At 48.1% G+C, this 71,628-nt stretch overlaps 2 protein-coding genes across 3 annotated transcripts; both read right to left on the bottom strand.

Annotated features, from left to right (window-relative positions):
• Positions 1–26,284: 26,284 nt before the first annotated feature.
• Positions 26,285–29,810, bottom strand: LOC107522034 (Vesicle-associated protein 1-1). Its single transcript, NM_001322276.1, has 8 exons — positions 29,322–29,810; positions 28,924–28,994; positions 28,731–28,812; positions 28,529–28,644; positions 28,304–28,426; positions 27,876–27,917; positions 27,071–27,148; positions 26,285–26,442 (listed from the first exon to the last, which is right to left on the bottom strand). The coding sequence occupies exons 1-8, from the start codon at positions 29,377–29,379 to the stop codon at positions 26,335–26,337; spliced, it is 678 nt and encodes a 225-aa protein (NP_001309205.1). The 5' UTR covers positions 29,380–29,810; the 3' UTR covers positions 26,285–26,334.
• Positions 29,811–41,476: 11,666 nt separating this feature from the next.
• LOC542129 (protein YABBY 4) lies at positions 41,477–45,273 on the bottom strand. Of its 2 annotated transcripts, none has more exons than XM_020537576.3 (7): positions 44,410–45,273; positions 44,078–44,254; positions 43,714–43,906; positions 42,979–43,027; positions 42,629–42,704; positions 42,242–42,311; positions 41,477–42,007 (listed from the first exon to the last, which is right to left on the bottom strand). In XM_020537576.3, the coding sequence occupies exons 1-7, from the start codon at positions 44,533–44,535 to the stop codon at positions 41,916–41,918; spliced, it is 783 nt and encodes a 260-aa protein (XP_020393165.1). In that variant the 5' UTR covers positions 44,536–45,273; the 3' UTR covers positions 41,477–41,915. The 2 variants fall into 2 exon arrangements, with proteins under 2 accessions (XP_020393165.1, NP_001306695.1); NM_001319766.1 differs by having other exon boundaries at positions 41,521–42,005; positions 42,237–42,311; positions 44,410–44,773.
• Between the last annotated feature and the right edge of the window lie 26,355 nt (positions 45,274–71,628).

Genomic DNA, 71,628 nt, shown 5'->3' on the forward strand with positions numbered 1-71,628 from the left:
TCTTGAATACAACTTTCCTTCACGGAATTTCGGGAACTTAGGGTTTCCGGAGTCGGTAAAGGAGTTCATAGGGCAGGGGGGTGGTGTTTTGGGTTTGGTGATCAAACAAGGTCCAAATCAATTCAAACCCTACCCAAGGCTTCTAAATAATGTTTTAAGTTCTCATAAAAAGTTTAGGCATTTTTAGAATTACCATTTATTTTCTAAAAATCCAAAACTAATGTTTTAAGCTACTTTAAATACCCCAAAATTCCTTATTTAATCTAAAAATTATGAAACTATTTTTATTAAATTCTAGGGAAAATAAGAAATCTAGGAAAATTGGTTTCACAATTTTAGGATTTTTCTACAATTTTGAACAAATTTCTAAAGCTCTATTGTAAAAGAAAAAGGAAAAGCTTCAATAGTGCTGGGCCAATTCTAGCCCAAGCGGCCCAACACCAGAGAGAAAACGCGCCCACGCCCGCGCGCTCTGGCATCTTTGCAGAAGGGCCCTCGACTTAACGGTTAACCTGAAATGGGTTCCTTTACTGTTTTCCCAGGTCGCTGACAACTCACAAAAAGACCCTCAAGTTTCTAATTCTTCGCAGAACGGGATCCCCGACGGCCAACAGTGCTCGGTTGATTTCCGATGAGCCTGTTCCAGCCGGATACTGCCATGGCAGGAGCTCCCGAGCGACAGAGATTGAATTAGACTCCTACCGAACACTTCCCCTCAACCAATTTCACCATTGGGACAATGAATCAACCGGTCCACGGTGACAGGGCGGATGGTCATACGGATGGAAGCGTTCCGACCAACCGACGGCGTGAACGACCAAATTGAAGCTTGGGAAAGCTTCACAGGCCAACCAGAGGTGACGCGCATACTAAAATTTGGACTGGGCATGGATAGCAACGTGGGGCGACGGAGATGGTGTCACGATGGCGTTCTACAGAGCAACTGTGTGTTCTGGTGACGGGCTTCGGCCGAATTTCAATTAGTTGGCATGGAGAGCAATAGGAGATCAAAGGCAAACTAGAACAAGAAGCAATTTGATAAACACTAACCCGAAGAGCGCTGACCACAGTGGAGTCCCTTGCGGTGGAGCAAGAACAGAGGAAGAGGGAATTTGGGAGCTAAGTGGGTTTTCCGGTGGAATTAAGTCAGTTGCCTGAGAGCTTGTGCGCGCGATGCAACGAAGAAGCAGTGCCCGGACTCAATTTATAGCCAGCCAGCCGGAGATGGGTGAGACCCCGAGCTGGGACTGCGCTGGCGAGCACACCCGCGCGGCAAAGCCACGACGAAAGTCCGGTGGCCGCCGTTTAACCGGGTAGCGCCACCTCAACGCTTTGAAGCCACGTCGCACCAGATCTTTACCGCAGCCGCCGACGACCATCCGCTGCGGTGGCGTTCTTATCGCCGGCGAAGGGCTGACCCATATCCACGGCGCGATATTTCTGAAGACCGGTGAACAGTGCTCAGTTTCAGTAGAATCAACGAGTCTGACAGCCCATGTTTAGCGTTGATTTACTCCGGATTTTCAATGGCAACCAGTGGATCAGCTAATAACAAAGTTGTTGTCTGATGATTCAACAACAATCTTGCTATAGCATCCATAGCCAAATTCTTATTAGAGCAAGGTTGATTTCCAGTTCAAAGTTGACTTAGTACTACTGTTAGTCTGAATTTCATACTTCAGACAGCCTAAAAGTTCAACTTTGAGTGCACTTTTCTCCAAATTCTTCACAACAACCATGCTTACTCTCTTAAGCAAAGTTATTCACCTAAGATAGATCTACATAGTTGATGTGGTGACCTAGGGCAAAGATCCCATATTTTAAAAGTTACAAGGCTCCAAAGTTGTACCCACCAATCTGAAATTCAGACTTAGGCTGAAATCACAACTAGGGGCCTTTTTGCAAATGAATCCAAATCTTAGGGTTTGGCTTCCAAATTCACACCTAAGTGAACCAAGTGACTTAAGATACTTTATTAACTTGGTTTTTGCACTTTAGTCCAAATGTGCATCAATTTTGCACATAAGCCCCTAGGTTTGAGTTTTAGGGTTTTTCAGGGTTTCAATTAGGGTTTCTGGTATCCCAGGGGTATGAATGTGATTCAAGTTTATTTTTGGGGTCATTTTATGACTTTTACCCTAAAGCTTTTAGGTTTTCTCATCTTAGGTTAAGTTTTACCCCTTTAACCACTATTTAGGGTTAAGTCCTTTAACCAGGGTTCTATTTGCAAAACATTAAAACAATACAACTTGTTTGAAATTTTTACCTAGTGAATCCACTCTATGTGTGTCAAACATATGCAATGCCAATGCTTATGATGCCATGCTCAAGTTTTAGTTATAGTAAGACCAGGGGTGTTACATCCTTCCCCCCATAAAAGAATCTCGTCCCGAGATTAAAAGTCCTAGGGTAAATAATGGTAAAGGAAACACATCACATTTTTATTTCCCAAATTCTGGTACAAGGCAGGGGTGATGTGGGGGTTACTTCTTTATTACAACAGCTATACAGGCTTTACAATTTACATGAGGCTAGAAAGCCTGGGAAATTCTTATTCAAGAAGTCTTGAGTTTCCCAAGTAGCTTCATCTTCAGAATGTTGGTTCCACTGTATCTTATAAAATTTGAGAGTTTTTCTCCGGGTAACCCTGTCCTTTTGATCCAAGACTCGTATAGGATGTTCCGAGTATGTTAAATCTGGTTCCAGGACAACATCAGTTACTTCAACGGTTCGATCAGGAACCCAAAGACACTTCTTCAATTGTGACACGTGGAACACATTATGCACAACAGACAATGTTTCGGGTAGTTGAAGTCGGTACGCCACTGGTCCACATTGCTCAATCACCAGGAATGGACCAATGTACCTGGGTGCAAGCTTCCCTTTAACCCCGAAACGCGATACACCCTTCATTGGTGAAACTTTCAAGTAGACATAATCGCCTTCCAGAAGCATAAGGGTTGTCGTCGTCGGTCTGCATAACTCTTTTGTCGAGTCTGAGCTTTCTTCATAGTATGAATAATTCTCTGAACCTTTTCTTCGACCTCTTTCACCATAACTGGCCTAAAGAAGTACCTTTCCCCAGGTTCAGACCATTTTAGCGGAGTACGACACCGTCGTCCATACAAAGCTTCAAAGGGGTGCCATCTTAATGCTTTCTTGATAGCTATTATTATGTGAAAACTCCGCTAAGGGCAAACATTCATCCCATTTCTGTGGGAATTCCAGAACACATGCCCGTAGCATATCTTCCAGTATTTGGTTTACCCTCTCAGTCTGTCCACTGGTTTGGGGATGATAGGCCGAACTGTGGAGCAACTTAGTACCCAGGGATTTATGAAGTTCTTCCCAAAATTTGGATACGAATTGCGATCCACGATCCGACACTACGGTCTTCGGAACACCGTGCAGACTAAGAATACGAGCAATGTACAATTGGGCATAGACAGTAACTGGGTGATCGGTCTTGACTGGCAGAAAATGAGAAATTTTCGTAAGCCGATCAACAATAACCTAGATAGAGTCATACCCTTTTGTAGTCCTGGTTAATCTCACAATAAAGTCCATACTAATGTCTTCCCATTTCCAAGTTGGGATAGGTAAAGATTGTAATGGACCAGCAGTCTTCATGTATACGGCCTTGACATGTTTACAAGTGTCACATCTAGCCACTTAGCGGGCAATTTCAATCTTCATCTTTGTCCACCAGAAGAACACATAAGGTTCCATGTGTGCAATTTGCTTTTTCTGATGACACTGTACCCTAAACCCTAAACCCTAAACCCTAAACCCTAAACCCTAAACCCTAAACCCTAAAACCCTAAACCCTAAAACCCTAAACCCTAAACCACCGAACGAGTACAATAACGCCCCCGAGTGAATGGTTTCCACCAGGGAATGAAGCTGAGACTATTATTATGGAGAGCTAAGGGGCGAGTCACTACTTGACTTTACTTTAGTGGAGAGTCAACGCAGCGGCAAGCAAAGCCAAGTGATCAGCGGTGTTGAAGTAAAGACCAGCTAAGGTTTTTTTTCCACAGCCTTAATCTTTTTGGATAGTATGATAGGACTACTCGGCAGATAGGAATGCCAGCATCGAAGAAGAGAGCTACTCGGCTCGTAGAGGACTGATCCGATCTTTTTTCAACTCGCTACTCTTCTCCTGCTAGCGGATTAGCTCTTCCCCCGAACTTACACCCTTGTGTCGGGCTGTAGAAAATGAATGGTAGGGGGATACAGCATAGTGAAGCTAGATATGGTTCGGGTGGTACCCTTGGAAGGGGTCCCTCATAGATCGATAGATCTACCACTTTTATTACAGGTATTTCTTGATCTTACGGATGATCTCATCTATCTATTTATTCTGATTATCTGCTTTCTTCTCAGGCATATCTGACTTCTTCTTCTTAGAAGCTTTCTCCTTCTTAGAATCTTTGATATTCTGTGAATCAGAATTCATCTGATCAGAATTAGCCAATTCTCTTTGGAGATCTTCATTTTGCTCTAATAAGCTTTTAATTAACTTCTAGTACTAGTACTAGTATTAGTATAGGAAGTAGGATTCAAACTTTTCACATCCCCTTCTCCTATATGAAGAGGTTTTGTTCCTACCCATTTGTTATTTTTGTCAAAAATGAACTCTCGCTTCTTACTTCCTATCCCCTCCCCATAGTGATACGTGCCATTTTCTTTTCCACCAATAGCTTAGTTCTTACTGAACTTTAGCTCATATTCAAACTTCTGCTTTCAATATGGATAAGAGACTTGCTGCCCTGCCCTAGGAAGAGCGGCTATAAAAAGCTTGCAAAAAACACTCTTGCTTGGTTGGAAGGTATGGTAAAGGTAAACTGTATCTATTTTTTTATATAAAAAAGGGAGTGCTAAAGGAGTCATTCAGAAGTGAGTGAAGGGGCAAAAAAGCTCATTTCTTTCATTCAGGAATGGACATTGGACCAGAATGAAATGTGGGAATATCGGGATTGGCAGATTTGTTATATTGAAATAAGCCTCAACTCAACACGACTAGTGAATTCAAATTATAGTCACTTGCGGATTTCTTAAAATTGTTGTAGTGTAGTGTAGTATTGTGGTTTTTCAGTAAAGACCCCGACCTATAAATATTCACAGCCCGGCTCATACGGGCGGACAATATTCACCCAGAGCCCCGTTGCGACCGCAATGCTGTTCTTGAAGGACCTTACCTTAGAGTAGAGCAAAAAAAGGGAATAGAAGTTAGGAAGACTACTGACGTAGGGCGGCGGGTGAGCTCAACCTCGAACCAAACAAGCAACGGATTGAGCAACTAGCGCTAGGCGCATCCTTTTGCTCCTTAACGACCGAGGGATGAAATCTTTCGACGACTAGGGAGGCCCGAGACCGATTCCTGTGGATCACTATAGAATCTTCTGGAAGCAAGCTAGGCTACCTTCTGGCTAGGGTTTAGGGTTTAGGGTTTAGGGTTTAGGGTTCAGGGTTTAGGGTTTAGGGAATCCATCATGGCCGTGATGGATTCAACATCGGAAAAGATGTACCTCTGCCAGGTACCAAACTTTGGGTTTTAAATGATTAAGCTGAGACCGGGCGGGTGACTTGCACGAGAAGAGGTCTCGGTGTAGTGTCTCCGTCTGAGTCGATTAAGGACCTTGTCGATGTAGGCCTGCTGACCGAGGACCCTTTAACTGGTCACATGCCTCGTCATGGGTAAGCCTTGCCTCGGGTAGACTAAGGCCGGAATAAGATAACACGAAATGGGCGTGGAGCGGTGGCGAGAGTAGCGTGTACCCTCCGTGGCAAGAGGCTGGACGGTGGTGTAGCTGTGCTCTCGGTTTGCGTGAACCTGATCCGGTCTTAAGAACCCCGGTGGCGGGTTGACATATGCAAGGGTTAAGTGCTACATATGTCGTGTGATTGGAGATCCTCAGCTGAGTATAATCGATTCGGATCGCCGTACCTCCGCGGTTATGGAGACTTGGACACTGACTTACACGTAGCATTCCACTAAAGATAAAGGGGTTTTTGTTGAGAAATTGGCTAGTACAGGACCAGTGATTGAACTAGGGTAGAAAGAACTCTAGTGCAGGTAATTTTACTTAAACTTGACAAATAAAATTGGATTTCTAAGGATCCACTTTAGTAAGCATTTCTGCAAAACAGAGTCTTTGAATATCGAAAAGCCTTGCCTTGACTCCCATATAACCAGCATACCCTTGAGAGTCTTTTCTTTAGTCGGGTAAGACTTGCTGAGTAATTCCATACTCAGGGTTTATCCCTTCGTTGTTTTTAGGTGAGGAAGTAGCAGACTTTTGCTGCTTCTGTGCCAAGGTGGTTCCAAAAGAAGAAAAACAAGACTGAAGTGCGGGAGGACTCGGTCCTCCACATAGGATATTTTGCTTAAAACTTATCGGGAGGAGTTTGTGCCTCCCTTGGTTTGTATAATATTACTACTCTGCACTCCCTTTTAGTTCTGGTCTGTAATAAAATAACTCAAGCTTGCTTTTGAAATAAATGTAAGTTTATGTAATTCGCTTCCGCATTTCTTTATCTCCGATGTTCTGTAATGTCTGCAAGACGGGTGAAACGTTCCTGGTGAGGTAAGGAAAGATACCGAGCTTGTCAAGTGACTTAGGAACATCTACAGGGTGTCTGACGTCTGTTAGACAAGGACAACTGTAGGTGGGCCTAATTACTTGGGAGGTTCCGTCACATTGGTGGACTCATCGAGGGCAGACTCGAGCTCTGCAAATAGCCAAAGCAGAAGACCTCAAACACGAGTTGAGGAATGGAGCTGAAACAAAATCTTGAAACAACCAAGACATACCTTCGGCTCGGGCACGCTGCTCCGAGGATGCGGCTTGGGCCACGGCTAGGTCTGCTGCAAGGGCCCCGGCCCGAGCAGACGCCTCGGCTAACTGGACTCCAAGAGCCTCAGCCCGGCTTTCAGCCTCGGCGGCCTAGCCCCGGGATTGGTCCCGCTCGCCGATGACCTGGCCAAGCTCCAACTGCTGCCGCCGCGCCTTTGCGCGTGCCGCCGCTGCCTCTGCTCCCAGATCAACACAGAGCAACCAAAGGTCCGCCACCTCGGCGCTCCGTTGGGAGAGGCACTCGGTAGCCCCGGCAAGCGTGGTCCTCAGGGACCGCAGCGAACCCCAGACATCGGCCTCACGGCGGATGAACGACAACTTGGCGGCGCTCACATCCGTCAGATCCTGAGGAAAGAAAGCGGGGCGTCACAAAGAGTGCCTTGATCACGTGAAAGGTATGCTCAAAATCATCACCTGGAGGATCTTGGGGACGTCCCTGCAAAAGACCTTCAAGGTCGACCGAAGCGACCCCACCGTTGCCTCGGCAAACTCATGAAGCCCGTCCCAAGTCTGCTCCTCTTGCTCATCGTCAAGAACGAAGAAGGGATCTGAAGCCCCCTGGGTCCAGAACCGGAGCGACTGACGCCGCCCGTTGGAACTGCGCCACGCGGGGACGAGGTCGTCGCTCCTCAGGACGGCTCGCGGTTCCGTGCCCACCTCCTCCGAGGCGCCCGGCGGCAACGCCTCGACCATCTCAGCGTCGGCGGCGATGGGTGGCTCCACGGCCGGAACGGCAACCACCTCGGCAGAAGCCGATGCCAGCGCCGGCAACGCGTCTGGTGGGCTCAAGGCCACGGCCGCGCCAGCAGTCTCCCTCGGCACGACGGCCGCCTCGACGGAGGAGTCGCCCTCGGGAGCTCGCCCCACGACAACTTATGCCGCCTGGGCCCCCCGCTTTGGGGCATCTTGCAAGGAGGCCAGCTGGCCGCCAAGGCCCGGTGCGGCGCTGGCTGCAGAAGCCGGCGCGGTCTTGAGGGCCTTCCGGGGAGCCAGACCGGTCGAGCCATGCCTCCGTTTGCTAGGGAAGGAAAGGAAGAGCTGGATCAGGACGTACGAAGAAGGAGCCAGGACAAAGATATCCTAGGATACTTACCCACTCCGGGCCATGATCAATCGTGCCTGTGGGGAGGTCTCTCGAGCCCCGATCCCCGAAGGTACCACCGAGGTTGGCCCCACTGCCGGCTTTGGCACCATCCTTACCTCGGGCACCCGAGGCACCAGAGGGATGGATTGCCCAAGTGCAGCCACGACGACCCGAGAATCGCCCTCCCGCGCAGTCGGCACGGGCAACGTTTCTCGGGGAACAGGCGCCTCGGTCTGACTCGCCGGGGTCACCTCAACTACCTTGGCCAAGGGGTCAAGTACCCCCTCGGCCTGCCCCTGTTCTTCAAACCGGGACCCCGACGTCCCGGCCCCGGATACCGACGGTGCCAGCCCGCTCGGGGGCTGGCTTGATGACCCCTGGCCCAGCCTCAGATCCGAGCTGAGGCCAAGGCGGGCGGCCATGTCGTCGTCTTCATCATCGTCTTCATCATCGTCGTCGTCATCAGGCGTCTCCGGCGACGGCTCCCTTGGGAGCCCCTCCCTCTCCTGCCGACGATGAAGCCTTTCCAAGGCGTCCCGAGCCTGCGTCCGCTCGCGGGCCCGAGCCTTCTTCGTGTCCTTCTTCTCCTTCCTCTTCTCCGCGGCGACCCTCCGCGCAGCTCAGTCCACCGCGTCCTCCGGGACCGGTGGCAGGGAAGGCTTGTGATGCCCTACCTCCTGGAGACAGACGAAAAGTCTCGGCCATGAGAATCGAGGGCAATCCGACGCAAGAAGGAAGAAGGAGCGGATACTCACCAGAGACACGCACCCGCGATCGGGACGCATCAAGGGCTGGGAAAAGGTGTTGGCCTCTAACTTCGCTACCGTGCCAGCCACCCGCCTGTGGAGGTCGTCGGTGGGAAGAGGGTCCGAGGACATCTGCAAACCGTTCAAGTCGACCCCCGACGTCATCTCCCAAAGCGGCAGCCGCCGCTCCATCTAGGGGAGCACCCTCCGGTGATGAATGGCGGCAACCACCCCCGCGGCGGTGAGCCCTTTTTCTCGTAGCTCCTCCAGGGCCTTCAAAAGGGGCTGGAGGTTCTTCTGTCTATCGCGCGGGGCCCCGTAGCGCCAGTTCTCGCTGGCGGCGGTCACCACTCGTTGAGAAAACGACGGGAGCCTCCCGTCGTCATTTCGGAGATAGAAGCACCGGCGCTGCCACCCTTTGTTCGAAGACGCGAGGATGGCAGGGATGTACTGCGGCGCCCGTGCCTGCCTCAACTGGAGGATGCAGCCACCAGCCCGCACCACCATGCGAACCCTTCTTTCCCCCGTCGGCGAGGCAAAAAGCTCCGCGGAGAAGAGATGGGTCCACAGGTCCCAGTGGGGGGCAATCCCCAAATATCCTTCACAAACCGCCATGAAGATGGCTGCTTGCGAGATGGAGTTGGGGCTGAGATTGTGCAGCTCCACCCCGTAGACGTGCAGAATCGCCCGCATAAAACGGCTTGCCGGCACTCCAAACCCCCGCTCATGAAAGGAGACAAAGCTCACCACATACCCCGGCGGCGGGGACGGGGCGGCTCCGCTCGGAGGGGGCATCCACTCTGGCTGCGAGTCACCGGAGAGAGGGCAAAGCAAACCATCAGCAACAAGGGCCTCCAAGTCATCCGCCGTGACGGTGGAGAAAGGCCACGGGTCACGCGGCGAAATAACGGTCACCCGGTCGGCCATCACCAAGAAGAAGAGGTGGCGGCGGAGAGGACGAGGTGTGCGGTTTCCTTTCTCTGGCTATTCCCTCGGGTTGCGAAAACCTAAGTGGGACACGAGCAGCAGAGTAGAGAACCGCCATCGGTCCCTCTCTCGAATATATAAAGGCCCAGGCGAGACCCGTTCAACACTTCACCCGAACCTGTCGCGAGATTCAAAACTCAAAGCGAGACGCTCGTTCCTCGAACGGCTCGCGCACGCACAACGGCCGCCCCGCGAGCCATTCGTCCCGTCGCATTAACTCTGCGGCAGGACAGGCGGCACCTTTGGTAGGTGAAGCAGGCAACGCTTCACCTCCGCCATAATGACCGCGTCAAAAAAGGTGTGCCACGTCATTCGATTTCGTATCCTTTTCCATTTCCTCTTTCTCTCTCTTGCCACAGGGACCGGGAAGGGGGATACTCCGAAAGGGATCCTTCTCCGCGAAGGAAGCGGGCCCCGAGCCCCCCTACTGATCAGAGGTTCGAAGGCTGGCCCCTCGGAAGGGTTCAACAGCCGCCTCAGAGCACTCGGGCTCCGCGCCCACTACTGGTTAGAGGTTCGAAGGCCGGCCCCTCGGAAGGGTTCAACGGCCGCCTCAGGCCACTCGGGCTCCGCGCCCACTACTGATCAGGGGTTCGTAGGCTGGCCCCCGAAGGGTTCGATAGCCGCCTCAGACGCAGAGCGAGGGATGACCCTGGGTACGTTCGATACATAACCAAGGCTCGGGCTACGCTCCCGAGGTACCCTAGGATATTTCTGAGACCAACGGGAACAATCTTGTAACGGAATCCCACCAGAGGGAGGCATCGATCCCTCGGACCCCGTCAAAAGGGGACCGGGTCCAGCAAATCACCCGCAGGTACTTTTGGAGCGCGCCTCTGGGCCACTAGCCGACCCCTAACGAATGGGGCACGGGCGTCCACTCGGATTACCCGTTAGCAACTCACTGGAGACACCATGTTCGGCGCCCTCCGAGGGCAACATGGCGCTTCCCCCCCCCCTCCTCCTTGCGGAAAGGCGACGCAGGGGCGTATGTAAAAAAGTCGAGTCTGTCCTTGACCGTCCTCTCGCTCTGTGAGGAGGCTCGGGGCTGCTCTCGCAAACCCGGCTCCGGCCAAACCGTTGACAGCGTCAACATACCAGCCCGAGAACTTGGGACTCGACTATGCACCCAGGCTATGGCCAGTTCGCATGAGGGAACAACCAGACCGGCCGAAGCATCACGAAACGCACTAAGACCTCGAAGGAGTCAAACCACTCCTCCGAGGCCTCGGGGGCTACACCCGGCGGGTGCGCTCGCGCGCACCCACCGGAACGAAACGCAACCGAGAAAGGCCGGTCCCCTTGCAAAAAAGTGCGACAAAAGCCTCCAAGCGAGTATCAACACTCCCTTCGAGGCTCGGGGGCTACTGTCGGGGACCATAATTAGGGGTACCCCCAAGACTCCTAATCTCAGCTCGTAACCCCCATCAGCACAAAGCTGCAAAGGCCTGATGGGTGCGATTAAGTCAAGGCTCGGTCCACTCAAGGGACACGATCTCGCCTCGCCCGAGCCCAGCCTCGGGCAAAGGCAGCCGACCCCGGAGGATTCACGTCTCGCCCGAGGGTCCCCTCAAGCAACGGACACACCTTCGGCTCGCCCGAGGCCCAGTCTTCGCCGAGAAGCAACCTTGGCTGGATCGCCACACCGACCGACCGTATCGCAGGAGCATTTAATGCAAGGATGGCCTGACACCTTACCCTGACGCACGCCTTTCAGTCGACAGAGCCGAAGTGACCGCAGTCACTTCGCCGCTCCACTAACCGGCCTGACAAGAAGACAGCGTCGCCTGTGTTGCTCCGACTGCTGTGCCACTCGACAGAGTGAGGCTAACAGCAGCCAAGTCCGGCCTCGGGCGCCATAGGAAGCTCCGCCTCGACCGACCCCAGGGCTCGGCCCCCGTCTCGGCCTCGGACGACGAACTCCGCTTCGCCCGACCCCAGGGCTCGGACTCAGCCTCAGCTCTGGAAGACGACGAACTCCGCCTCGCCTGACCCCAGGGCTCGGACTCAGCCTCGGCCTCAGACGATGGTCTCCGCCTCGCCCGACTCGGGGCTCGGACTCGACCTCGACCTCGGAAGACAGACTCGACCTCGACCTCGGAGGAGCCTCCGCCTCGCCCGACCCAGGGCTCGGACCGACCACGTCACAGGGGGGGCATCATTACCCTACCCCTAGCTAGCTCAGGCTACGGGGAACAAGACCGGCATCCCATCTGGCTCGCCCCGGTAAACAAATAATGATGGCGCCCCGCGTGCTCCATGACGACGGCAGCCCTCAGCCCCTTACAGAAGCAAGGAGACGTCAGCAAGGACTCGACAGCCCCGACAGCTGTCCTTCCACAAGGCTCCAGTGCTGCTCCGACGGCCACGACATCACATGAACAGGGTGCCAAAACCTCTCCGGCTGCCACGACGGCATGTACTTAGGGCACTAGCTCCTCTCTGCTAGACACGTTAGCACACTGCTACATCTCCTATTGTACACCTGGGCCCTCTCCTTACGCCTATAAAAGGAAGGCCAGGGCTCTCGTACGAGAAGGTTGGCCGCGTGGGAGAACGGGACGGCGCGCGTAAGCCTCTCGCTCCCTCCCACGCGGACGCTTGTAACCCCCTACTGCAAGCGCACCCGACCTGGGCGCAGGGCAACACGAAGGCCGCGGGTTTCCTCTTTTCTGCCTGTCTCCTATTTTTGCCCCCCTTCGTGCTCCGTCTCGCGCCGACCCATCTGGGCTGGGACACGCGGCGACAATTTACTCGTCGGTCCAGGGACCCCCCGGGGTCGAAACGCCGACAGGTCTCTTCCTCTACCACGTGCAGCACCTTGATTTCTCCTCCCATGTTCACTTTCCCTTCTAGAATAATTTCCTTCACCTTCTTCCCCATCTTCATCATGGTTTCTTACACCGTCAGGGAGTCGACGACGACCTCTGATTTCAGCCATAAGTGTCTGAAGATCTTGTGCCAACAGATCTTGCTTGGCTTCAATGCTTTGTTTGAGCTCATTGAATTGTATCATGGTGACACATTATTCAATCTCAATGTTGGGATCCATCTTCCTGTGAAATTAGTGGCGACAAGGCAACAAATATAGGTGGAATATGAAGCTATATAGAATCTCATAACCTGACCACTCTTACCAACCAAGGCTCTTATGAGTTCCCTGCGGGTTGCAAGAAAATGTGTGGTGGTAACAAGAAAGTGGTGGTTAAGCGAATACAAGACCAGAGTACCAATTACGATGGCTTATATGTGGAGCTTGGTGGGGAATAATAAACAAGGGATGCAATTTGAATCCTAGTTGTTGTAAAGTTAAATAACCATCCAACTAGAAGTTCCCTGCTTAGTGCTGACCATAAGATACGAGTGATGTAAATAGATCAAACACACGCGCAAGAAATTTCAGAGTTGATGCAGACGAGGAGTATGATTGGAATGCAAGTGTTGCAATCAGATTCAACCAAAATTTTGCACCAAATGACAATAGCAAACTGGTTGAACAACTTGATAAAACTTTCAGCACTTGTGCACATAAACAAATTGATTGTTCTACTTTTCTTTCACAATCTTGTTCAACACTTTTTTTGGCACTTTTTTGATACTTTTTTAGAACTAAACACAGAGATATGATATGATATTGCACACTTTATAATAATTAACAAAGAACTCAACTAGCAGCTATAACTTAAATAGGATCAAAGTTAGTGCGAAGGAAATGATGAGGGTTTTTAGATTTTTCTTTTTGTGGATATTTTCAGATATATATATAAGAGGCTCAAAGGAAACACAAAGGATAGAGTGATCAGCAACTAAACAAAGATTCTAAGGACTGAAACTTAACAAAACTCACTGAAACAACATATTGAAACAAAAGGGCTATGGCAAAAATATTTTATGGCTTTTTGGTGGATAGGACGAACACAAAATATATGTAGCTAAGGGTAAAAGAATCCTACTGTGGCAACTAAGGCTCTGATACCAGATGATGAGTCACGATGCCCGATCTTCATGACGTAGGATCAATCTTCAGATAACTAGCTTCAAAGAAGCCAAGATAACTTGCTGCAAGCAGCGATAACTAGTGCAACCTGACAAATAAAACTCGAAGCCAACCACAGTCTTTAACCGGTAGCCTGAATCGAGGATTCGCTCAACCACACTCTAAAAGAACCAACCAACACAGCCTACAATCAATCGAGGAGACCTCGAAGGGAGTAGGAGCACCACTTGGGAGCGGATGAAGCCCCCGCTTCTGCAATCCCGCGAAGGAATTCACAAGAGCAAAGGGGTAGAGATCACTCTCAATATTTGTTAGCACACAGCTGAACAAAGGGGTTCTGTTTTAGATTATCAAAAGTTGCCTTACATTATAGACATAGGGGGGTATTTATACTAGTAACAACCAGCCTTAGCGAGGTATAAACACGAAACAAAAGTATTTTCACGTGCTAATGTGAAGGAGCCTCTTCGAGAGATCTGCAGAGCTGATTTCTGTGTGGTTGTTTGACTTCTGCGCAGCCTTCAGTATTTTGACAATAACTTCTTCTAGAAATCTTCAAATGACCTGGGGCTGGATGCATTGGAAAGCTGACTTGATAAGCTTTCTCACCATGTATAGCATGCTTAATGAAACTTCGTAGAATGATGCAGTTTAATACGAAAACTTGGTCATCAAACAGACTGTTGACTTTCTGACCAGTCAGCACTAAAGTAGGTCGGCTGCCTTCCTGGTAGATTTGATTAAGTCGGCCTTAGAAACATTGGAAACTAGACTTCAAGAGCTTTCCAAAAAGTACTTAAGGGCCTTCATAGCTTTTGGGAATCAAAAGATATGACTATTTCTTCTGGACGGTTCTGTAGCGCTAGACTGACTCGGACATAGCTCTTCTTGCTGATTCGCCTTTGATATGTTTTGTCCTTCCTCTTTGGTGAACCTAAGTAATATCAACATACATGACTTAGGTAGCATAAAGTTCTCATTAGTGTTTAATTGAAATTCATAAAGTAGCGCGTGCACCTCTTGTTGTAGCTTCTTAGCTCGACTACGTGTAATTGGTCCATCAAAGGATTGGGTTGATGATGATGTTGGTTGTACTTGAGTTGATGTATTATGCCTTGGGGGTTGTAATGTGTTGCTTAATGGCGTGGTCGTATCAGAAGTCCTCTTGACTATCCAAGAGTTCATTCTTCTCATGAATAGCACCTATTAATTCATTCAATTTTTCTTTTTGTTGTATGTTTAGGTTAGCAAAAAGGACAAGCAGGTTATCCTCATCATCACTAGAGTTCTCCTCATCACTAGATGTTGCATATTTAGTGGAGGCTCTAGATTTTACCTTCCTTTTGCCGTCCTTTACCATTAGGCACTTGTGGCCGATGTTGGGGAAGAGGAGGCCCTTATTGACAGCGATGTTGGCGGCGTCCTCGTCAGAGGAGGAGTCGGTGGAGCTCTCATCGGAGTCCCACTCTCGATATACGTGGGCATCGCCGCCCTTCTTCTTGTAGTATTTTTTCTTTTCTTTCCTCTTTCCCTTCTTGTTGTCGCCCCTGTCACTGTCACTAGAAATAGGACATTTTGCTATAAAGTGACCGAGCTTACCACACTTGTAGCAAACTTTCTTGGAGCGGGACTTGTAATCTTTCCCCCTCCTTTGCTTGAGGATTTGGTGGAAGCTCTTGATGATGAGCGCCATCTCCTCGTTGTCGAGCTTGGAGGCGTCGATGGGGAGTCTACTTGGTGTAGACTCTTCTTTCTTCTCCTCCGTCACTTTAAATGCGACGGGTTGCATCTCGGGTGTGGAGGTGGTGCCTCGCTCGATGATTTGTTTGGAGCCTTTGATCATCAACTCAAAGCTCACAAACTTTCCTATCACTTCCTCGAGAGACATTAGTTTATATCTAGGATCACCACGAATTAATTGAACTTGAGTAGGGTTAAGAAAAACGAGTGATCTAAGAATAACCTTGACCATTTCATGGTCATCCCATTTGGTGCTCCTGAGGTTGCGCACTTGGTTCACCAAGGTTTTGAGCCGGTTGTACATGGCTTGTGGCTCCTCTCCTTGGTTGAGCATGAACCGACCGAGCTCCCCCTTGATCGTTTCCATCTTGGTGATCTTGGTCACCTCGTCTCCTTCGTGCGCGGTCTTTAGTATGTCCCAAATCTCTTTGGCACTTTTCAACCCTTGCACCTTATTATACTCCTCTCGACTTAGAGAGGTGAGGAGTATAGTAGTTGCTTAGGAATTGAAGTGTTGGATTTGGGCAACTTCGTCCGCATCATAATCTTCATCCCCTACGGATGGTACCTGTGCTCTAAATTCAACAAAGTCCCATATGCTTGCGTGGAGTGAGGTTAGGTGATATTTCATCATTTCACTCCACCTAGAATAATCTTCGCCGTTAAAAGCCGGTGGTTTGCCTAATGGAACGGAAAGTAAAGGAGTATGTTTAGAAATGCGAGGGTAGCGTAGGGGAATTTTACTAAACTTCTTGCGCTCATGGTGCTTAGAAGTGATGGACGGCGTGTCGGAGCTGGAGGTGGAAGGCGACGAAGAATCGGTCTCGTAGTAGACCACTTTCTTCATTTTCTTCTTCTTGTCGCTGCTCTGGTGCGACTAGACGCGGGGAGGTGATTCCTCCCTCTTTTTGTTGCCGGACTCTCCCGATGGAGCTTTCCCGTGGCTTGTGGCGGGCTTCTCGCCGGTCACCATCTCCTTCTTGGCGTGAGCTCCCGACATAACTTTGAGCGGTTAGGCTCTAATGAAGTACCGAGCTCTGATACCAATTGAAAGTCGCCTAGAGGGGGGGGTGAATAGGCAAATCTGAAATTTATAATCTTTAAGCACAACTACAAGCCGGGGTTAGCGTTAGAAGTATAATCGAGTCTGAAAGAGAGGGCGAAAAACAAATCTCAAGCAAATAGCAAGAGTGACACGATGATTTGTTTTACCGAGGTTCGGTTCTTGCAAACCTACTCCCCGTTGAGGTGGTCACAAAGACCGGGTCTCTTTCAACCCTTTCCCTCTCTCAAACGGACACTTAGACCGAGTGAGCTTCTCTTCTCAATCAATTGGGACACTTAGTCCCCACAAGGACCACCACACAATTGGTGTCTCTTGCTTTGATTACAAAGATCTTAGGAACAAGAAATGGGAAGAAGAAAAGCGATCCAAGCGCAAGAGCTCAAAAGAACACGGCAAAACTCTCTCTTCTAGTCACTATTGCTTTGAGTGAAATTGGGACTTGGAGAGATTTTGATTCACTCTATTTGTGTCTTGTATTGAATGCACTAACTCTTGTATTGAATGTGTTGGCTGAAAACTTGGATGCCTTGAAGTGTGGTGGTTGGGGGGTATTTATAGCCCCAACCACCAAAGTGACCGTTGGGGAAGGCTTCTGTCGACGGGCGCACCGGACAGTCCGGTGCGCCAGCCACGTCACCCAACCGTTGAAGTTTGACTGTTGGAGCTCTGACAAGTGGGGCCACTGGACAGTCCGGTGGTGCACCGGACAGGTCATGTTCACTGTCCGGTGCGCCTTCTGGCACTGCTCTGACTTCTGCGCGAACTGTCCGCGCACTGTAGCTCATTGTTCACCTTTTGCAGACGACCGTTGGCGCTGTTAGCCATTGCCCCGCATGGTACACCGGACAGTCCGGTGAATTATAGTGGAGAGGCTCCCCGAAAACCCGAAGCTAGCTAGTTGAATTTGATCCACCCTAGTGCACCGGACACTGTCCGGTGGCACACTGGACAGTCCGGTGCGCCAGACCAGGGCAGCCTTCGGTTTTCATTGCTCCTTTCATTTGAACCCTTTATTATAACTTTGTATTGGTTTGTTGTGAACCTTTGGCACCTGTGGAACATATATTCTAGAACAAACTAGTTAGTCCAATAATTTGTGTTGGTCAATTCAACCACCAAAATCATTTAAGAAAAGGTTTGACCCTATTTCCCTTTCACAAACCTTCCCTGCAACTGCAAGCTATGGTCAAAAGCCAGGGATAACTGGACAACCAATTTACCCGTGAAAACTCTAGGGATAACTGGACTACCATGCAAGTGTCCACTAAAATGACAATGTGACTCACATTCAGAATCATATGTGCACCAACAATTAGTACTCAACTGCAATTCACCCAACCTGGGTAACTCAATACATCCGCTGATCTGAACAATCATGTACTCCATTAACAGCCCCATGCAAATCCTAAAATAGACTGTCACATGCCCAGACGCTTCGCTGCTAATTCGTACTGTTTGAAGGATTAACTTAGTCTGCTCCTTCTTTATGCTAGCCAAGAACCCTACACAAAGCATCAAGATGCCTGAATTTCTCTGCACATGCTCATGTTGTGGCCTTGACAGTCCATAAACATGCAACCAAATCAAAAGTTTCCTTGTCAAAATCACACAACACGTGCACCACTTGGGTCTCTTGATGCCGATGTGCTTTGACACAAAGTATGACTCTTCTGCCACATGTATGAGTGTCTCAAACAATGGCGTCTTGCACTTACAGAACCTCCCACAAAAGCACGCAATAGTAAATGGACACATTGACCAACCATGTAGATGAACATGTATCTGCAGCACAACCTTGTGGCACTTAAGTGGTTTCATGTGCACAACCAGGACTACTTTTAGCTGCTGGTCAGTGAGTGAAAGTACTCTTGCTATAAGGAGACTTACTGTCCACTAAACAACTAGGAAGATAGCATCTGCAGAATGGAAGCAACATCATTGTGCATCTGGGTGTTGGCCAAATAGTCCTCGGCAACAAGGTATCTTGTCTACGACCAAAGGACGACCATGGTATCGGTCTGAAATCAGACACTGCCTATGTAGCATATTGGTGGCTGTGACTCGAGCGGGCGACAAACACCATGGGCACCAACGATAGAATTTGCATTTTGCTTCAAAAGTGTCCCTGTACCTAGCATCTGGCGAAGACCCGGATCCCATGGGCGACACTTATCAGGGACATCGGTGGCAAGACCCCACAGATCATTACCAATGGAGGAAGCAGGATTAGTGTTAGTGGTATACTTGCTCAATAGAAGCTCGAGTGAGCAGTCCCTATCGATGCTCTGTGAAATGTGAGTGGTTGGTGGAGCAGTCCAAATGATTCTAAAGATGTCCATGGGCTTCAGCACATCACTGATGCGATTGAGGTCGCCATTCGCCTCAGGGTTGAAGGGGTGGTCCCAGTGGTCAGCGAACTCAGTGTTGGCAGCCCCATACTCGCCATCGAAGAATCTGCCCCAGTTGTCAGCGACGACGGATGGTGCCGCGTAGTACTGCTCGCCATCATCGAAGCACCCGCCCCAGTTGTCGACGATGACGACGGCCCCAACGACCGTAGTCGGGGTGGGCGGCACGCTAGCGGATGCATTAGGGAAGTGGTCGACATTGAGCGGGGTGGTCGGGAGATCAAGGGACACGGAGGGCGATGGCCCCATAAGGTGGGCGGGCTGCTGCAGCTTGCCGAAGAGCCGGTCGACACGGGCATCTGCCTCGTCAAACCTTCTGTTGATCTCGTAGAGAAGAAACTTGAGGGCAGCAGGATCCATGGAGCTAGATCGAGAATCAATTATGTTCTGATACCAATTGTTAACAACCTTCCTAACAGATGAGCTGATACAAGAATTCCAGGAGTACAGATGAGGAAGAACAACAAGAAGTATTGAAGAAGAGAGAAAAACTTGGAAAACAAGTTGAGTTCCGGTAAAATGATTATCGATGTCCTCTCCTCGTCGGGTGCTAAACATAATATAGCTACACGCATTGCTCCAGCCCACTAGCCCACGACGGCCCAAACGCTTTGATGCTTCGCTTCCTCGGTCTTAGTCCAGCGCAGCCCATTAGCTTCGGTAGTTGATCCGACACATTGTCTGACACTATTTCTCTATTTACATAACACATTTATATTTGTACAATTACTTTGATGGTCTTCTATTCCTAGAATTGTTATATTAGAGTAGGAGTAAAATACATGGCCCTTAAACTTAGCACGTTGTGTTACCTGGGTCACTAAATTCATAAAACTAGCAAAACATATCCTCTAACTTAATCGTCACATATAAAACCGTTTAAAATCGAGTTTGCTTAAGCTGGATGCCGAGAGAAGATGGCTAAAGAAACTATGGGCCTTGGTTGTCTTCCCAACCTAGCAAGCATCGCTCCAAACAACGAGACTCTCGATAGTCATGTTGAACATGTGCCAACATGATATGTTTGATTGCCTTTTCCGATCATGTTCATAAGGAAAGCCTATGTTTGGTTGTTGTACGCACGTTATCGTCAATCTGCGCATTTGGCCGCTCGCGCACTCCGCGCCTCCTTCCTGCACCATGTGAACCTGGCCATGCGTAAACGAAGAGATTTTCTACAACTGTGGAGCTAAACGCGAGGACGTGTTTTGCATCCTCGAAACTAGACACACTCGCTCTTGCAAGCATCCAAACACTTGGACCCTGCATCCATGTAGCCAACCAATCTCGACCTTCGTGACCTGTGGAATGGACAAATAACAGGCGGTCACCCGATCCGATCCACCATCGTCTGACTGACGTTGCGTGTTTACCAGATCAAACTTTAGCAGACTAACGGGTGATGTGGGTCGATTCATTGCCCGCAAATGGAGCATGATTCCTATGTAAAGAATGAGTACTCAGAACGTCTTATAATTTAGAGAAACTCCAAAAGTAACCAAAAAACCTATTTCTAATCTTATTTTCGATAAAAAAGGTATCCAATAGCTTCTCGTAGCATCTCCCTATTCTTCTGCATGCGCAAAACTGAGAGCTCGGGGCGGGAATTTGCGCCGCGGCTCCCACTCCCAATCCTCTGTATTCCTCGCCGCGCTCGCGCGCTGGGCCGTTGGCTACCTTGTTGTCTCCGACGTGCAAGAGCTTCAACCCGTACGCCTTCGCCTTCCAGAGCACGCTGAGCAGACGACCGGTCATGGGTCCCCGCAGCGGTGCCTTGCCAGTCCTCGGCCCCGACTACGACAGTGGCGCAGGTCCGCTCGCACATGTTTTGCCGCCTTAATGGAACCTGAACTTCTGTGTCCCCAGAGACCTCACTCCACGTGGCCTATCTGCTCGAGGACGGTGACGAGTACATGCGCTGGAGCATGCTCGCCATGTTCAAGAGCAACGTGCGAGGAAGGAACCCATGTGTTGAGGTGGAGGAGCAATTTGGGAAATCAAAGGGGTTGTTGGAGTATGAACTTTTTTTGAGGAGCAAATTTTTTGTTTTCCTCATTGATATCACAAACCACATAGCATCCAACAATGAAGTTTGTGTGGAGAATGAGACCCAAAAATGAGTTTGGTACTCTGGTACCTCTTAACAATGAACAAAACACTGCTCCACGCAATCCACAAAGCATCCAACATATATCACAAACCACAGTTTCATTCTCGAGAGCAGCCGGTTCACCGTTGACCAGCCTGGGGCATCGGACAGTCCGGTGTGTCAGGCCCGAGCTGGTGTTGGTTGTAGTTTGCTAACTCTTCTCCAATTCAAATCTTCTTTTCTTGGCACTATTTCTAGCACTTAGATAACCATGTTAGTATTCAAAAACAATTCACTAAGTCTAGAAACATACCTTGTTCTTGATTTCACACTTCTCACTCATTTGGCACATAAGAACTCACTCAATATGTGTTGGACATCTAATCACCAAAATACTTATAGAAATGGCCCAATGGCACATTTCCCTTTCAGCTCTCCCTATGTTCCTATCCATGGAAGTTTTTGCATAAAGGGTTATTTGGCACTAGGTTTCTTCCCAATTGCTGATATTTTATTGAATATTTTGTGTGGCGTCGCAATGCACGATTATAGATGGTTACAATGATATTTTGCCACATGGATTTTAAATATCATAGTGATGTTTGTCGTTTCGTATCTATATTTTATACTAATTTTTAACTCCTGTAACAACGCACGGGCACAAACCTAGTACTTATTTAATTTAATGAATTATGAGACATTAATCAGCACAAGGAACCATATCGAGCACCATTAATACTATTTCTATCTCTATCTCTTATCTATCTATTCTATCTACTATATTAAAGCATCAGTTTGTTTGGTCATATGGTTTCATCGTCATCACTATTAAAAATACCTTATATTTCTGTAATCAACTCACTGTCTTTTTTACTTGATCGGATCCACACTTAAATAATTAATTGATAAAAAACTAAAATTATGTATAAATAGACATTCGAACCATAGTTGTTGACTCTAAACTCACATTCACACCCGTCTAGCCAATAAAACACATATATCTTTGTGTTTTATATTCTATACGCAAGTATAAATAGAAATCGTAGCAATATACTATGAACACTTTGCTAGTAGTGTTATATGGAGCATCGGACAAGAGAACACGAGCATCGAACCAAAGGTCCGTAGTCGGATGACTTAACTCCTAGAGTGTGACAAGGGGTGGTGAGACCATACGTTACTACAAGGTTTTCAATGACTAGTTTTCTGATACATTTGTACCATTGCAGATGTTGAGTCACGCTAAGGGTGTGTTTGGTTTGAGGAATGAAGTGATCCATCTTCTTCTCACTCCTCACATTTTTATTTGGTTTGTTGAATAGAATGAGTTGATCCATCACCATCCCATTCCTCATAAGCTAATAATTAGTATATACATGAGGAGTGGGTTGATTCCACCAAAATTGATGGAATGAACTTATGATGCATCATCTCATGATGTATTGGGTGACTCCACAAACCAAACACACCATAAATCTAGCAAATGATCTAAGGCCACCTCTGACGGTTCGATGACCATGATTTCACTGTAGCGCAACTATATTGGCTAGTTGGGTAGTTATGGTGTATTTACACACCTCCATATCGTCCAAGGAGTCTCTCTTACTCATTTGTTTACCTAAGAAAACACTCTGCAGAGGGAGGTGAGTTCTTGTTTAGTGAGGTAATTAAGATTTGATAATCACAAGATCAATGACCTTAATAGTGCATAGATTGTAGCAAACGTGCATCCACTTTCCTCATTAAGCTTGCTTAGGCCAAGTGAGAGTTTGCGCTTATTACTTTTGATAATCAGCATCACCTAGATAACTTAGTGGTGATTGAGAGTTTGGTGATGTCTTGATGGTGATTTTGAGGGACCCAACTCATGGTGTAAATGGTTGTTGGTGATTCACTGTGCTAGAGCTGTGAAGAATCAACCCATAGATAACACTCACTCTTTGTGTGAATCGAGGGAGAGTTACACCCTTGCGTGGGTGCTCCAACAATTACTGGTGAGCAGTGTTGACTTTCTGACACCTCAGGGAAATATCATCGTGTTTCTATTTCTCTATTTACATAACTCATTTATATCTGTACAATTACTTTGATGGTCTTCTATTCCTAGAATTGTTATATTAGAGTAGGAGTAAAATACATGGCCCTTAAACTTAGCACGTTGTGTCACTTGGGTCACTAAACTTATAAAACTAGCAAAACATATCCTCTAACTTAATCGTCACATATAAAACCATTTAAAATCGAGTTTGCTTAAACTGGATGCCGAGTGACGATGGCTAAAGAAACTTCGGGCCTTGGTTGTCTTCCCAACCTAGCCAGCATCGCTCCAAACAACGAGACTCTCGATAGTCATGCTGAACATGTGCAAACATGATGGGGCTGATTGGTTGCAGTGCCTCACGCGTGCAGGCTCGCGCCATGCATTGACCGCGGGCAAGCGCGTGTTTGGTTGCATGTGCCTTCGCCCACCGCCCTGCATACGCGCATGTAGTTTAGCACCTTTTTTACTATCTGGCCTGCACGAATTGAGATGTGGCGAATGAGCTTCCCTTGCGATCCAGGCCCGCTCGAGACAGGCACGCGCCAGCAGGGGAACCAATCAGCTTCGATATCTTTGATTGCCTTTTTTCGACCATGTTCATAAGGAAAGCCTATATGTTTGGTTGTTGTACGCACGCTATCGTCAATCTGCGCATTTGGCCGCTCGCGCACTCCGCGCCTCCTTCCCGCACCACGCGAACCTGGCCATGCCTAAACGAAGAGATTTTCTACAACTGTGGAGCTAAACGCGAGGACGTGTTTTGCATCCTCGAAACTAGACACACTCGCTCTTGCAAGCATCCAAACACTTGGACTAGAGATGTCAATGGGGACCCGATACCCGCCAACCCGTGGGGAATTCCCCTATTAGGGTACGGGTATGGGACGAAAATTGTCCCCATGGGAATGGATATGGGACAAAATCTTCACCCATTGGGTAAACGGGTATGGGTTTGGGAAGCAATAATCCGAACCCGATTACCCATGGGTATTTCATACGTGTACACCTGTCGTGTTTGCATGAATGAGTTGAGACCAAACCGGCCACCAAGCCCAACACGACAGCGCACCAGGCCCCAGGTCCTATCCCAACAAGGCAACTAGCAGACTAGTAAAAAGCAAAACACTAAAATAACCAGTCATATGCTATGCCCTGCCCAAACGACGGTGACGACCATGGATTCTCGGGCGCCAACGAACTCAGATGGTGACCAAGGAAGGTGAGAAAACTCCATTTCTCCATTTCTTCTATCGGTCCCGAAGTACTTATGTATTTTCTGATGGATGGATGAATGGATCATGGTTCATGGATGAGTGCTTGTCGATGTAGTGATGTCTAAAATCTAGATTGTTTGTGCTACATGTTAGTACCTAGTTATCCCTTAATTGGGGATGGGGACCCATTGGGGACCCGAAACCCAAATGGGGATGGGTATGAGATGAGTTTTGTACCCATGATGGGTATGGAGATGGGTATGAGGATTGATCAAATATGATGGGGATGGGTATAGGATGCTATAATCCGGTGGGGAATCCTGCATCCATGTAGCCAACCAATCTCGACCTTCGTGACCTGTGGAATGGACGAAGAAACAGGCGGTCACCCGAACCGATACACCATCGTCTGGCTGACGTTGCGTGTTTACCAGATCAAACTTTAGCAGACTAACGGGTGATGTGGGTCGATTCATTGCCCGCAAATGGAGCATGATTCCTATGTAGAGAATGAGTACTCAGAACGTCTTATAATTTAGAGCAACTCCAACAGTAACCAAAAAGATTATTTCTAATCTTATTTTCGATAAAAATAAAGAAAAAAGGTATCCAATAGCTTGTCGTAGCATCTCCCTATTCTTCTGCATGCGCAAAACTGAGAGCTCGGGGCGGAAATTTGCGCCGCGGCTCCCAGTCCCAATCCTCTGTATTCCTCGCCGCGTTCGCGCCCGCGCGCTGGGCCGCTGGCTACCTTGTTGTCTCAGACGTGCAAGAGCTTCAACCCGTACGCCTTCGCCTTCCAGAGCACGCTGAGCGGACGACCGATCATGGGTCCCCGCAGCGGCGCCTTGCCAGTCCTCGGCCCCGACTACGACAGTGGCGCAGGTCCGCTCGCACATGTTTTGCCGCCTTAATGGAGCCTGAACTTCTGTGTCCCCGGAGACCTCACTCCACGTCCACGTGGCCTATCTGCTCGAGGACGGTGACGAGTACATGCGCTGGAGCATGCTCGCCATGTTCAAGAGCAACGTGCGAGGAAGGAAACCATGTGTTGAGGTGGAGGAGCAATTTGGGAAATAAAAGGGGTTGTTAGAGTATGAACTTTTTTTAGGAGCAATTTTTTTTAAGGACATCTCTATACCTGCTAATTGTGAGATATTTTTTAGGAGCTGTTGGAGCTCTTAGATTGTAAAAGCATGGACATGGTAAACATCTCTAACTGGAGTCCTAACGAGGTCCTATTTTAAAATATAGGACTCTAGCACCAAAAACCTGCTCTAATAGAGATCCTATTTTACAAAAAAATCATCAAATAATTATAAGACCTGGACTCTCGGGTCCTAAACATAAGACCTCATATGTTAGGACTCTATCATTATTTTGTACACTATTTCTAACATTTTACTTCCTAAATAATGTGATTTGTTTCCTAATAACGTGATATGGGACATAATTGTAAATGTTTTTTTAGCTCTAAAAACCTCAAATTAGGTCTTATTTTAAATTTTAGGATTCAAATATAGCACTTTTTATTGGAGATGCTCTAATGATTTGTTAATGTAAGCTGAAAGTCTAAATAGTTACTGAAATGAGACCATCCATCAAGTACCATGAGTACCCAAAAATGTACCCATTTTGTTTTCCTCATTGATATCACAAACCACATAGCATCCAACAATGAAGTTTGCGTGGAGAATGAGACCCAAAAATGAGTTTGGTACTCTGGTACCTCTTAACAATGAACAAAATAGAAAACACTGCTCCACGCAATCCACAAAGCATCCAACATATATCACAAACCACAGTTTCATTCTGTTCATATGTGCAAAATGATGCCAACAATTAGTCAAAAAAATCTCTCACAATCACAAACCGAACGGCTACAGTTCAAGACCTCAAGTCGCTTGCAAGATGATAACAGCTGGTGTTGGTAACTATGACTTATTGATTGGCTAAAGTTTATAATATGAATCAGAAAATTACAATAGGCATCAGATCCTATGATAAACAGACCACTGACTTGTACAACAACAAGCGCACACAGAGCACATACAATTTTGTTTAGTTCAGAAAAGCCAGACAAGATAAGTCATTACATGCGCTCATCTCTTCATGAGGAACCCTAGCAGTATTCCCAGAATAGCAACCACCAGTACTAAAACTAATGAGAAACCACCATGCTGCCTGCTGATGTCTCGCCTCAGAAGGTCCTGTCAAAATTCCAGTAAACATATAATCAGAATAAATCTGCCCTGCCACTGAAATTGACCCAAGTATTCAGGTAGCCGTGTGGCAGGAAGCAATACAACAGTAATCCATCCAGAGAGTGCTGCATGCATAGAGCCTTTAATTTCTCTTATATTATGGGTTAATTGCTATAGGATCAAAAACATACAAAAGCATTTTAAAATATGAATCTATAGATATAACTTCTGTACACTAGACAAGCATATAATTTGACATAGTTGTTGGTCAAACCTTATGAAGGGATTATGTTCAGATAAAAATACACTTTATAAAGGTGGATGGAGGGATCATGTGAACCTGCACATGTAGTTCTGCACTTGATGGAACCATGAAAAGCAAAAGGAACTAAAAAGAGAACGAGAGAAATGGATGGAAGATATAAAAAGGATAAGGCTATGTAAAACATATGTAACAAAAGAAACCAGGATACAATCTGAAAGTGATATGTACAGAAATGCAAAAGCTATCAAAAGAGCTATAACATAACTTTGTCTAGCCAAGAAAATAAAAGGTGAATGTAGCCTAAAGTCAAGGGTAACCGAATTATTAACTGTTTGCATAATAAGCAAAAAAATCCAATGAGGCACTGACCAATTCTTGTCGAAGCTTGTTGTTCAGCTCAACAGCAGAATTCTTCTCCTCCATCAGTTTCGAAATCAAAGCAAATGGCTACAGAGGCATAAATAGACCATGTCAAGCCTGTAATGGAGTCCATGTAACCTACCAAGGACTCGATTGCTTTGCTTTTAAAAATTTGCTGACAAGCTGAAGAATTCGATACAGGTAGAATGCTAATACATGAGAGCACAACACCGCTAATTAATGTATGTTTACATCTAATTTTATACAGATATAAGAGAACAAATAATTGATGAACTAACGCTGGAAAACTGCAGTTAAGAACACTGTAGCCACACAACAATAATCAAAAGGCTGCAAATGTGGACTACAAGAAGATTGAACGATTCCAGTTAAATATGCTATAACCGATAAGAGAATAAGTCAAATTAACAGTTTGAAGTGAAGCAATGCTATGGCCTTATAATTGAATGCTATTTGAGAGACTATCCATAGGATATGTCATTTGGAAACAGCATATTCAATATTGATTGCTTCAAGTAGAATGCAATTAGATAAACTATCTAAGATAGGCTATCTGTAATTTCTGAATCTTCAAAAGTTTTCATCCAATGGCAAACAGATACCGAAATGAGCTCAAGTGATACATTTAGAGCAATGATTAATTCCATCTACTTCTTTGCAATATTTAAGCAAATGGATTGCTGACGCTACAAATTTGATCACTTTTGAGGTACGAGTATTTCAAGTGCAAAAGTACTACACCTAGGATCTTTAGTAGGTACAGCTTGACAATGTTTATATAAAAGAGGTTCACCTCAGAGATTATTTTTTCTGATTCTTTGGGTTCTTTTGTTTCCTGCAAAGAAAGAATCACTTTCACTTTTAGAAGGTGGATATTGGAGAGAATCACTTATCAGTGCAAAAATGCCAAAATGTTAGTCAGGCAGGCAGTAGGCAGTAGCCCAACTGTTCGTTGGCACAGATCATGAAATACATGCTGTAATTATATAAGAGTAAATTCAAATACCAAAAAAAGAATTTGACATGGGTTGAAAACTGCAATTTTTGGTGCCTATTTTAGAAACCTATAGTTATTTTGACATCTTATTGCAGAAAAACTGCATGTTAGGTTTCTGCAATATGCCCCAAAGTTGAAGTTTTTGCAACCTAAGTGTAAATACTTGTAGGTTTTTTTGAAATCTACTCCTTATATAACAATCAACACTAAACTCAAATTCTTACCTCTTGATAACTCAAACTGCCGAGATTACCATCCTCAAATCCCTCGCTTTGAGAGGACGATGGCGCTGTATAAACTACCTTCAACTTCACTTCATCCACTATATTGCCTGAATCTTTGGTAAACTACATAACCCATCATTAAGATTTTTTTTTAGTGAACAGAAGGAGCACCCCCCTATAAAATGATAAAGAAAACTACCAACACACTAAAATGCGACTTATTACCATGTCTCCAGTGACTTCCTTCGGCATGGTCTCCTTGGCCACGATGGCGCTCTGCACAAGGAATTTGTCCTTGCAATGCATGTCCGGTGGCGCGTCCCGCTGCGCTTGCATTGTGACTGAAAATCCAACGATTCACGGTGGGTATAAGATGTGGAAATAAAGGGCAGCTATGCCATGACAATCATGCGAGGCACTAAATTACCAACAACGTCAGCTTTGGACCGGGGCGCCACCATGCCGTTGTTTGGCCGAACACAGTACTTTTTGGGGCTCGTTGTCTTGACCTACAGTCGGGCGGTGTCGCACAAGCTCAGTCCACTACGGGTACGGTACCATTTTGTTTCGCGTGGCTGGCTTCTCCTGCCCGGGAACGCGCAGGAAAGGATTCGTTTTACCTTGAACGCGACCTGCTTGTCTGTCTTGTTCGTCAGCTGCAGCGTGCAGGAGATCTGCTTATTTAACTCGACTGCATGATTCAGAGAGGAGAAGGAAATCAGGAAAGGAATGAACAGTACAGGACGGGACGACTGCATGTTACCTCGAAATGATTAGGAAGCAACAGAACACATGTCGAAATGAACCGCAGAAAGGATAAAAAGATGATGAACACCCGAGAAACAGCCAGTAGAAGATTATCGAATGGGCGTTCGACAGAGCGCAATAAAATTTCCCCCGAATAGCTAGCGAAGCTATGTTCGCTATGGCGACTACTGAGAAATTTTCAAGGAAACCAATAGAATCCGCGCGCCGCGAGGAAGGAAAAAAATAAATAGCAAAAATAAAAGACGCATACATGGGAACCGGAGGTCGACGGGGTCGATCCCGAGCAGCTCTCCTGACTCGGTGCTCATCCTGGAACAGAAACTCCTGCGCAATCGAACGGGACGCAATCCGCGGTGGTGGTGGGAGCGGCGAGGTGGGGATTCGGAATTTCGATGCCTCCCCTCCGTCTCTCTCTCTCTCTGTGTTTTTTTTTCTCCGTCTACCTATATTCCTGAGGCACCTATTCCTGAAGCAGTGGAGCAGAGGAGGAAGCGGAGGAAAACGAAGGGTCGAAACCGGGGAAAAGCTCGGGATTTTGGAAGGGGCGAGAAGCAGCCCTGGGCCCTGGCTGCTACCGCTACCGCTACCGCTACCGCACACCGGCGACGTGGCTACGCAGAATACTCGTGTGAACGGACACGTCCCCGCGACGCGAGTTTGAGGCGGGGAGGATGAGGATGCGCGTCGGTCTCTCTCTCTTTCGCTCCCCGAGCTATCTGAGGTTCTGAGCTACTCCTCCTATCTGCCGGCCCGCCCATTTTCCTCCGGAGGATTCAGAAGGCGGTTGCGGCGTCTACATCCGAGGCCGTTTCGCGTCCGGGTCGCCAGTTCTACCAACGTGCTGGATCCGGTTCGAATCGGTCGCGAGTCGCACCGATCGTCTCGTCTGGGTTCGAATCCGGGCCTCGTTTCCGCGACCGCGCCGCGCGTCAACGGCACTTCCTGCTCCCGGCGGCAGCCATACGCAAGTCGCGCGAGGTGTCGCGCTCCAGCAGGCCACATCGGCCGGGCTGCAGTTAGGTCCCGTGCCGCCATCTTCGAACGACCGTTTTATAGCGAACGTCGTCAGTATTGACCAGCGCGCGTGTTGTTGTTGCTACTGGTCCTTTTCATAGAGCCAGTTGTGAAGTGATGCTACGAGTCTCCGGAGAGTTCCGAGCTTGCAACTGCAGGCGACCCTGTTGGCTGGCTGGTACGGTGCTGCTATTCTTGAACCGGCACGGAAGCGCTTCTGACTTCTGGTTCCTGTTCTCCGCACGGCTGGAGCTGGACAACTGGGGATGCGGATACGGACTCTACAAAATGGACAAACGGGAATATCCGATCACAGATAGAGTTCTACTTTTCACGAATATAAAATGGCTCTATTTGTTTCAGTTTTTTTTTAAAAAAACTTCTAGCCACTAAAGCTGCTGCAGACAACGCTCAACTTTTCGGCCTGTGTTTATGAAAATTATTTTAGTCAAAATCATTCAAAATCAAAGTAAACAAAAAATTGACCGAGTCGTTGTGATAGTAGGAAACTGTAACTTTGGTACATTTTAAACCCTATTTGACCATTTTATCTTCATCCACACATAATTTCCATAATATTCAGATCCAATTTTTTTCACAGCCAGATTCTCATAAAAGCTTAAAAAAAAACTGAATCAAATAGGCTCAATATCCGCATAACAACATGCCAAATTAAGGCAACAGTAATACTACCTGACACTCTGGGGGAATAGAAAAGGGGCTGAATGTGGATGATCCTGATCCTTGATGCTGATGTTGCTCCGTCTGTCTGGATTATTCATTTATAAACGAGCACTTTTAGCCTATTCCCAGTCAAAAGTACCTGTATTTTATTGCATCTACAATTCCCGGGTGTTATTGGGGCTATTGTTTCTTGCCATTGAGAACTCATTCAGCGACGATAGAAGAGGTATTGATGCAAGTGTAGAGGCTGTTTGGTTGCATAGTATTTTTATACTTTTAAAGCAATACTATGATATTGTACAATACTATGGTTTTAGAAGCCAAAAGGTGTTTGGTTGGTGCTATCAAAACTCTGTTTTGAATATCATAGTTTACCTAAAACTGTAGTATTTTTGGAGTTCTGGATACTGAGGTCTAGACCTCAGTTTTCCTTGGTTTTCTTCCGTCACCGGCCTCTGCCACGATGGCCCGATCACCCGCCGTCCACTCCTCATGCAGTTATTACTAGGTTTCTAAACTTTGGAACCAAACAAGCATCGGTTTCCATGAAAACTGTGAAAAAACATGGTATTTAAAAAACATAGTATTTATGTCACGACAATTATAAACCACAATATTTGGAAACCATGGTTTCGAAAGACTTTGATTCCAAAGAGGCCCGTAGAGTTTTGTTCTGTGATAAAGACAAAATTGGGTGCCCAGTCATGGGTCCTGAGATGGACTGCTGTGATTCAACTGATGATATATATATGCTGGCGGGCGGTTCTATGTGGAGTTGAAAACAAGCAGAGAGTTTTTTTTAAAAGGCATGAATTGTTAAGCTCTGCTGTCGCTTCTTTAAATAGTAATAATGTTTTATACAAATGACACTCTCTGGGATTACCCACACTAAAAAAAGACAGAGATCCTAAGAAAATTTAAGTTTCTAAACTAGCCCTATATATCTGCAACACAAAACTCCAGCCAGGTTTCCACCACGAGTCCACGACTCCACGTACGAATACGCGTCCTCTGGTTGTGACAGGCTACGTATTTCTTTATCGCTTCTTTCAGAAAGCCAGAATACGTAGATGTTTCTTAAGGATATCAGACACGTCGCCTATATAAGAGAGAAAAATGTTGATCAGATATGGTCAGTGGTCACGGTCCAACAGTGCGACGCACGAATGGTCTAAGGCGTGCGGACGAAACACATATGCGCTCGCTCAAGTTTCTTCCTTGCGGATTTGCTCCCGTACGTCATCCCTAGACCGATTCATTTTCAGTTGCCGTTCTTCTGCGGATGGCTGACAGAGACGTGCACAGGTGCACTCAACGAAACTACGCTAATATGTTCAGTTGTTGTGGCCCCTTGAGATACTGGGCCTCTTGAATGATGTCTGGTGGGCTCTAGGGGTTTTTAGGGCCTCGATCTTCTCAATCTTATCTGGTGGGTTCGCAGAACCCGCGAAAGGAATGCAAATATACTATGAACAGGCATATGGTTTTAAGTTTTAGATCTTTTTTAATCGGGCTTTTCAACATGTTTTGGTTTAGAAAAAACCAAACGCTAATTTAAGGAGTTAACTTTCACCCAAAGCTCACACTAAAAGTGACTTTTGTCTAAGGGCCCGTTTGTTTGATTGGAATTGGGCTGAATTGGAATTTAATTCTTGGGCTAATTTGTTTGGCAAACTATAGAATTGGAAACTAACTTTCCATCCATTTCTTGGGCCTGAATTAGAAGTCTCTGAAACTTTCTTAACCTAAAATCAGGAAACAGATTCCGCTTCAGCCGCCGCACCGCTCGTCTCCTCCCCGAGCGCCGCGCTGTCGCCTCCTCCTCCCCGAGCGCTGCGTCGTCGCCTCCTCCTCCCCGAGATCTGCTGCGGTAATGTCGCTTGCTCCCCACCCCTTCTCCTCTTCTCTGATATTCCGCTTCAGTCGCTCAAGGTCTCGGTCGAGCCGTCCGTCTCGCCCTGCAGCTGCTGGTCGAGCCAGTCGCTCGTCACCTTGAGCCTGTCTATCCTTGTTTGGCCGCGAGCAACAATGATGCTGCCAGCGACATGGCGCCACTTCTGCTAGCGAAAAAAGCTCCTTCGTGCATGCCCCTAGCTAAAATTTCTTCCACTCTTCTCTTGTCACACTGCCTTTTTGCGGGTCTGTTTTTCTTTTTAATGAAGCAACGATATTGTTTCTGCTGTAAATGGAGGGAGTTGAGATGGGGAAGCACGTACTAGCGAGTTGTTAAGGACTTCATAGCAGGGGAAAGCAGAGATCGAGTAACGCGTAGGTAGAAAACGCATGCTGTAGATCATCAGACTTTTGTCATTTTTTCCTGCTTCAAAGCACTCTGGTAGTACTACGTTACGTTCATACAGATTCAAAGTACTGCTTTACGCACTTTGAACGGACTTCATAATAGGGGAAATTCAGGTCAATGATCCATGGAATTGCTCTGTCTTGTTGACGGCTCCTTGAATTTTGTCATTTTCTTTACGCAGCAGTACTTTGTTCAGATCATCAGACGCAAACGGTTTCAGTTATTACAAAGCTTAGTAGATACTAAATGCGGTTTTCAGTCTGACCAGGGAAAACCAGCAGAGTTTTCAGCTTTTCTTTAGTCTCTACCGATGTGCTGGTTGACCATATCAGGCCACATGTTCCGCAGTGTATCATTTTGTTCTCTTGTTCTTCTTTGAATTAGTGATATATATATAATGTTTTCTCAAGTGTGCTTATGATGTATGGTTTATCTGCTGTAGATGCCTCACAACAACTTAGAATTGGTTAGAAGAAATTTGGAGGAAATGAGAGAGAGGCGTAGGAAGAAGAGGCTGAGAGTAGCATCCTTATTTGTTGCAACTGTCATGGGCATGATTGCGGAATATTATTATCGGAAAAGACCTAGACATCTTATGGATCCCTCTGAGGTGATAGAGAGAGATGTAGCTGGTCGGAAACAAATGCTAAGGAATCTGTATCAAGGATCAAATGTTTATTGCTACGACAGTTTGCGTCTAACTAAGAGATCCTTTTCAGACCTATGCACTATCTTACGTGAGAGGTGCGATATGTGTGACACCTTGAATGTGTCGGTAGAAGAAAAGGTTGCTATCTTTTTGCTTGTAGTGGGTCATGGCACTAAGATGAGGATGATTCGTAGCTCATACGGGTGGTCACTTGAACCAATTAGCCGCTATTTCAATGAGGTGTTGAGAGGTGTTCTATCATTATGCCATGAATTTATCAAGCTTCCTGATCCTTTAGCTGTACAACCTGAAGATTCTAAGTGGAGGTGGTTTGAAGATTGCCTTGGAGCACTAGATGGTACACACATTGATGTTTTTGTACCTTTGGCTGATCAAGGGAGGTATAGGAATAGGAAGCAACAAATAACCACCAATGTTTTGGGTGTTTGTGATCGACACATGAAGTTTGTTTATGTTCTAGCTAGATGGGAAGGGTCAGCTTCAGATTCACGTGTGCTTCGTGATGCCATGTCTCGGGACGATGCATTTGCTATTCCAAGTGGAAAATATTACCTAGTAGATGCTGGATACACCAATGGACCAGGCTTTCTTGCTCCATATCGATCCACTCGCTACCACTTGAATGAGTGGGCTGCCCAAGGGAATAACCCATCCAATGCCAAGGAATTGTTCAATTTGCGCCATTCAACAGCTAGAAATGTGATAGAGAGAACATTTGGGCTATTGAAGATGAGGTGGGCTATATTAAGGAAAAACTCATATTTTGACTTACAAAATCAGATTAGGATCATCAATGCTTGTTGCATATTGCACAACTTTGCAAGAGATAGGCAAAGAGATATGGATGATTTACTTTTAGGCCAAGTTGATCAAGTAATATCTGTTGAATCTCATGATGTTCAAAGTGAAGTGAGTATGATTACCAATGTGCAATCATCAAATCAATGGACTAACTTTAGGGACACCAAAGCTAACCAAATGTTTGATGATTACCAAGCGAGACGTGGACAATGTATGATAATTTTTTAAATATTTCTTTTTTGCAAATATTGTGTTGCTCCTCAATAATTCTACTAACCTTTGTATTTTTTTTGCTTGTAGGATATGGAGAAGGGTAAGAAGTCAGGCTCGGGCAGGGGCTACATTTCTTGGAATGATGATATGGACAAGGCACTTCTTGACACATTCGTGGAGTACTACAACAAGGGTGACAGATGCCAAAATGGGTGGAAGTCTCATGTCTACACGGCTGCTATCAAGAATGTCCGAGAAAAGTGCAATGTGGAAATCACAAAAGACAACATCATGTCAAGGAACAAGACATTTGACAAGCACCACACTATCATCAATGGTATGCTACAAACAAGTGGCTTTGGTTGGGATTGGAACAAGAACAAGATATCCGTCGATAGTGATTCTGTATGGGAGGCTTATGTGGCGGTAAGTTTCAGTTTTTTTTATTTTTTTTTATTGTTACAACTTAATAGACTAAAGAGACTACAGAAATTCTGGATTAGCATAGTCATTTTCCAGAAAAAAACTTCATGTTTGATTTCTATTGGCTGGAATAAAAGAATAAAACTTCATGTTGTTTAGTGCAGATAGTTCCCACTACTACTGAAGTTATGTGCTGTAAGTTAGGCCATCAAGTGCTTCTTGTTATGTTATGTAATGGTGATAGGGAACCATGAGAGACTGGAGACTACAGAGAATGTGCTAGACTGTACTTGCTGCATGTTATGTTAGGCTGCAGCTTTACTTGCTCTTTTGAAAAGCGGTCGTGCGTTTATGGCTAGCTGCTGGTAGCCATAAATTCTATACTTCTCCAAATTTATACTTCTCTTGTTTAGTAGCAGCTGGTAGCAGCTCCAAATTATAATTCTGGACTGTTTATAATTCTGGACTGTTTATAATTCTGGACTTGTTTAGTAGCAGCTCCAAATTTATACTTCTCTTGTTTATAATTCTGGACTGTTTTCTCTTCTGTTTTCTGTACCCAATGATTTTCTTTTGTACTGCTCTCTGTTTTCTGTTGTACTGCTCTCTGTTTTCTTTCGGTGAACAGCTGACATCATTATGTTTTCTGAATTATGTTTTCTGTTTGTCTAATTATGTTTTCTGCTCTCTGTTTGTCTAATTATGTTTTCTAAGTTATGCTTCTGAAGTAATGTTTTCTGAAGTAATGCTCTCTGTTTTCTGAAGTAATGTTTTCTGTTTTCTGTTTTGTCTAATTATGGAGTACTGTTTTTAACTCTTTTGAATTATGCTTTCTGAATTATGCTTCTGAAGTAATTTTCTGAGAACAGCATGTTTGTCTAATTATGTTTTCTGAATTATGCTTCTGAAGTAATGTTTTTAACTCTTTTGTCAAATTGTTTTCTGCAGAAAAATAAAGAAGCTAATGGGTACAGACACAAGACAGTTTTATATTGGGACTCGATCAACTTGGTGTTTGGGAAAGATCATGCAACCGGTGAAGCGACAAAGACCCCAGCTGATGGTGCGAGAGATATGAGTAAGGAAGAGGGAACCGGTAAAGAGCTTACTTCATCAACAACCTCAGGAAGCTTGAAGAGGCAACGTTCCAGTGATTCCTTCACCTCAATGATGGCAGAGAAATTAGACAAGTTCACTGAAGCTATTAGGGATGAAGCACCAAAAGGCCCGACATCAAAAGAAATTTTTAGCACATTGGAGGAGATAGATGGGTTAGATGAAGACACATTTTTAGACTTGTTTGATATCTTAACAGGTGATGCGCGCAAGTACGAGTCCTTATTGGCACTTCCATTGATTCTGAGGAAGAGATGGCTGTTGAAGCAACTTAAAAAGTGAACCGATTTGTGGTTGGGTGAATTGAACTGGTGTTGGGTGTGTTGATGTTGTTGTCTTAGTTTATGTTGGGTGAATTGAACATCACATTGAGTAGCAAGTAATGTGTTCCAATGATATGTGGACATTTGAGACAAATATGCATCATTATTACTATTCTCGTGATGCATTCTGCTTGATAAATTGTAGGGTGAAAACTTGTGTATTTTGTTGTGTGCAAGTTGATGTGGTTACTTCCCTCCAAATATATAAATTCCATATATAACTATCCAAACAAGATATTGAATTTGATTCATGGAAAAGAATTCCATTGGCATCCAAACAAAAAAATTGAATTGAATCAAATTCTAAGGAATTACTTTCTTTAGGAATCTAATATCTAGAATGTTATTCATGGAATGAGTTTCATTTCCAATCAAACAAACGGGCCCTAATACAATTTTCATAGCATCCTCACCCGGCCCTGTTTTTTTTTCTAAGTGTGGCTTCAAAGTTTTTTTTGAAAATTACTCACTTGTCACATGTGTCACGTTCAGTTTTAAAACAATACTAGGTTTGCCACCACTACTGAAAACAATATCCTTTTGGCCAATAAACACTAAAAATAAGTGTTTCCCACCGCAATTAACTTTTTTATGGGGGCTATATGGTTGTTTTCGGCGGCATTCTTCCGTCGGAAGTTCGGCGCCGAAAATAGGCATTATTTTCTGTTGCCGCAGAACAACTGACATGACTATTTTTGGCTTCTGATAACAAACTAACTTATTTTTGATGCCTAGTTCTGGTAGTCAAAAATAGTTTAGGTTTATTTTGGAAGACTCATCAAGCCATCAAAATCATTTTTAGGATCAAGAATTTTCCTCCATATCCATACACAATTCATACATCAACGACATATCCAATACAATTCATATTTCATCGATTCACCAGCCTCCCAAAAATTCACTTTAATATGGAAATGTATGAATGGAAAATAAAAAACTTAGTTTATAATCTTAATTTTTTGTTCTATAAAATACATAGATTCTATTAGTACATAAATTGAAAATAATACATATATTGAAAGATATACTACATATAAGAAAGAAAAGATAGACTGAACAAACAAACAAAATATGTGATTCAGATGATAAACAAAGAGGGACGAATGATCTATCTTCTCCCCAAATAGCACAAGCTACCCATTGCATATTGACACTTATCGAGTATTGGCACTTATCGAGTGTAGAGTAGATATGCTTCTCTTTCTTCTCACAAACAGAAATAGCTTGCTATTTTAATGGTAACAAAATAAATATTAACGCTTCCTGACATAGAAACACGCTCCTCCTTGAGCTCTGGCAGCAGGCGCGGGTATGGCTTCTTGCCTTGGTGGCCCGTGTCGATCTCTGCCCTAGCCTCGGTTGTTGTTGCTCTTGCCTCAGCGCATGTAAGACTATTCACAATGGTCTCCTCCATATCACCCCCTAAATCCTAGCTCTTGCAGTGATTCTCTCTAAATCCACCTCTATATACAATACACCATGTTCGTAATATATTTTAGATTTGATTTTTACATATGTATTTATCATGGTCTAAAATGGTATGTACATATTAATTATGTGTTTAATTTGTAGTCTAGGTTATAAAAAAATCTAGAGGAAAAGAGAGAACACCTAGATTTTAGTGGGTAGGAGGACATATCCCTAAATTTAGTGTATTATTTTTTTAGGAACAACCATGTGACTTTAGAATGCTTCTAAACCTTCAGAGGAGGCTTTAGGGCACCCCTACAGACAGTCAGATGTCCCTGCCCTAACAGTTAGATCGCGAGGCTGACCAGTGTGGGTCTATTGGTAAGTGAAAGAGCGAGAAAGATGAGCGGATAAAATTATGTATGGCATGTGTAATCCGCCAGAGTAAGTGAGAGAGTTTGGTAGTATTTTTTTGGAAGACACGGTTGTTTAATCAAACAATTTTTATTTTTTTGTAACACATAATACACAACAGCTTTTGTTTACAGTAGCTTTTCAGAAACCACTATGCAAAACTGGGCTATAAGTCAAGGTTCACAGTAGCGGCGCCACGGGCCTCCGGCACGCGTACACGCTACAGCGGCGAATGAGGAATGCCAGGCGTGACCCGCGCACGCGCTTCGGAATCAGGCCTGAAATCAGTGAGCAAAGCAGGCCCCCGGGGATCAGTAGTCACGTCACGGGGGCAGCCGGGCAGAAGCCTCATCATTCATGGGCACGCAGACGCGACGCTCCGGCATACTCCGCCGCTAGATCACACTTCGTACACAGAAATCACGGCGCCCACACGTCGCGTCAAGGAAAGCACGCACGCACAGGGCTGCAGCCTGCAGGGGCCTACCCCGGCCAGTTCCCTAGCTCCATTGCGCGCGGCAGTGCTGTCGGGCGGCTTGGTTTCTTTGCTCTAGCTTGGGCTACCACGAAGCGGATGATGATGTTACCTTTTATCATATTTTACTTTAGATTTAAATACAAAAATAAATCTTTTTAAATATGAATACATAACTAATGTCTCAGATTTGGATTTTTATTTGAATATTTGACCTCAAAGTGCATACTAATTAAAACAGATAAACATAATTTTACTAGTCGTAAGTTCATCGATTATCAAAGTAAAGTAAAATTAAAATACACGTCTAATAACATCTAATATCAACGTGAACTAAATTATAATAAGAATATTTTATATAAAGGTAAGTTAAGTGAAGGAATTTAATAAGGATAGCAATCAACAAGTAGCAATTTTCTTTGTTATTTTTTATAATACAAAATCATTACACAAGTAGAGAATAAATTATGTAAGTATATAGCATAGATAGGTCATAAAAATAATAATTATCAACAAATATTTAATAATTAAATAGATTATTGAATTTAATATTGTACCATTAGCAGTATTATAACAATATTAAAATTTAATTATAAATACACTAATATATAGTTCCAGTTAATCATTATTAATATTAATATTAATATAAAATAACTAGTTTGTAGTCATGGAGAGAAAAAAAATAAATTGGTTTATTACACTTTGTTCCTCACAAATATGGATAAATATCAAATATATCGTATTTTTTATTAAATATAGCTATATAATAAAATAGATAAAACTATAAAAACGAATTTAGATACATGCACGTATTTGGTATTTGTAATTTGATACTAGAATTTTATCGGTATGGATTCGGACAGTTCAGATTTTTAGATGTCCATTTCCATCCCTTTCCTGTTCGGCAGTCCGGGCGCGCCGTGCAGCAGCAGCATCTAGCTTCTCTCGGCTCTCGATCTCGTTCCTTGTTGTTTGCGCCGCCGCCCGGCCGGGGGCAACGTACGTGTTCGTCCAAGGAGACAACAAAAGCAGAAAGCACGCTTCCTATATACAGCATATAATATATATAGAGTCGAGGTGATCTTTTATCATAGCCTTTTGTACGCTTCCGCCAACAGATTACTGATATATTTTAAATTAGATACGAGAGAGATGTGTAGATTTTAAGTAACTATATTTAAAACTTTTATATATTAGTTGGTATTGTCAATGGGTAATTATTGGAGATACTCTAAGCATATCAAGGCAAGAGTAACATCTGCTGTTAACCCATCACAATTGGTCCAGGATAAAAAAAAACACCAAACACATGCAACCAAAATATTGAAAAATGGTAGCTACTCATGATAAGTAGAAAAAATTTATACTTTTTTTGGGGACCTATTACTATCAAACAACATTGATAAGACAGTCAAATTTTCCTCTTTGTATTTATGATCAGATTACAAATTAAAAACACTATAGAATTAGGCAAAAAATTCCTTATTTCTCAAAACATTATTCCCAAGCAAGGGACCCACAAAGTTTTTTTAAACTGAAAGACTCTACCTAGATATTTGAATAATTTAAAGAACATCTATCTTGTAGGATCAAAGAATTGTGCCATCGGATCAAGAACCACCATTTTTTTTTTACAAACCTTGAATACTATTTTATCCTACCTAGCCTCTTAACATAAAAAATATCAAATGAGATTGTGTGTTTATGTTGCTATTTGCATTACGTGTCGCTCGTCACCTTATCAATAAAAATCAAATGAGAACACTCTTACTTCAATCACGACCACATAAAATATTATATTATCATTAAGTTATTTTGAACATAAATTGTAAATACATAATAACATATTTCCAGTAAAAAGAAGCACGTACATATTCATCTTTTTTTCTCTACACCAAATAAAAGTATACTCCATAGACACTTGTCTCATGGATGATATATTTTATACCTAATCCCATTTCCTCCATTTACCATGATGTTTTTAAACAAATTTAAGTTCTTCAAGTGGAGAAAATACTTTGTGAGCGTGTGTCTATGTGTGTGCGGGGTACACTCCCGCACTTCTATATTTAATTTACATACTACTGAACTAAACAATATAGTTAATTCATGGATTTAATTAATCCTTACATTCAATGTTGATTTCCCATCAAAGGAACAGTGCATAGATCTAACCATGCTATTATTTTGCAGGTCACTTTTTGATTGACAAAGAGAAACATAATTGTTATTCCTAAGTTAATCTTTAAATTGTACATTTCCAAAAGAAGTTTTAAACATTATAGTCGATCCATTTGTGATTCAATTTGATTTTCCATCTTAGTTTCATTTCCAAGGGGACAGTGTATCGTCGATCAATCAAGTAAAACTAAAATTAATTACCTGCATTATTATTTTTAAAATCTCCATATGGAAATATTGTGCCTATTTATATGTAGACTATTATTTTGAATTGTCCAAGCAATAGTGACTATGCAAGTTTTCACAACTACATTAACCGCAAATCAACAACGCAATATAACCCTATATGTTGAAAGAAACCACATAGTAGTAGTAGAAGTACATGGTAAAGGACGATGGAACATATATATGACACTCTTGATAGATCTAACAGATGTTCAACTTGTTCTCCATGGTAAAAACATGTTGTTGAGCAGACATACGCAAACATGGGATTGGAGAGGCACAACGAGCTCTCTACTGGCGAGTTGAAGGGGTCCAGGAACAAAAAATAGGAAAAAGAGAGAGAACATGAAATGAAAAGGGATATATAGAGGAGACAATCAAGTCTGTACCTACGGATCATCAGTGGCCTACTTGATGCGCGCTCTAACTTGATTATTCTCCATTTCTATCCCCACACTGGAAAGTACTCTAATTAAACGACACACGATCGATGTTGAGATCAAGATCTGAGACGAAACCCTAGAATGCAGCACAAAGGGCGATAGCCACTACGACGTGCCAGCTGATTCAGAACACATGCCTAACCAGAGTTATTAGAATGGAGTGATGCCCATGTTGGCTGCTGCAGCTGCAGCCGCTGCGGCGTAGAGATCGTCTTTGAGTAGCATGTCTTCAGCGCCATCCTGTATGTCACAGCCCAGGAACCAGCCAAAATTTTAGAGGCCGGCCGGGGTACGGTGCGTGCTTACAAAGTACTACAAAACTTCGAATAATAAAAAAAAAACTTAAAAGAAGCATGTGGTAATATAGTGTTGCTGCTGGATGACCTGAACTCCGTCAAAGTGTCAAGTGAGGATTTCAAGGCATACAAAATATACATCGAGTTATTAGGGTTTCAGTGTCAGCTCTGATACCTGATGAGTCTTGAAGGTCTTCTTGAGGCCCTGGTCCGGCATGAGGCCGAAGTGGATGTGTGGGAAATGGGCCCACTGATTATGAACACAAATCAGAGAAAGGCAATGCAACATTAGTAGGGTACGTACGACCGACCGAGTACTTGGAAGCAAATACTGAAAACGAACGCTAGCTGTATCGTCTGTACGACGCTGTGCCGGTGGGGCAGCAAGCTAGCCACAGACCACACCAGGCGCAAGCAGCCAGCACCAGACACTAGGTGTCGCTGTGTCCATGCTGACATTGTAAAGTGATGGGTCAAATCACAAGACACGCAGACAGCAAGCTAGCCACGAGTAGTTGTCACTGCTGTGCATATATGCGTCTGGAGAAGAAGACGAAAGAAAGTTACATTCTTTGCGGCTGCGCTGAACGCCTCCCGGTGGGTGATGTCCGGGTTGCCGGCCTTGATGCGCTGGATCTCGTCCCTGTGTGCACGCAGCCAGCAGCACACATTTACTAGCAAGAAGACGATGAGCATGCAGAGAGTGGCGCATACTATACTAGAGCTATCTGATCTCGTTTGGATACTCTCGTATTTATAGTTCATCTCAATCCATATGTCTTGAGCTGAAACTTAAACTAATTTACGCTCTAATCCACTTCAATACATATGGATGAGGTGAATATGAGAGTATACAAACAAGGGTTTTTAAAGGGGGAAAATGCATGCACAGAGAGACTTTTATCACAAAATCTTACTTGATGAACCGGTTGTATGCCGACGGGACTCTCTGCCGCTTCTCCGGAGCTGCGAAGTTAGATTTTGTAGGGTAGATTTGAGTCAGCATACATGCATCCGTAGGGAACATGGGCGAATGGGTACGCTTATCTATCTAGAGCTAGCAGCAACTACTACACTATGCATGCCGACTGTTTGCAACTGAAGAGCGATGGATATGGGCAACCTCTGGCTATAACATGACATGATTGTATGTCTCGCTAGCTAGGCCATCCATCGACCCTGATAAGGTCCCCCTTTTTTTATACAAATCCATATATATATGTTCCCTGGACGCGGTGAAAAATGCTCATGTAATCTATTATAACCTTGTAAACCCATATATATATGTAATTTATCCTAACACTGCACGAAATAATAAGCTAGGATGGGATTGTGTCGTCGTCCATGCATCCAGTTCTATTTATGCACAAATCAAGTTGTTGTTATTGTTCCAGCACGACAAACGGTGATCTGCTTGCCCCTACTCATCCTCTTCAGACACTTTCCTGAGTTCATCCCCATCCGCATCACGCCAATATAATGGCTTTGGGTCTTTGATTAGTGCAGTGATAAATACCCTTGGTTCGGAAAAGTAAAGCAGAAAGTAATAAAAAACAGAAGAGAGAGAGAGAGAGAGAGAGAGAGAGAGAGAGAGAGAGAGAGAGAGATGGGGGATCCAAAGATTGGAAACAGAAAGAACAAGAAGTCCTTACGCCTGTTTACCGACGGGGCGGTCTTGGGCAGTTCGGCTTCCTGCTGCACAGGCTGAGCTGCAGGCATCGGCGCCGGCGGCGGCAGGTTGCTGGCGCAGCTGCTGTTGCTGCTGCGGCCCGTCATGGTGCTGCTCAGGTTGGCACTCGCCTGCTCCATCAGGAAGCTCGGCGCCTGCTGGAGAGCCAACTCGTCCTGCGCGCAAGCAAGCAAGCAAGTCACACACACACACTGACTGATCTCAGTGGTATATGAAGAGGCTAACTAGGGACGACGAAACTAAACATGCACTAGCAGGTTAAAGTGCATGCATGTTAAACTAGTTGAACGAACGAGCTGGATGGGTTTTGGTCCATAGTTACATACCAAGAGGCCATGCGGGGATGTGGGTGACAGCAAGGAGTGAGCGAAGTTGAGATGGTTGGGCGGCGCCGGCGCGGCGGGCGGGAGCAGGAGGCCGCGGAGGTTGACGGAGAGTAGGTTGGCGCAGTGGCCACAACGCACCGTCACCGTCTTGAACAGGCTGCTGCAAGGCACGCCGACCTGCGCGCGCATGCATATAGAGATCGAAGAGAGACGAATCAGTCAACACTGCGTGCGCTGCTGGCTGCTGCGCTAGCTAGAAGAAGAAGTGGGAGAGGCTAGCTGGTGTGTGCGAGTGTCGGTATAGGTGAGAGTGGGGCGCCGCATGCACGTACGGCGAGGATGGTGTCGCAGCAGTTGCAGTGCACGTAGCAGAGCTGCTCGGTGGGGGACGGCGCGAGGTGGTCCAGCGGGAAGCAGCAGGCGGCCGACGACGAGGACGAGGACGAGGACGACATCATGATATGTGGTTCCGACGACCGAAATGTGTGGCTGGCAGCTACTAGCTCCGGTCCACCACCTCCGCTCCGATCCACCTGAGGCGCTGACGCTGTCGACGAGATGGATCGATCCGACGAGGACTGCTGGGGCGCCCCTCCTTGCTCGATCGATCCGGCCGGCCGGCTAGCTAATACTAATAGGGCAAGGAACGGATCGCAGCAGGGAAAGCAAGGTAGCAGAAGAGGAGCGTGGTGAGAGATCGGAGGAGGGGATGGAGGAGAGTCAGGTGTGTGTGGGGAGGGGGGAGAGTCGAAAGGGGAATTTTATACGACGAGTAGCTAGGAGAGGGGAGAGGGGCAGGAGCCAGGAGATATCCTTTTGGTCCCCTTTGATTTGATGAGTGTGAGTGATTTGACGGCTAGCTGGCTGTGCCTGGGGCTGGGGCTGGGGCTGGGGCTGGCTAAACTTGCGATTTGATGGACCTGCCCGATTCGAGAAAGCCTCGGATCTGTCGTTGTTCCCGATTTGAAAGCCGATCCAGGGCAGGGCAAGCACGCAGGAACTAACAAGAGAGAGCCCAAGACCTCGCTCCCTCCCTCCCTTGTTGCTTGCTGCTCCTACTCCTACTACTGCATGTGGATCTTGCCGCGAGCGGCGAGGGAAAGGCAGGCAGGCAGGCAGGAGGAGGAGGCAAGGCATGGGGTGTGTGGACCGCGGACAGCGCGGTGGATATATGGCCCCTGGACAAAGGGAAAGCGAGCGTGGAGCCGTTGGTACATGTGACGGGGGCAAAGCAGGCAGCACGCTACCTCCCCCCGGCCCCTAGCTTGTCTGCACCGGCGGTCGGCATCTCGAGACTGTTGCCGACTGGAAAAGCGGGACGAGTGGTGGGGATCGTCCGGCCCCCCCAACCTGTGCCACGATCGATGCGCGCGGTCTCCCCTCTCTGCTGCTCTCCGGCCGCGCGCAAGAGGTGAGGTGAGGTGAGGTGCAGGCACCATAGTACGTGGGTGTCATGTACGCACGCGCGCACGTTCCCTTTGTACGTACGTACGTACTTGTATATATACTTCTCATCAATGTGCCTGGACGCGCGCGTCGTGTAGCCGCGCAGGCCAGCACGGCCGATCTGACCGGTCCGGCGCGAGAAGGGCTCTGGTACGCGTGCGGCGTGCTTCTTTTCTTCGCGTTTTCGCAAGACAAAAGCCTGACCGTGGTCTGGCTCGATTTTCCTCGGCATGGGTACGGTGGAACCAAGGCTTAAATGGGGCCGAGAGACCAGGTATATATGTACGTACTTCCTACCCTAAAGGTAGTGTACAGACTGTAACCCTGTATGCGTGCCGGTCATCTGTTTCCGGTCGGGAATCTCTACATGCGAACTGTAAACGTAAGATATACTATGGTGTAACGACCGGCCGGCGCAAAATTAAATTTGGTCTCGAAAACAACTCGATGTTGGGAGATGTTCCAGTACATGCTACATGCAGAGCCTTAGCGCCGCACAGGGCATCGCTCCGCCACCTCCATTGTTCCCCCCAGTTGACCCTACTCTCTTCCACACTCCTGTGAGTATCAAAATTGTAGTTAGATGTTTGTAATGCATCTGGTATAACACATGCTATCTCTTCTCTGTGCAGGGCCAATCTGGGGCGGCATCCAACAACCCTCCGGAAGGGTTCAGCCCAACGCAACCCCGGCCAAACCGCCCACCTCCATGAGCCATTGTTTTAGACTTCAGAACTTATGTATAATACTTATGTTTCTGTTTGATACTTATGTGAGAGCTTGTGACGTTTGAGACTTATGTTTGTGTTTAATACTTGTGTTGAACACTTATGTTTGTGATGGATATTTATGTTTGTGGTCACGGTTTTATGTTTGTGTTGGCTATTTACTCCCTCCAGTGCAGTAAAGGTAGTCGTTTAGGACATGATTGTGCATACCAAGGAGTGATTAATTATCATAGAGTTTTCCCTGTTTGCCCCTATTAAATAGGGATATGGGTGCATTAACGTCACTAAAACAATTAGGTTTGATTGGTTGCTGCAGCAGCTCCAAGGCATTCTAGACTGGAGGTCTCAAGTTCGATTCCTCTTAAATGCATCTTTTTTGTGCAATTACTAGGGGCAACAACGTCCAAATCCTAGACCCACGCGCGCTATGACTTCTTTTTGTGCACGCTCGGTCACACGCAGGATGACTTCTTTTACTGCACCGGAGGGAGTATGTCTGTGATGTATATATGTGATATATATGTGATATCTTCTGTTTGTGTGGATGGAAAACAAAAAACAAATAAAAAAGGTACATACTGGTCACTTTGCCGAGTGTAACACTCGGCAAAGAGGCTCTTTGCCGAGTGTCAGGGTCATAACACTCGGCAAAGAGCACAGACCTGGGCACCGGCTTAGGTTCTTTGCCGAGTGTTATGTCGCTGGCACTCGGCAAAGAGCCCTTCTTTGCCGAGTGCCACTTGGGACACTCGGCAAAGAGCCTGACATGGGGACCCTCCCTGGCGGGCTCTTTGCCGAGTGTCCCAACTGGCACTCGGCAAAGAAGGCGGCTTTGCCGAGTGCTGCCTGGAAGACACTCGGCAAAGATATCTTCGTTGCCGAGTGTCAACGCTGACACTCGGCAAAGCCGCCGTCTCCGTCACCCGACGCCGTAACGGCCGCTTTTCTTTGCCGAGTGCTCTCTGGCACTCGACAAAGAGGTTTGCCGAGTGCCCGAGAAAAAGCACTCGGCAAAGAAGTCTTTGCCGATGCACTGTTTGCCGAGCCTTCTTTGCCGAGTGTTACACTCGGCAAAGCCTTTGCCGAGTGTTTTTAAGACTTCACCGAGTGCTTCCGGCACTCGGCGAATCTATTGATTCCGGTAGTGCAAGGCAGCTTGGTCGACTTTTGAAGTGCAAGTGATGGATCTCTTGGGCGCTTTCCACAGAAATGAGGTCGACCTTGAGCGTATCAACAGGGCGTACATGGTGCTGTTGCCAAAAAACCCGGGGTGTGTGTCAGTGGACTCCTTCAGACCGATCAGCCTACAGAATTGCAGTCTCAAGATTATCACAAAAATACTCACCACCAGGCTGCAGCGGGAGATTGCATCCCTCATTGATTTGGATCAGACAGGGTTCATTCGAGGCCGCTCCATCACAGAGAATTTTGTGTATGCTATGGAGCTTGTCCAATGCTGTCATAAGAGGAAGACTCCCACATTGGTGCTGAAGTTGGACTTCGCAAAGGCTTTTGACACTGTCAGTTGGGACGGCCTAGCCACCATTCTGTCTGCAAGGGGTTTTTGTGACGTTTGGCTGTCTTGGATGAAGAAAATTCAGAGCACATCAAGGAACGCCGTGTTGGTGAATGGATGCCCGGGGCCTTGGTTTACCTGCAGGCGCGGGTTGAGGCAAGGGGACCCCCTCTCCCCGTATCTCTTCCTGCTTGTCGCCGATGTTCTGCAGGTGCTAATAAAAAATAGCGGCATGGTTAGGCACCCCATTCTTGAGGACTCAGCTTGCCCAATCTTGCAATACGCTGACGACACCCTCATCCTTGCTCGTGCTAATATAAGGGACATCATGGCTCTGAAGCACCTTTTGGACTCCTTCTCCGCAGCGTCAGGCCTGCAGATCAACTACTCCAAAAGCACTGCGGTGCCCATGCATGTTAACCCTCAGGATCTGGCCCCAATGCTCCACGTTTTGGGATGCAAGCAGGAAGGTTTCCCGCAGACGTACCTCGGGTTGCCTCTGTCCAGCACAAAGCTCAGACTCACGGCCTTCTCTCCCCAAATCGCCAAGACTGACAAATATTTGGCGGGCTGGCAAGCAGCCTTGTTAAATCCCGCTGGCAGGGCAGTCCTAGTGAACTCGGTGCTTGACTCTCAGCTCGTCTATGCCATGTGCGCTGTGCCTTTGCCACCTGGGATTCTCTCCAGGGTGGACAGCCGAAGAAGATCCTTTCTCTGGACTGGCGACGATCGGTGCTCTGGATCGAGCTGCTTGGTTGCTTGGGAAAATGTTTGTAAACCGAAACAGGCAGGGGGTTTGGGCATCAAGGACCTACACATCCAGAACACATGTCTGTTGGTCAAGCTCATTCACAGATTGCACTCTTCAGCCTTGTCGTCTTGGGCAGCCTGGGTGCGCTCGAATGTTAAACTAGCTACAATGGAGGGCGAGATCAGGGGGTGCCATTGGGATACTCTGAGAGCGTTGCTGCCCATCTATCAAGCGATCAGTTCGTCTCAGGTTGGGGATGGCTGCAGCACTGATTTTTGGCATGACGCTTGGTCTGGGCCTGACGACCTGTCTACAGCCTTCCCAGCCCTGTACTCACACTGCATCAGGCAAAAAGTCTGCGTGAGAGAGGTGGTGCTGCAGGGTTTGCACCTAGTCCCGCGCCTCACGCCACAAGCCCGGGAGGAACTAGAAGCTGTGCTAACAATAGTAAACAACACAAAGCCTCGCCGATCGACCAGATACCAGACATTGCTTCCTTGCGGATCACACTGGTAATTTTCAGACCTCTACTCTCTACAACCTGCTTAAAGGGTCCTTGGGGCATGGGGATGTTAGCACCACTTTCATCTGGGGTAAGAAAGCCCCGCCGCGGGCACAATTCTTCTGTTGGCTGCTTATGCAAGGAAAAATTCACTGCAAATGGAACCTGAAGAAAAAAGGGATTGTGGATGATGACTGTTGTGAAATATGTAACCAAGACAGTGAAACTCCCTCGCACATCATCTTCCACTGCCCGTTTGCACGCCAATTTTGGAGCTCCATCGGATTCTCGGTCGCTGATGGTCTGGGCACCCAGGACCTGCCAAACATCAGTCGCCCTGATCGCCTTCCGGGTGCAGAATTCAACTCCTTTGTCCTCCTCTGCTGCTGGCAATTGTGGAAACGCAGAAATGGTGTCGTCTTCCGTCAGGATCATGCCACTCTTGCGGCCACTTTGCATTCATGCGCTTCTGAAGCAAAAGCTTGGGCGTACAGGCACAACAGGAAAGAGGCACAAGTATTAGGTGCTTGGTTGTTGGTGTTTTCTAATCCTATTATGTAATCTCATCATTGCTTCGCCCCCCTGTAACTATGCTAGCTACAATGCTGCTAGCTTGCTGCAAACTCTAGCCGCTTTGGGCAAAAGACCTGAATGAAAATCAGGTGGGGATCCTCCCCCCCCCGGTGACAGTCTAAAAAAAACAACTCGATGTTGGGAATATATTGTCTGCCCAACTCTTTTCCACGTCGTGCATCATGTTGTCGCTTGAAATCGATGCTTGCATGATATTGAGTTTATATGTATATGTATCTCATGGTTATATATTCGGACTTTTTTCGATTATTATATATGTAAGTTGCTCCAGCCTATAAAAGGTGAACACGAACCCTGAATGAAAAGAGAGGCCACACCTTAGCACATTTATAAATATTTTATTTGCAAAATTGCATACAGGGTCAATGAACACGAACCTACTTATAGGGTTTACTAGAAATTCCATAAAATTCCTTGTAGCCCGTTGTTATCTTTCTGTTATGGAGTGGAAATGCTTAGCCATGCTCATGTAAAAGTTTAATTCGATCAATTAATTGCTTCAGGTAAATATTGTGAAGTGTGAAAAGTGGGATTCAGGTGATATGGTTTGGATTGCGTCCGAGGTTAATAACAGTCTAGGAGGGATGTGTCGAGGGTTACCGTCGGTCCAGAAAACTCTAAAGCCAAAAATTGGTAAAAAATTGGTAAAATAATAAAACAAAGAAATAAGAATATCTATGATAGAGATTTTAGAATTTTTGAAACCTTCTTAGATTTGTCATGCCTTTGAATGTTTAACTTCAAAAAGAAAAGAGCAAGGAAATTATATTAAAGTCATCTACTATTGCTAGAATTAAATAGTGGGAAGAAGAATAAATAATAAATAAATAAGATTTCAAAGTTTAAAAGTATTATTCAAGAGAGAATTGTGAATTCAAAGTTCAAACATGAATTTAAATTTAGTTTGGAATTTGAGAATAAGAGAAAGGAGAATAGAAAATAAAGTAGAAAAGGAGGAGGCAAAGGAAACAAAAATACTTAAAATAAATATATAAGTCTATAAAAATATATACTTTGCCTTCATGTTGTTATTTTGGATGTTACAATTAGATTAGAATGTGAAACTCTATTTAAATCTGAATTTTTAAGGTGGCAATAAAAATAGAAAAGAAAAGGAGCAAGAAAAAAAAAAGAATAAAACGTTATCTGGGCCCAAACCACTCCACACGGCCCATTTCGCGCACGCTGCCACCATTGTGCTGTCTGGCGGGGCTCGCATGTCGGTCACTCAACCTCGCTTCCCTGCACGGCCCAACTAGCGTGTCGTTCAGCTATGTGTTGCGCCGACCGGTGGGCCACCCTGTCATCTGCTCATGCCCGCGCTGGCTCTGGCCTTCTCTGACATGTGGGGCCACCACAACAGGTGCAAAAGAGAGGCTACCTTAGCACATTTATAAATATTTTATTTGCAAAATTGCATACTGGGTCAATGAACACGAACCTACTCTTGTAGGGTTTACTAGAAATTCCATAAAATTCCTTGTAGCCTGTTGTTATCTTTATGTTATGGAGTGGAAATGCTTAGCCATGCTCATGTAAAAGTTTAATTTGATCAATTAATTGCTTCAAGTAAATATTGTGAAGTGTGAAAAGTGGGATTCAGGTGATATGGTTTGGATTGCGTTCGGGGTTAACAACAGTCTAGGAGAGATGTGTCCAGGGTCGTTACCAGCAGTCCAGAAAACTATGTCCAGGGGTACCTGTAGTTTGGAAACTGCGTTCGGGGTTACCGATAGTTTCCCTTATTTGTCTATCACCCAAATTACATGAATCTATAAGGACCTGTTCGTGGAGCAACCACCCTTGAGAACCGTACAACCACGAGCCAAGTGTGGGCACGACCTAGCATAGTAATTAGTGAAATATAGTTTTATGTGCACCAAACAGGAGGATAGCAGGGTATTATGAAAATTGTAGGAAAAGTGATGTGTGGGAGATAGAACGGGTACTCCTACTACCCATATAGCACATGAAATAACTCTTAGATTTCATGTGGATCTCTTAGGTTTCTACACATAGTGTCTCACAACTTTCTCCAAACATTCTAAAATTTTTATCACAGCCTGTACATATGATATCATGACACGTGGACAAGTTTCATGATTTTCTGACTTTGTTTGTGTTTTATACAATTTTTAAACATGTGGATGCCAAGTTCACGGCCATGTTTAGTGAGCATGTTGCTCGAAGTTTCCGGTACGCTTCTGCAATCGGTCGTAACTTATGCTAAGTAACATGAATATCATTTTTTCATGCACGGTTTTCCAAGTTTCGAGTGACCTGCAGTTCAAATTTGAATTTTCCGAAGAAATTCAAATAAACGAACTAAATCTACTAACTATGGAAACTATGTTATAATTGTCCACAAATGATACATGTAGGTCTACATAGTGTAGGAACATAGCACAAAAAGTTTGGGAGACAAAATAAAAAAAATGAAAATACACTTTGCCGAGTGCCGCCCAGGTAGGCACTCGGCAAAGAAGTGTAAAGTATACTTTGCCGAGTGTCACCTGGCCGACACTCGGCAAAGGAGTCTTTGCCGAGTGTCGCCGATCTGACACTCGGCAAAGCTTATTTTAAAAATAAAAAAAATCTTTGCCGAGTGCCAGATCGCGAGCACTCGGCAAAGAAGTAAAATATACTTCGCGCCCGGGTTCTTTCTTCTTCTTTCTCTCCTCTCACTCTCTCTATTTAACCGCCGCCGACTAAATCGCCGCCGCGCCGCCGCCGCCCCGCCGCCGACGTGCCGCGCGCCCGCCCGTGCAAGCCGCGCCCGCCGAGGCCGCCCACGCTCGCCGCGCCGCCCCACCGCCGTCCTGTCCGCCGCCGCCCCGCCGCCGACGTGCCGCGCGCCCGCCCGTGCAAGGCGCGCCCGCCGAGGCCGCCCACGCTCGCCGCGCCGCCCCACCGCCGTCCTGTCGTACGCCGCCGTCTCCCCCGCCCGTCACCGTCTTAAGGTATAATTTTATTAAATTATGTATTAATTTTTATATTAATGTATTTATGTTTTATAGATTAATGTATTGATGTTTTAAATATTATGTATTTCATAAACACATGTTTATATTAATGTGTTATATTATGTATTTCATAAACACTTGTTTATATTATGTTTTATCCTATCCACCACGCCGTCACCGACCCTCACACAACACACTCCCACAACACACTATCACATCCTATCCATCACGCGTCACCGACCCTCACCACGCCACTCGCACAACACATGTTTATAATATTTATATGCATGTTTAACTGTTTTGGTCATTTGTTGATAACGAACTGGTATTAGTTAATAAACAATATTATTTACCATGATTTAATTTGAACAAACACATGTTTATATTAATGTAATTAAAGTAGACACAGTCACATTTTTAATGAGAAGGAGAATGAGGGTATTTGTGCGTAGGTTGATTGTCCTTATCATTTTATGCATGGATTTCCGGCCATCGTGCCGTTGAATTATGCGTGGAAGACAGCCATCGTGCTGATACTTTTATTTGCAGGATTTCGAAACCTCCCCGTGCAGGGGAGGTGCTGCCGAAATTTTCTGTTGCTAGGCTTCTGTTAGGGGATGGAGGACCGTGAGTGGATGTACACGGGCTGTAGAGGAAGGAACGATGTCACCACTGAATGGATTAGAAAGACCGATGATTTCGTGGAACGGGCATATGGCGAAGCTGCTAAAGGAGCGAGTCTAGTCCCATGCCCATGCAGCAAATGTGACAACCGGAAAAGAAAACCAAAGAAGACCATGGTAGAACATATTTGGAAGAATGGATTTACGTCGGGCTATACTCGGTGGATATTTCATGGTGAAGCGCATCGTACGAGAGAGGAGGTGCTGAGACAACGTGTCGAGGATTATGACGCGGATGCGGGGGTAGCGGATATGTTGAACGACTATCAGGAGGCACAGTACACGGGAGGATGTATGGATGACGAGCCAGAGCCGACTGCAAAGGCGTTCTACGACATGTTCGACGCGGCACAGAAGCCCCTTCACGGCCAGACAAAGGTTTCTCAACTGGATGCCATTGGGCGTGTAATGGCGTTCAAGTCGCAGTACAACATGAGTAGAGACGCATTCGATGGCTTGTTGACGGTTATTGGGAGTCTGCTTCCGGATGATCACGTTCTGCCAAAGAGCATGTACGAGGCACAGAAACTACTTCGTGCACTCAAGATGACGTATGAGCAGATTCATTCTTGTCCGAAGGGCTGCGTGCTATTTAGGAAAGAATACGCGGAGGCAAAGTACTGTCCCAAGTGTAATTCGTCTAGGTTTATGGAGGTAGACTCTGGTGATGGACAAAAGAGGCAGCTCGACATCCCCTTGACAATCCTACGACACCTTCCGTTCGTACCGAGGATCCAACGTCTGTACATGACAGAGGAATCCGCGAAACAGATGACTTGGCACAAAAATGGAAAACGATACAATCCTGACAAGATGGTGCACGCATCAGATGGTGAAGCATGGAAACACTTTGATGACATTCACCGTGAGAAAGCCGAAGAGGCTCGTAATGTACGTGTTTCGTTGGCCACAGATGGGTTCAATCCCTATGGAATGAGCGCTGCCCCGTACACATGTTGGCCCGTGTTTGTTATCCCAATCAATCTCCCCCCTGGTGTGTGCTTTCAAAGGCAGAATATATTCGTGTCGTTGATAATTCCCGGACACCCGGGGAACAAAATGGGCGTGTACATGGAGCCTTTGATCGATGAATTGGTACGTGCCTGGGAGGAAGGGGTATGGACGTTTGACCGAGCTACGAAGACAAACTTCAGAATGCATGTTTGGTACCAGTACTCCATGCATGACTTACCGGCCTATGGGCTTGTTGGAACTTGCTCTCAGCAGCAAGGAGGCCAACAAGGGTGAACGGTGGTGACAACAGGGTTACGTGCTCGGGGCAAATAGCTCTGTTAATCTAGCCTCTCACGGGCACTGTGCGGGGGTATTTATAGGTATCTGAGTGCCCAGCGCCTTGTGTTAAGGACGCATGTGCCCTCGGACACCTAGTTTATCCCCAGAATATTCCCATAAAGCAGGGTTACAAGCTGTACTTACAAGAATGCCTTTACAAACTAGGCCCGTAACACAAAGGCGGCCATGCGGGGCCCGTTACAATGGGCCAGATCACACGTGGGCCTCAGAGCAGGACGAGGCCGTGCTGCGGGGAGACGTCACCGCAGGCCTTCGCCTGGTGCTGAATGAAGCGAAGGGTGTCCCTGCCTGTTTTGTCTTCGTCAAACCAGCGACTGCAGCGAAAGGCGACGAGCGAAGGGTGGCGTCTTTGCCTTCGCCCCAACATTTGCCCTCCGAGGGACCAGTTCGACAAAGTCACCTGGTGCTGAAGACGTCGCTAGATGGCGGAGACGCTGCCCTCGCTCGAAGTGGTTCCGCGGGGGTTTTCGATGTGACCGTTGATGGACGGCGTACTGTTGGATTGCGAGTTTCCCGAAGCGCCGCGCCCTGTCGGATTGCGGGTTTCCCGAAGAGCCGCGCCCTGCCTATAAAAGGGGGCGGGGGTCGGTGCTTTTTGAACTTTGCCTTCCGCGCTCCGCGAAAACCCTAGCCGCCCGCCGTCTTGCTGCTCGTCTGCCCGTCGTGCTCTTGATCGCCGGAGATCTGGCTCGAGTGAAGCAGACCGCCCGCCGCCGCCGACGGTACGTAGCAATGCCGTCCTCTTCTTCTTCCGCCGACACCACGCCGCCGGCGGCCGCCTCGTCTGAGGAGACGTTGAGTAGCTTGATGGTGGAGGAGTTGCGCGCCGGTGACTCTGTTGATTTTGGTGTGTCACGGATGACGTCAGCCCGCGTTGAAGATATACAGCGGTTGGGCTACTTTGGCGGCGGAGTTGCTCGTGCTCCGGGGACGGAGGAAGTCCCCGAGCCGGAGGGTGAGTTGGTCATTTTCGAGGCGTTCTTCGCCGCCGGTCTCCGCTTGCCTGCGCACCGGTTTGTTGGTGAAGTCCTGCGTAGATTCAACGTTCAAATACATCAGCTGACACCGAATGCCATGGTGGCGCTGGCGAAGTATGTCTGGGCGACGACTTCGTACGGCGGACAGCCGTCGGTTGAAGTTTTTGCGAAGAATTATTGTTTGCATTGGCAGAAGAGGATGGTTGGGGACGGAGTTGCCCAGTTCGGGTCATGCACATTCACGCCGAAGACCGGCAAGACCACAATGCCAGTAGTGGAGTTGGTTCCATGCGCCCGCAACAAGTGGGGCAATTGGAATGAATTTTGGTTTTACGTTGCTGAGGGTGCTGTCAAAGACCATGAGGGACTCCCCGTGTCTGAGATGTGCTCTCATTATTACTCTGCGTATCCGCCCTTTGAAGTGGCAGAAGAGGATGCAGACGAAGGGGCCCTTCGGTGCGCCGCCGGTCAGAGTAGTGGGCGTGATTTAGTTGAAGAGTTCGTGGCGTACGGGGTCTGGCCCTTGGCGCACGGCTGGGCGTTGGGCGAAGTGTGCCCTCGCCAGATGCCTTTTCACGGAGGAAGGGTGGTGCGAAGTCCTGCCTTCGCACTGAATTTGCGAAACCGTGACCCGGCCGCCTTTGTGCGTGACGCGGAGGACTTGGCGGTGCGGCTCGTGGGACGTTACGTGCCGAGGACGGAAGGCCAGCGCAGCTTTGATATCCGCGGGTCAAATGACCGTTTAAACAGGGTCTTCGAATTAAATCAACTGCCGTACGACGGCTATCCCGGTCAAGACGAAGCGGACCGCCGTGGGAAGAAACCGGTGGTGGAGACTAGAGACGACCCTGCGCCGGCGGCCGCCCCTTCCTCGAAAAAGAGAAAATTAGGTACTGCGATGGGAGGACTTGGGGTGTCTGACAGTTTTGCTAGAGAGTTGATGAGGACGTGTGCGGCCCCGGGGGAAAGGATGTCTTCGCCCGAGCTCCGGGAGTCTTCGGCTCGGATGCTGAGGGTTACGGGGGGCTGCTGGCCTAGAAATGTTTCTATCCCCTGCGCGGCTGAGGAGGACTGTTTTACATCTCGTATGGTTCACCAGTGGAGAGTTTTTCCTTACGGGCGAAATATCGGTGCTGTTGTGTGGGCAGTGATGGACAAGGATCGCCAAGGGGCGGCGCAAAAACGCCAGGCGGCGGTCAGGCTGCATGAAGCTAGGCCGAAGCGGCAGCGGGGGGCTGCGAAGGCTGTGGCCCCCGGCGGAGGCAAGCCGCCGCTGGCGGCGAAGGCGGGCGCCGCTGCACCTAGCAAGGCGCCGGAGGCGACGACGGGCGCCGGAGGCTCCAAGTCAACGAAGGTGGTGCCGCCGGCCAGCGGAGTGGCGGAGGCTTCGAAGGCGGCCCGAGCGTTGCCGTTGTCGGGCAAACGTGTTGCCGACTTCGGCACCAATATTACTGTGGACGACTATCTTGGTGGTAAGTCGCTGGCCTATTAGTGTTATAATTTTTTTTTTAAATTTGTTGACGCGTTGCAGGGCCGGACGAGGGCCAGCTTGCTATAGCTGCGCCTGGCGCGGCGATCGCAACGGCCGTCATAGTGCCGAAGGCGAGGGGCGAGGCGCTTGGCGCCGGAGGCGAGGTGTCGGCCCTCGCGTTGGTCAGGGACGAGGCGGGCGCGACGACCCGCCGGCTGAAGGGAGTGACGGAGGTGCTGAGTCAGGCGACAGAGGCGCTGAGTCAGGTCCGCTGAGCTATACTCTCTCCCCGCCCCTTTTTTTTTACGTCAATGGCCTTACGTGTGTTCTGCAGGTGGCTGACTTCGCCAGCCGTACTGCATCGGGGGCCCTCACGGCAGCTGTGTCGGCCGAAGTCGAGAGACTTCGGACACAACATGCTGACGCTGTCCGTGAGAAATCGGCCTCCGACAGCAAGTGTCGTAAGCGGACGGACAGGGTGGCCGCCCTGGAGAGGGAGAAGGCCGACCTCCGGCGCCAACTGGCGGCGGAGAGGAGGGAGGCAAACAAGGCCATCGCTAAAGAGCAGGCTGCGCAGGCGGAGGCCAAACTGGCGCGGGCGGAGGGCAACCTTGCCAAGGAGCTCGCCGAACATCTGCAAGAGCGGATTACCGCCCTAGAGAGCCGCGCGAAGGGGGCCAAGGCCGCGATGCATGTGGAGGCTGAACGGACGCGCGCTCAGCTTATGGATACATATCGCGAGCTGGGCGCGCGGACCGGCGACTTCGAGGTGCCGGACCGAGAGCCCGGGCTTCGTTGTCTGCAATGGGTGCAGGAGGAGTTGCAGGAACTCCCCACTGTTGTGGGGGGGTTGATGTCGTACGCCTCCCTGGTCACCTGCGAGGGGGCGATGAACGCACTCTCCCGCGAAGGGTGCCGGCACTTCGAGGTCTTCGACCAGGCAGATGAAGATTTTGAGCGAGATGTCTATAAGGTCGAAGACCCCGTTGTGAAGGAATCTGCCGGGGCCCTCTACGACCGGATGTGGGGTCTGCATGGTTGTGAGGTGGTCAGGGAGCGGGCCGAGACTGCGAGAGCTCAGGTAACGTTGTTGTTTGTTTGGCGTTTGCTGTATGCGGGCTGTGCGTGCGTTTGCTGAATTTGTGTGTCTTGTCCTAGGCGGAGCGCGGCGAGCGGGTGGACGACTTCGGGGCTCTGAACAGCGCGCTGCCAGACCCGGAGCCGACCCTTGCGGAGGCTGTGACTGGGGTCGCCCTGGAGCCAACCCCGGAGATCGCAGCGATCGCGACGGCTGCCTCCTCATCCGCTGCGGCCGGCGAAGACCTGCCCCCGAAGGTGGCCGAAGGCACCCCTGATGCCCCCGCAGCTGCTGTGCTGAGTGCTGAAGATTCCGCGGCGGAGCCGACGGCGGAGGCTCCCGCAGCGTCAGGGCCTTCGCAGGTGGCGTAGTGGTTGTTTAGGGTTGGGGAATTTTTGGATGCTGTGCTGAATTTTGGTTGCTGCGCAGGTTCAAGATTTTGGGCATGCGCACGCAACCGCTGCTACTGAGTTTTTGGCGGCTTCGACCGCGGAAAGTGGGAATGAATATGGTGGGTTTGCATCTGAGTTTTTTGATTTTACCGACTCCGGGAGCTCGGTTGAGTGGACTGAGGAGTCATCGGAGGAGGACTTGGATTATTTTGCGGCCTTGGACGTGGCTGCGGCGGAGGCTTCGCCACACGCCGCGGACGCGCCAGACGTGCCAGGCCCTAGCACCGGGCGCCACCGACGAAGGGCGGTTGCAAAAAGTAGGGTTAGCGCGGAGGAGGGGGCTCGGCTTCGTGTGAGTAGGGCTGGTCGGCAGGAACTGTTGTCTTTGCCGGCCGCTGCGAGTACAGGGGAAGGGGAACTGCGAAGTCTTTTTGCGGGTGAGGAGCTTAGGATAATGTTATTTAATTATAGAGAGATGGGAATTATTCCTAAGGTTGAGCCGATGTAAAGTGTGGTGCCCTCGCTTGTATATGTGTAGAGGTTTGTACGATGAAGTTGTGTGCCCTCGCGTGCCTGTGCCTGCGAGGACGTTGTGTGCCTTTGTCTGGTATGGTTGGTTATGCTGTGCTGTTGTGATTATAGTCGTTCTTAGCACGGATGGTTTGATGCTATCGTTTCTGCTTTTGTTGTACTAGTTCGGCTGCGCCCTTAGGCGGCTGCTGCGCGGGGTCTTTGCGATAGACTTCGGGTTTTTTCGCACTTGTTGTGCTAGTCCGGCTGCACCCTTAGGCGACTTCTGCACGGATAGTCTTCGCGATAGACATCGGATTTTTTCGCACTTGTTGTGCTTAGTCCGGCTGCACCCTTAGGCGACTTCTGCGCGGATAGACTTCGCGATAGACATCGGATTTTTTCGCACTTGTTGTGCTTAGTCCGGCTGCACCCTTAGGCGACTTCTGCACGGATAGTCTTCGTGATAGACATCGGATTTTTTCGCACTTGTTGTGCTTAGTCCGGCTGCACCCTTAGGCGACTTCTGCGCGGATAGTCTTCGCGATAGACATCGGATTTTTTCGCACTTGTTGTGCTTAGTCCGGCTGCACCCTTAGGCGACTTCTGCACGGATAGTCTTCGCGATAGACATCGGATTTTTTCGCACTTGTTGTGCTTAGTCCGGCTGCACCCTTAGGCGACTTCTGCGCGGATTTGTCGCACGCGAGGGTGGCTAGCGCTTAGCCTCGCGGTGACTTCGAATTGGTCGAATGCCGAAGACCGTTGTCGCGGTCTTTTTTCGACATGTTTTTGCGGGGGATTTTTCTCACATATATTACATGGCTCCGCCTCGTTAAAAACCTCACCCCCCGGGAGGAAAAGAGTGCGGGCCGGTACAAGATTGTTTGCGGCGAATTACAAGGGCGAAATCAGCCCTAAATGGGTCAAACAAAAAATTTGCGAAGGTTCTCGATGTTCCAGGAGTGCTCCAGGTCCTCGCCATTTGGCGTTGTAAGCTTGTAAGCGCTGGGGGAAGCTTTTGACTTGACTATGAAGGGGCCCTCCCATTTGGGCTCCAACTTGCCCTTGGACTCCGTCCGAGCTGTTCGGACGAGTACGAGGTCCCCCTCGCTGAACTCCCTCGGGATGACTGCGTGGTCGCGCCATGCTTTGGTCTGGGCTTGGTATTTGTTTAGGGCCTGTAGGGCGAAGACCCGGTCTCCGTCAATGAGGTCTTTTGAAGTTGGCTCGTCCACGTCGGGGACGGCTGACGGAACTGTACGCGGGGACCCATGCTTTATTTCTTGCGGGGTCATTGCCTCCGATCCGTATAGAAGGCGGAAAGGAGTGAACCCGGTCGCCCTGCACTCAGTTGTGTTTAGCGCCCAGACTGCCTCCGGTAATAAATCGGTCCATCTGCCTTTTTTTCATCGAGGAGCATCTTTTTGACAGCTGTGAAGATTTTCCCATTGGCACGCTCCACGACCCCGTTGGACTGCGGATGATAGACTGAAGCGAAGGCAAGCTTGGTGCCGATGGAGAAACAAAAATCCTTGAATTCTTGGTTGTCGAACTGCTTGCCGTTGTCAACTGTTAGCTCGGACGGTACTCCGAAGCGGCAAACGATGTTCTGCCAGAAGAATTTTTGGGCAGTCTTTGATGTGATTGTGGAAACAGCCCTTGCTTCAATCCATTTGGTGAAGTATTCGACGGCTACGAAGGCGAACTTAAGGTTCCCCTGAGCGGTGGGCAGGGGCCCGACAATGTCCAGGCCCCAGCGCTGGAGAGGCCATGTATGGGCAATCAGCTTTGTATATTGCGAGGGGTTGCCTGACCGAGGAGAGAACTTCTGGCAGGCTTCGCAGGACCTTGTGACCCGATTTGCAGCGCAGATCATTGCGGGCCAGTAAAACCCTTGTCGGATCACCTTGGCAGCCAGGGCCCTTGGCCCTGCGTGCGAGCCGCACGTGCCACTGTGGACTTCGCGTAGGATCTGCATGCCTTCGGTTTCGGTGACGCATTTAAGCATTGGCTGACTGACCCCTTTCTTGTATAATTGGCCCTCAATCAGTGCGAAGTCCCGGCTTCGATGTCTGAGGCGCTTTGCCTCACTGACGTCAGTTGGATGATAGTACCCCTGTAGGAACAGGGTTATTGGTGCCCGCCAGTCTTCGGTCATGATTAGGTTGACTATACGGTGGCCCTCGCTATCATTAGTTATTTGGAGCCCTTCGGGGCTCCGGACGGCTGGCGTGCCGATGGTGTGAAAGAACACGTCGGAGGGTAGGGGCTCGCCCCTGGCGGCGGCCTTGGCTAATGCATCGGCCTCCTCGTTCTTGGCCCTATCCACATGCTGCAGGGTGAATCCCTTGAACTGTCTCTCGAGACTTCGGATAGCCGCGAGGTATTGCATGAGCGCTGGGTCTTTTGCTGCATAGTCTTTCTCGACCTGGCCGGCAACTATCTTGGAGTCTGTCTTGATGATACATGTGGTGACTCCGAGGGCCCTTAGCTTGCGGAGGCCGAGGATAACCGCTTCATACTCTGCTATATTGTTTGTGCATTTGTCGGATTCCAGAGCGAAGTTGAGGCGTGCTGCATATCTGTGTTTGACTCCGGTTGGTGAGGTGACGACTGCAGCGACGCCTGCCCCCGCGTGGCACCATGCGCCGTCGCAATGGATGGTCCAGACCTTTTCTGTGGACGGGTCCGGCTGTGCTACTGGCCCAGTCCTGTCGACGACGAAGTCTGCCAGGACTTGCGACTTGATGGCTGTCCTGGGCTCGAAGCTGATGTGGTAGCCGGAGAGTTCGGCTGCCCACTTGGCAATCCTCACCGATGCCTCCGAGTTTCTGAATAGTTCGCCGAGCCCCCTGTCAGAGGTGACTCGGACCTTGAATGCTTCAAAGTAATGGCGCAGTTTGCGCGAGGACATAACAACTGCGTAGGCGATCTTCTCCAGCTCTGCCATGTTGCATTTGGACGGTGTCAGGACTTCGGAGACATAGTAAATAGGGCACTGTCTGATTGTGCCTTCAACAGTCTGCTCCTGCACTAGTGCCGCGCTGACCGCGTGCGGCGAAGCCGCGACATAGAGCAATAGGGGGAGCGAGGAGTCGGGGCTTGTGAGGATGGCCAGCTCCGATAAGTACTGTTTTAATGAGGCGAAGGCTGCTGCTTGCTCCGGCCCCCAAGCGAAGTCTTTCGCACCGCGAAGTGTTTTGAGGAAGGGGAGACTTCGCTCGGCGGACCTGGAGATGAATCTGTTGAGAGCGGCCAATCTGCCTGTCAGACGCTGGACGTCCATGACGGACTGCGGAGGCGACATGTCGACGATGGCCTGGATCTTGGTTGGGTTGGCCTCGATGCCGCGGTGTGACACCAGGTAACCCAATATCTTGCCCTGGCGAACACCGAAGACACACTTTTCCGGGTTCAGGCGGAGTCGTGCATCTCGCATGTTCGCGAATGTCTCGGCGAGGTCGGCGAGGTGATCCTCCTTATTCTTGCTGGCGACGACGATGTCGTCCACATATGTAAATATGTTTCTACCGACCTGCCCTTCGAGTACTGTTTTAATGAGTCTGGAGAAGGTGGACCCCGCATTCTTGAGTCCCTCCGGCATCCTGATGAAACAATAAGTGCCGAAGGGTGTTATAAAGCTGGTGCTAGCCTTGTCTTCCTCCTTCATGTATATCTGGTGATAGCCGGAGAAGCAGTCGAGGAGTGACATGACCTCGCATCCGGCCGCGCTATCGACTATTTTGTCGATCCGCGGCAACGGGAAATTGTCCTTCGGGCAGGCCTTATTGAGACTGGTGAAGTCTATGCACATTCACCATTTCCCGCTTTTTTCTGCACCATTACGACATTGGAGAGCCACGTGGGGTAAGCCACTGGCTCGATGAATTTAGCTTCTAGGAGGCGGTGCACTTCCGCCTTGGCGGCCTCTGTCTTTTCGTCGGACATTTTGCGGAGCCTTTGCTTTTTTGGTCGCACCGAAGGGTCAATTCCCAAGCTGTGCTCAATTATGGATCGGCTGACTCCGACCAGGTCTAGGGCGGACCAGGCGAAGACATCTTTATTCTTGGCCAGGCAGCAGAGAAGCTTCTCTTCTTCATGTGACGTAAGGTCTTCGCTGATAGTGACTGTCTGCTTGGGCGTGGCCTGATCAAGGGGAACAGTCTTGGTTCCGTCTTGGCTCTGCAACTGTGCCTTTTCGTGCTGCTTGTCGGTTGGGCTGGCAGGCGCAGGGACCTCGCGCTGGGTCGTGAGACAGTGTACGTTCCTCTGACCAGGCACGAAGTCCCGCTCTATGTTGCGCGCCGTCTGCTGGTTGCCGTAGATCGTGATAGCGCCTAGCGGACCTGGTATCTTCATACATAGGTACAGTCCGTGGATGGCAGCTTCGAACTTATTGATGGAGCCCCGGCCCATGATGGCGTTGTACGGATATACCATGTCGACAATGTCGAAGGTTACTTGCTCACTTCGGGCATTGGGTGCTACACCGAAGGAGAGGGGAAGCTCTATTTTGCCAACGGGAAAGGTGCCTTTGCCGCCGAAGCCATACAACGGATTGTCCGAAGGCTTGAGCAGGCTGTGGCTTATACCCATGCGGTCGAAGGCGTGGAGGAAGATGATGTCCGCCTGACTGCCGTTGTCGACTAGGACTTTGTGTAGGTCCCAGCCTGCCACGCTGCAATTGATGACCATAGCGTCGATGTGGGGGGCGCTGCGCAGGTCGACGTCTCGTGCATCGAAGGTTAGCGGTATGTGGGACCACTTCGTCTGCACGACTGGGCCGGTGACCGCGACATGGTTGATGCTGCGGTAGTGGTCCCGCTTCTGCCGCTTGGTGTCGAAGTCAGTGCTGGACCCCCCTGTTATCATGTGAATGACTCCGCGATATGGTTGATCGACGAAGTCTTCCTGCTTTGGGGCATGGGGGATGTTCTGGTGTTGCTGGTGTGGTGGTGGGGGTGGAGAAGGTACGATTTGTACTTCCTGATGGTGTTGGTAAGCGTGGTGCGGTGGATGCGGGGCGGGAGCGTGGATATATGGTGGAGGGGGTGGCTGGTAATTATGCGCGACAATTCTGGGATTGTCGGCTGGCTGCGCCCGCGCCATTCTGTCTCTGGTGGCCTTCGTTTCGGGGCAGTCTTTGGTTTGGTGGGCGCAGTCTTCGCCGTGGAAAAGGCAGTAGAACCGGCGCGGCGGCTGCGCGCGCCCTCGGCCCCTGCCACGAGTTCCGTTTCCGCGGCCCTGGGGGGGATATTCCTGGCGACGAGGGGGGTCAGCAGCAGGCTGCTGGTTGGCGATGTTGTGCACTTGCTGTTGACTGCGGCCATCTCGACCGGAGTCTGGTTGCGGAGTCCTCGTCCACGTGCGGCTGGACTGCGGGGCATCTTTGGGCTTCCGCTGTGACTCAACCTTGCGCTGGTGGAGCTCTTCGGATTTGGCATATTTTTCAAAGAGCTGATATAGCTCCTGGAGGTTCTTGGGTGGATCTCTGATACAGTGGCTGTAGAGGACGCCGGCCCGAAGGCCACTGATGGCGTAGTGGATAGCGATCTGATCATCGACGGAGGGCAGCTGTGACTTGAGTGTTAAGAATTTACGGTAATACTCCCGCAGAGTCTCCTTTTCCAGCTGTTTGCAAAGCGAGAGCTCGGCCAAAGCGTCGGTGTCTGGGCGGTACCCTTGGAAGTTGAGAAGGAACTTGTCCCTGAGACTTCTCCACGAATCAATGGACAGCGGAGGCAATCTGGTGAACCAGGTGAGTGCTGGGCCCTCTAGGGCGATGATGAAAGACTTCGCCATTGTGGCGTCGTCCCTTCCGGCGGATGCAACGGCGACTTGATAACTCATTATGTATTGCGCCGGATCGGTGCTGCCGTTGTACTTGGGATATGCCCCTGCTCGAAAGTTAGCTGGCCAAGGTGTCACTTGGAGGTGTGGCGCCAGGGGACTTCGCTCGTCGAGGTAGTTGACCCCTTGGAATGGCGCGCCGTGCTGGAAGGCGTAGTCATGCTGGGGGAAACGCGGGTTCTCCGGCTGCGCCCGGTGTTGCAGGGGTGGGCCATGCTGCAGGCCGAGGTGGCCTTCGCGCGTGTCTTCCGGTTGCGTGCGCTGCTGGAGGGGTGGCTCTTGCTGTAGACCGAGGTGGCCTTCGCGCTGCATCAGCGCGATCTCGCGCTCGAGGTCTTGGGCCTTCTGCTCCTCGTCGCGTATCATTTGCCGCACCTTGGCTAGTGCGGACACACGCTGGCGCTTGGCTTCGAGTATCTCTTTCTGCCTCTGGAGATTGCGGTTCTTGAGGCGCAGGGCGCGCAGCTGTAACTGTTCTTCTGTTGAGACGCCGAGGACCTCGCCGTCCTCGGTGAGATCCGCGCCCTCCAGTGGGGCGAAGCCTGGGGGCGGCTGCGATTGTCCTTCGGGCCCGCAGGTGCGGAAGGTGTCGTCTTCGCAGGTGCGGGGAATGTTGTCTTCAGTGGACTCTTGGTGGGTGGATTGGGTGAGGGCGAGGGCCTTGCCCTTTCTCGCGGCCAGCAGTGCTGCCTTCGCAGCCTCGTCAGCCTTCGGGTTAGCTCTCTTGGGTGCCATCGCGGGTGGTCTTGTCGTAGCACGAACGGTGGGCGCCAAATGTTGGAACTTGCTCTTAGCAGCAAGGAGGCCAACAAGGGTGAACGGTGGTGACAATAGGGTTACGTGCTCGGGGGCAAATAGCTCTGTTAATCTAGCCTCTCACGGGCACTGTGCGGGGGTATTTATAGGTATCTGAGTGCCCAGCGCCTTGTGTTAAGGACGCATGTGCCCTCGGACACCTAGTTTATCCCCAGAATATTCCCATAAAGCAGGGTTACAAGCTGTACTTACAAGAATGCCTTTACAAACTAGGCCCGTAACACAAAGGCGGCCACGCGGGGCCCGCTACAATGGGCCAGATCACACGTGGGCCTCAGAGCAGGACGAGGCCGTGCTGCGGGGAGACGTCACCGCAGGCCTTCGCCTGGTGCTGAATGAAGCGAAGGGTGTCCCTGCCCGTTTTGTCTTCGTCAAACCAGCGACTGCAGCGAAAGGCGACGAGCGAAGGGTGGCGTCTTTGCCTTCGCCCCAACAGGGCTATTCTGTGCCTGGTGTGTTCACGGTAAGTTCCCATGCCCAGTTTGCAAGGAAGCTCTCAGGTTCATTTGGTTGAAAAAGGGTGGCAAATATTCATCCTTCGATAAACATCGACAATTTCTTCCTGCTGACCATCCATTCCGCCTAGACATCAAGAACTTTACGAAAGGTGTCGTAGTGACAGACCGCCCACCTGCAACGATGACTGGTGCCGAAATTCGTCAACAGATAGATGGGCTCGTGGCCAATACAGAAGGTGGTTTTGTGGGATATGGTGAGCAGCATATGTGGACACATAAGTCTGGCTTGACTCGGCTCCCCTATTATGACGACCTGCTCCTTCCACACAACATTGACGTGATGCACACTGAAAAAAATGTTGCCGAGGCACTGTGGGCAACAATTATGGACATTCCTGATAAGTCAAAGGATAATGTGAAGGCAAGAGTGGATCTGGCAGCGTTATGTGATAGACCAAAACTAGAGATGAAGCCGCCAAGTGGCGGAAAGACATGGAGAAGGCCTAAGGCCGATTTCGTCCTAAGCAGGGCCCAGAGGAAGGAAGTACTTCAGTGGATCAAGATGTTGATGTTCCCTGATGGGTATGCAGCTAACCTGAGTAGGGGGGTGAACTTATCTACTATGCGAGTCTTAGGGATGAAGAGTCATGACTTCCACATATGGATTGAACGGATTCTTCCTGCGATGGTTCGAGGCTATGTCCCTGAGCATGTCTGGCTAACGCTTTCAGAGTTGAGCTATTTCTTCCGTCAGCTTTGTGCAAAAGAGTTATCTCGGACCGTGGTTGCAGACTTGGAAAGATTGGCCCCCGTGTTACTGTGTAAGCTTGAGAAGATATTTCCACCCGGCTTCTTCAATCCAATGCAGCATTTGATTCTTCATCTCCCCTATGAGGCACGAATGGGGGGCCCCGTGCAGGGACGTTGGTGCTATCCAATCGAGAGATGTCTAAAGACTATTCGAAAGAAATGTAGAAATAAATGCAAAATCGAGGCTTCCATTGCAGAGGCATACATTCTAGAGGAGGTCTCAAACTTCACAACAACTTATTATGGTGACAAACTGCCGAGCGTGCATAATCCACCCCCTCGTTACAATGATGGCGACAATGAATCGAACCTTAGCATATTTCGAGGCCAACTCGGAAGCGCAAGTGGCTCGACCACGAAGACCCTGACACATGAAGAGTGGCGACATATCATGCTATACGTATTGACTAACCTTGAAGAGGTGACGCCATACATGGAACAATTTCTTCATGAATTCTGGCGTCGATCAAGGGACCCCACTCCACAGGAATATGACGCTCTTCTTAGAAAGGGTGCGAGAAATGGGTTGCCCGATTTCATTTCCTGGTTCAAACGTAAGGTACGTGCTTAGTTTGTAAAAGAGATACGTCTTTGAACTCAATTTAGCGTCTTTTAACTTGCGAATACTTGCAGGGCCAAAGAGATCCGTCTATGAGTGCCGAGTTGAGACAAGTAGCCAACGACTTTGCTTATAGGGTCAAGAAATATTCTGGGTATGACGTCAATGGATACCGTTTTCGCACAACACACTACAACCAAAGTCGGCCCAATCGGAAAACAACGTGTTCTGGAGTCTTTACGCCGGGCCTTGACAATGTCGATTATTTTGGACGAATTGAAGAAATATATGAGCTCAATTTTTATGGTTCCAAACCTCTTACTCCAGTGATATTCAAATGTCATTGGTTTGACCCTCAAGTGACGAGACGGACACATTCTAATCTTGGGATAGTCGAAATTCGACAAGATTCCACCTTAGCAGGAGACGATGTCTATATCGTGGCCCAACAGGCCACACAAGTGTATTATCTCCCATATGCGTGTCAAACGAAAGAACATCTTAAGGGTTGGGATGTTGTGTATAAGGTATCGCCGCATGGGAGGTTACCTGTTCCTAACGATGAAGATTACAACTTAGACCCGGATACATATGATGGAGAGTTCTTCCAAGAAGATGGGCTAGAAGGGCGATTTGAGATAGACTTAACTGAAGCTATCGGAATGGACGTAGATATTGAAATGGTTGTTGATGAGGAGGATGATGAGGTGCAAAATGATAATGACTTAGTAATCCTTGAAGGCAATGATGAGGTTGCGTCTTCCGATGGTGTTGAGATTGAAATGCTTGATAGTGATGATGAGAGTTATGATCCGGCTAACCCCGACACATATGAAGATTATTTTTAATCGATGTAATGCTATATGACTTTTTATTTCGCACCTATTTTTAAATACATCTTTTTATATGTGCTTATTTGTTTGCTCTTAATTGCAGGTTGTTGAACAAATATGGTGGGCGGTTTCCTGAGGAGGAGGAGGGGGAGGAGGAGTAGGACGGCGGACGATGCAGAGCAGGCAGCGCAGCAGCACGAGGCAGAGCAGGCAGCGCAGCAGCAGGCGGTGCCTCAGGACGACGACGATCAGCAACAGGACGACGACGACCAGCAGCAGGACGCCTCAGGTTCAGGCGGCTCTAGTTCGAGGAGCATCTACCTGCGAGGCCCCGCGAGTCTCCCGCCGCGTCCCATACTTCGGGACAGACGGCCGTTGATTCGGCCGGAAGGAGAGAGGTATGTAACTTTATGTTCTTCATTCTTGTTCATATTATGTGTTCAAAATCATAATATAAACAAATACTTTTTATTTATCACTTGGACAGGTCTTGGACGGTTTTGGATTATGCTGGGGGTCATCGTCGCCCCCCCAACAACATCCTCGGCCTGCTGTGCAGGGAACACTTCCCTGGACTTGTGGAGTACGCCGGAGTGACGGGCCCAGCCTTCACCTTCGACCACTACGCCGTCGCCCCCGATGCAGTAGACCGGGACGGCAGGGAATTCAATAACAAGGCGGAGCGGGTGAAGCAAGAGCTGTGGGTAAGTCTTAGTATAATATAAAATATGTCGCATTCGTTGCAAATTCTTGAAATAATGTATGGATACATCGTTTTTGTATGCAGGATTTCTTTAGATGCGATGCTGGATACGAGGCTAGGGCGAATGTGGTGGCCACCACGTGCTGTAAGAAGCTCGTCGTGGACATGCACTATGAGGCCCGCATCCAGGCCATCATCACCTACCACGGCTCCGTCCTTGGGGAGAAGGTGACCAAACCTCAAGCCCGAACCATGTCGTTGACCAGGGAGCAGTACATGCAGGTAAAGTCATGCATGTTTGGTACCAGTACTCCATGCATGAATTTTATTTTATCTTCTGATATGCACTTTATGTGTTTACTTTGCAGGTGATTCCACATTGGTGCGCCGCACATCCTCTATGCTGGGAGCAGATGGTGGATAGGTGGTGTTCGGCTGAGTGGGACGAGGTGCACACAGCTAGCCGGGAACGGCGTTTGCAGATGCAAGGCCCCTCGCACCACCAAGGCAGCCGGAGCCTGGGCCAATATGCCGAAGCATGGGTACGCCACCTTTTTTATTTAGATATATAGCACTAAGTTAGATATTATTTCTAACTATCTCGTTGGTTTTCGTTGCAGTCGGCGTCACATGGTGGCAGGCCTTGTTCCACCTTCTCGGCCTATGCTATGGCCCATAAGGGTAAGGCGACGTCCGACGTCACCTACAACCCGGATGACGGGCCCGAGGCCTACACCAACCCCGCCGTCTACAGCCGCCTCCATGACTACACCGCCATGGCGCAGGAGGTCCATGGCCCAGACTATGATCCGAGCACCGAGCCTATCGACCCCGATGTGCTCATGAGGGTCGGAGGAGGCAAGAGACATGGGCGGTACTGGATTGCCGACGGGGCAATCGACTCGTCCTCCACTCCCACTCTGTCTCAGGTGAGAGCAAGGAGCACGGGCTCGAGCCCAGCCATTCGACCTCGGCACGACAGCTCACAGCATCGCATACAGCAACTCGAGGTTAGTGCTTCTGTAACTCGTCCTTCCTTTAGTTATATACCTAGTCTTTGAGTTACTATAACGTTGGCTTGTAATATTACAGACCCAACTAGAAGAGATGAAGGCGAGGATAATGGCGGAGCGGGCGGCGGCTGATCAGAGGATGGCGGAGATGTTCCAGTACATGCAGAGCCTTGGCGCCGCACAGGGCATCGCTCCGCCACCTCCATTGTTCCCCCTAGTTGACCCTACTCTCTTCCACACTCCTGTGAGTATCAAAATTGTAGTTAGATGTTTGTAATGCATCTGGTATAACACATGCTATCTCTTCTCTGTGCAGGGCCAATCTGGGGCGGCATCCAACAACCCTCCGGAAGGGTTCAGCCCAATGCAACCCCGGCCAAACCGCCCACCTCCATGAGTCATTGTTTTAGACTTCAGAACTTATGTATAATACTTATGTTTCTGTTTGATACTTATGTGAGAGCTTGCGACGTTTGAGACTTATGTTTGTGTTTAATACTTGTGTTGAACACTTATGTTTGTGATGGATATTTATGTTTGTGGTCACGGTTTTATGTTTGTGTTGGCTATTTATGTCTGTGATGATATCTGTGATGTATATATGTGATATATATGTGATATCTTCTGTTTGTGTGGATGGAAAACAAAAAACAAATAAAAAAGGTACATACTGGTCACTTTGCCGAGTGTAACACTTGGCAAAGAGGCTCTTTGCCGAGTGTCAGGGTCATAACACTCGGCAAAGAGCACAGACCTGGGCACCGGCTTAGGTTCTTTGCCGAGTGTTATGTCGCTGGCACTCGGCAAAGAGCCCTTCTTTGCCGAGTGCCACTTGGGACACTCGGCAAAGAGCCTGACATGGGGACCCTCCCTGGCGGGCTCTTTGCCGAGTGTCCCAACTGGCACTCGGCAAAGAAGGCGGCTTTGCCGAGTGCTGCCTGGAAGACACTCGGCAAAGATATCTTCGTTGCCGAGTGTCAACGCTGACACTCGGCAAAGCCGCCGTCTCTGTCACCCGACGCCATAACGGCCGCTTTTCTTTACCGAGTGCCCGAGAAAAAGCACTCGGCAAAGAAGTCTTTGCCGATGCACTGTTTGCCGAGCCTTCTTTGTCGAGTGTTACACTCGGCAAAGCCTTTGCCGAGTGTTTTTAAGGCTTCGCCGAGTGCTTCCGGCACTCGGCGAATCTATTGATTCCGGTAGTGCAAGGCAGCTTGGTCGACTGTTGAAGTGCAAGTGATGGATCTCTTGGGCGCTTTCCACAGAAATGAGGTCGACCTTGAGCGTATCAACAGGGCGTACATGGTGCTGTTGCTAAAAAAACCGGGGTGTGTGTCAGTGGACTCCTTCAGACCGATCAGCCTACAGAATTGCAGTCTCAAGATTATCACAAAAATACTCACCACCAGGCTGCAGCGGGAGATTGCATCCCTCATTGATTTGGATCAGACAGGGTTCATTCGAGGCCGCTCCATCACAGAGAATTTTGTGTATGCTATGGAGCTTGTCCAATGCTGTCATAAGAGGAAGACTCCCACATTGGTGCTGAAGTTGGACTTCGCAAAGGCTTTTGACACTGTC

Source organism: Zea mays, chromosome 5 (genome assembly GCF_902167145.1).
Source record: "Zea mays cultivar B73 chromosome 5, Zm-B73-REFERENCE-NAM-5.0, whole genome shotgun sequence".
In the NCBI taxonomy this organism is placed as follows: Eukaryota; Viridiplantae; Streptophyta; class Magnoliopsida; order Poales; family Poaceae; genus Zea; species Zea mays.

Excerpts from the sequence above, each read along its gene's own strand:
- LOC542129 (NM_001319766.1), bottom strand. The coding sequence starts at position 44,535 with ATGATGTCGTCCTCGTCCTCGTCCTCGTCGTCGGCCGCCTGCTGCTTC. Across the intron at positions 44,255-44,409 it reads GCTGCGACACCATCCTCGCC|GTCGGCGTGCCTTGCAGCAG; the intron begins GTACGTGCATGC and ends ATGCGCGCGCAG. Across the intron at positions 42,312-42,628 it reads TCAGCGCAGCCGCAAAGAAT|TGGGCCCATTTCCCACACAT; the intron begins GTAACTTTCTTT and ends GTTCATAATCAG.
- LOC107522034 (NM_001322276.1), bottom strand. The coding sequence starts at position 29,379 with ATGAGCACCGAGTCAGGAGAGCTGCTCGGGATCGACCCCGTCGACCTC. Across the intron at positions 28,645-28,730 it reads GTCCAAAGCTGACGTTGTTG|TCACAATGCAAGCGCAGCGG; the intron begins GTAATTTAGTGC and ends TTGGATTTTCAG. Across the intron at positions 27,918-28,303 it reads GCAGTTTGAGTTATCAAGAG|GAAACAAAAGAACCCAAAGA; the intron begins GTAAGAATTTGA and ends CTTTCTTTGCAG.